This window comes from Carassius carassius, chromosome 27 (assembly GCF_963082965.1).
Source record: "Carassius carassius chromosome 27, fCarCar2.1, whole genome shotgun sequence".
Classification (NCBI taxonomy): domain Eukaryota; kingdom Metazoa; phylum Chordata; class Actinopteri; order Cypriniformes; family Cyprinidae; genus Carassius; species Carassius carassius.
In genome coordinates this window covers 351,963-422,500 of record NC_081781.1, presented here as the reverse complement: position 1 = coordinate 422,500, position 70,538 = coordinate 351,963, and the positions used below count along the sequence as shown (strand labels likewise).

General features: G+C 37.6%; 6 protein-coding genes across 12 annotated transcripts; 3 read left to right on the top strand and 3 right to left on the bottom strand.

Moving 5' to 3' along the window:
- Positions 1-11,209: 11,209 nt before the first annotated feature.
- Positions 11,210-13,826, bottom strand: faua (FAU ubiquitin like and ribosomal protein S30 fusion a). Its single transcript, XM_059513416.1, has 5 exons — positions 13,750-13,826; positions 12,490-12,570; positions 12,273-12,417; positions 11,435-11,490; positions 11,210-11,351 (listed from the first exon to the last, which is right to left on the bottom strand). Exons 2-5 carry the CDS (start codon positions 12,562-12,564, stop codon positions 11,226-11,228), a joined length of 402 nt encoding a protein of 133 aa, XP_059369399.1. The 5' UTR covers positions 12,565-12,570; positions 13,750-13,826; the 3' UTR covers positions 11,210-11,225.
- A 1,894-nt stretch (positions 13,827-15,720) lies between these two features.
- prpf39 (PRP39 pre-mRNA processing factor 39 homolog (yeast)) lies at positions 15,721-25,134 on the bottom strand. 2 transcript variants are annotated; one of them, XM_059511981.1, is made up of 14 exons: positions 24,952-25,134; positions 23,237-23,745; positions 22,896-23,021; positions 22,361-22,479; positions 21,970-22,137; positions 21,727-21,889; positions 21,276-21,383; positions 20,679-20,843; positions 20,156-20,282; positions 18,975-19,243; positions 17,930-18,114; positions 17,691-17,765; positions 16,703-16,820; positions 15,721-16,094 (listed from the first exon to the last, which is right to left on the bottom strand). In XM_059511981.1, the coding sequence occupies exons 1-14, from the start codon at positions 24,962-24,964 to the stop codon at positions 16,011-16,013; spliced, it is 2,229 nt and encodes a 742-aa protein (XP_059367964.1). In that variant the 5' UTR covers positions 24,965-25,134; the 3' UTR covers positions 15,721-16,010. The 2 variants fall into 2 exon arrangements, with proteins under 2 accessions (XP_059367964.1, XP_059367963.1); XM_059511980.1 differs by having other exon boundaries at positions 15,721-16,097; positions 24,952-25,133.
- Positions 25,135-28,198: 3,064 nt separating this feature from the next.
- Positions 28,199-29,955, top strand: LOC132106386 (ADP-ribosylation factor 6-like). Its single transcript, XM_059512015.1, has 2 exons — positions 28,199-28,383; positions 28,510-29,955. Exon 2 carries the CDS (start codon positions 28,800-28,802, stop codon positions 29,325-29,327), a length of 528 nt encoding a protein of 175 aa, XP_059367998.1. The 5' UTR covers positions 28,199-28,383; positions 28,510-28,799; the 3' UTR covers positions 29,328-29,955.
- A 3,374-nt stretch (positions 29,956-33,329) lies between these two features.
- On the top strand, positions 33,330-45,685 carry LOC132106380 (E3 ubiquitin-protein ligase pellino homolog 2). Its single transcript, XM_059512002.1, has 6 exons — positions 33,330-33,632; positions 41,245-41,374; positions 41,456-41,557; positions 43,008-43,205; positions 43,354-43,539; positions 44,882-45,685. The coding sequence occupies exons 1-6, from the start codon at positions 33,559-33,561 to the stop codon at positions 45,467-45,469; spliced, it is 1,278 nt and encodes a 425-aa protein (XP_059367985.1). The 5' UTR covers positions 33,330-33,558; the 3' UTR covers positions 45,470-45,685.
- A 6,329-nt stretch (positions 45,686-52,014) lies between these two features.
- On the bottom strand, positions 52,015-59,377 carry LOC132106382 (armadillo-like helical domain-containing protein 4). 5 transcript variants are annotated; one of them, XM_059512010.1, is made up of 9 exons: positions 59,262-59,377; positions 57,974-58,278; positions 56,396-56,695; positions 56,113-56,130; positions 56,014-56,076; positions 53,555-53,710; positions 53,444-53,475; positions 52,618-52,749; positions 52,015-52,099 (listed from the first exon to the last, which is right to left on the bottom strand). In XM_059512010.1, the coding sequence occupies exons 1-9, from the start codon at positions 59,276-59,278 to the stop codon at positions 52,028-52,030; spliced, it is 1,095 nt and encodes a 364-aa protein (XP_059367993.1). In that variant the 5' UTR covers positions 59,279-59,377; the 3' UTR covers positions 52,015-52,027. The 5 variants fall into 5 exon arrangements, with proteins under 5 accessions (XP_059367993.1, XP_059367994.1, XP_059367991.1 ...); XM_059512011.1 differs by having other exon boundaries at positions 56,113-56,127; XM_059512008.1 differs by having other exon boundaries at positions 56,014-56,130.
- A 6,884-nt stretch (positions 59,378-66,261) lies between these two features.
- On the top strand, positions 66,262-68,220 carry LOC132107173 (zona pellucida sperm-binding protein 4-like). Of its 2 annotated transcripts, XM_059513415.1 has the most exons (9): positions 66,262-66,541; positions 66,581-66,741; positions 66,814-67,001; positions 67,075-67,172; positions 67,244-67,401; positions 67,475-67,667; positions 67,740-67,887; positions 67,967-68,039; positions 68,112-68,220. In XM_059513415.1, the coding sequence occupies exons 1-9, from the start codon at positions 66,285-66,287 to the stop codon at positions 68,186-68,188; spliced, it is 1,353 nt and encodes a 450-aa protein (XP_059369398.1). In that variant the 5' UTR covers positions 66,262-66,284; the 3' UTR covers positions 68,189-68,220. The 2 variants fall into 2 exon arrangements, with proteins under 2 accessions (XP_059369398.1, XP_059369397.1); XM_059513414.1 differs by having other exon boundaries at positions 66,262-66,741.
- The last annotated feature ends 2,318 nt before the right edge of the window (positions 68,221-70,538 follow it).

Genomic DNA, 70,538 nt, shown 5'->3' with positions numbered 1-70,538 from the left:
ATTGTACAGTTCAAGAGTCCATGCTGCACATGCATAAACGCCTTATATCTGCAATGCTATAGTTGGAAAACATACTGTGTGATTAACACACTTATTTGTCCAATATTCACAACAGAGGTGTTTTCAAAGAGGAGAAAACAGTCTCATGTTCTCCTCATTACTAGACTGTCTGATGTAGCTTGCCTGGATAATGACAACATCACATGCTCACAAATCAGCTTGAAAGCGTCAAGCAGGAAAAATATATAATAGAGTAAAATGGTTTGCATTTCTATGCCTTTAATCAAAATTACTGGATGCTCTGCAGTGAATGGGTGCCGTCAGAATGAGAGTCCAAACAGCTGATAAAAACATCACAATAATCCACAGCACTCCAGTCCATCAGTGAACATCTGGAGAAGACAAAAGATGAAACAAATCCAGCATTAAATCCTCAATTTAAAAGGAGAAAATTATTGGTCATCCAATCTTTAAAATTTTTAACACACTCTGTTAGCTTAGATAATTTAGAGGTTTCATCTGGTCTCGTTGAGATATATAGCTGAGTATCATCAGCATAACAGTGAAAGCTAATTCCGTATTTTCTAATAATATTACCAAGGGGCAACATGTATATTGAAAATAGAAGGGGACCTAGGACGTGTGGCACTCCATATTTTACTGATGATAAATTAGATGACTCCCCATTTAAATAAACAAAATGGTAGCGTAAGATCAAGTAAATCTAGCAATGAGATGCAGCCTTGATCTAACGCAAGAAGCAGGTCATTTGTAATTTTAACAAGTGCAGTTTCTGTGCTATGGTGAAATTCTTCATACAGATTATTTTTTAGCAGGAAGGTGCTCAATTGAGCAGACACAACTTTTTCAAAAATTTTAGACATAAATCAAAGATTTGAAATAGGCCTATATTTTGCCAGTTCACTAGGATCTAGTTTTGGTTTCTTAATAAGAGGCTTGATAACCGCCAGCTTGAATGGTTTTGGGACGTGACCTAAAGAAAACGACGACAATTTATAGGTTACTAAAATGTTCTGCTAGCTTTATTTTCACCCAAAATATTTACCTACAACAATTTTCTCTAAACATTATGAGAACATTCATCAAGTACAATCATAAGAAAGTTTTAAAAAATGATATATAAATAAAAATGATAAGAATGTCAAAATAATAATATAATCGGAATTATAACGTCATTTAAAAGTTACAAACATTTCACCCAAAACAAACAAAACAACATTTTATCATTTATTTTGACAATTCTAAGAATGTTAAAATGTCAAGTCGTACCGGAATTAAAACAATAAAGGTTAAACAAATTTTATGACATTTCTACTAATTTTAATTTCACCCAAAATATTGTTATTTGAACATTTATTTTCAATATTCTAAGAACGTTTTCTCTCAACCTTATGAAAACATTGATTGAATATAAATGACAAATAACATTATGAAAATATCGATCTCTGAATATTGTCTCTCAGCGTTTTGAGAATGCATATCAAATATAAGTAATAGGTCAGTTTTTAAGAGCATTTCATTAATATTGTTTAAGAGTGTTTCTTTTGCTAACATTGATATGCTTATAAAAGGTGTTAGTGAAGATTGTGAGAGTGTTCCTGTGAGCTTTATCAGACCTGATGAATGGCGTCGCCATCAGTCGTGACATGTCTCGTTAGTATACCGCGGTAAAGGCGGTTTATGTTCAGGTTCAACGGCTGATGTTGTCTGTCAGTGGTTTGACAGTCAGATTCATGAATCATTTGAGAGACTTATGGATGTTTCCAGCAGGACCGAGAGCAGTGTAAAGCACAGATAAAGACAGAGCTGCGTTTGAAATAAGATGATATTTCAGAACTCTGTCATCTCATGAAGAAACGTGTGTGAAATACAGTGATGCTCAGTCACAGCTAACATATCTTCTGAGAAGGATGCTGGCATCCTCAGTATGTATTGTTAAATGTTATTTCTGGATAACTCAAAATGTCCAGTTATTAAAATGGTTTATACCATTTTTTTCCCTTTTAGAATTAAACAAAAAATTATTAAAAGCAATTTAATTTTATTTAATTTTATTATTTAGTTTTATTTAATTTTATTATTTAATTTTATTATTATGGACTCCTTTTTTAATAGTTGAATTACATTTTAGCAATCAAAAAGCATGTCTGATTAATTGATATCATGAAGCTTATACAATTTAACCACAATTTATAACAAAAAATTTTTAGGGCCCTATGAAATCCATTTTTTCTCCAATTATGTGTTTTTCTTTTTTAATTCCATTTAAATGGTTTAATTAAATTTTAGCTTGTCTAATCAATTAAATTTATAAAAACAAAAACGTTTTTATTGTGATTATGCCTTATTATTAAATTTTTGTTATTCTTAGTATAAGTATTATTATTATCCTGAGACGTACATTCTGTTGTACAATACTAATATATTTCTGTCACAGTTTCTTGAAGTTAAACTGAACTTTTATTTTGACAGGTTGTGGTGAAGATCTGTTAGTTTCTGAAGATGATGGTTTCTTTCACTGCATGTAAAGTAGAAGCTTGTGTTTCAGGTGAGTAGATAAAGACTAACTAGTAGTATCTTGTGTTTGTGAAGGTAAAAGTCTTCTAGAAATACTACTGGAGTGATTCTTAAGTGTAATGAGTGTGTGTTTGACTCTTAAAGAGACACTGCTCTGATTTCTGGGTCTTTTCTAGAGCAGAACGAGCAGAAGTTTTACTTGATCTTAATGCTGCGTTCGACACCATAGATCATGACATACCCATAGATCGATTACAAAACTATACAGGTATTCAAGGACAGGCTCCTACCTGTCCGATCGCTACCATTTTGTTTATTTAAATGGGGAGTCATCTCATTCATCACCAGTAAAATATGGAGTGCCACAAGGATCCGTCCTAGGTCCCCTTCTATTTTCAATATACATGTTGCTCCTTGGTAATATTATTAGAAAATACGGAATTAGCTTCCACTGTTATGCTGATGATACTCAGAGCTCAGAGCTGTTTTCTCACCGTGCTCCAGTTCATTATGAAAAAAAAAAATGAAAAACAAGATACAAGTGCATCACACATGACAGCTTTAGTGTGCAGCAATTAAGTTGAGCTTAACCGATGGATTGATGATAAACAGCAGCTAAAACTAAGTATTTAGACTGTACAATCACACTTCAGAATGTCCTTCACTACATTTCAGGTGTCACTGATGGACATTTTCATGGACTTTAATAATATATAAAGAACATTATACCATTCAAAGAATTGCTGCTAGAAAATTGTGAGAAAACACATATTTATTATGTATATATATATATATATATATATATATATATATATATATATATATATATATATATATATATATATATATATATATATACAATTATTTTATTGTATTTTTTTATTTTAGAATTGTTTTATAAAATAATTGCATTTTTTTTCTTCCCACTCAAAAAATGTAATGTTCTGATTCTTTGCATCATTGCTTAAAACTTTTAAAAATCTTTTTAAAATGAATTTTTTTTAAATATTTATTTTTAAATCGTACAAAGATTTGTGGAAAAACCTTTTTGCTAAAAGATGTTTCAAAATATATTTGTAAATACATTTTCAACCAATAAATGTTTGGCCATTTTTTGTACATTCTTGAAAATATATTTAGAAATATTATTTTCTAAAGAAAATATTTATTATTGTCTATAATGTGTGAACACACACACACACACACACACATATATATATATATATATATATACACCCACATACATGTAGCCATATATATTTCATAAAAAAAGTTATGTTTATATATTAAATATATTTTAATATAATATAAATTATATGTAATATTATGTAAATACATAAATAAATATTAAAAAATATATACTTTATGTGTGTGTATTTATATATACATTATAAATATACACAGTACACACACATATATTGTAAATAAAAAAAATATTTTGTATGCGATTAATCGAGATTAATCGTTTGACAGCACTCATTAAATATTATATATAAACATATTAAAAATAATCTTTGTACAGTTTTGATTTCTACTGTATTTTGTATGTTTGTTGGTTTTGGCCCTCAAATATATTTTAAAATATATTTTGGTATATGAAAGTTAATACTTTATTTGGGGGAACCGACCCTGCTGAATAAGTGAGCGGCTCTGATAAACTCTACTGATTACGACTCTGATTATGATTCTGACAGCCCTGGAAATGTGATAAAGGCCCATATTGATGCATTAAAGCGGCAGTGGATCCTCATTAAGAGTTGAGCTGATGACCCTGAGTGTGATCCGCAGGATAATGATGATCCCGCCGGACTAAAGATCAGCGGAGAGTTCGCTGCGTCAAACTTTCAGAAGAGCCATGAATTAATCACCGAAGAGATGAAGAGTGGTAAGAGTCGCTCCTGAATAAATCATTTCCCATGATGCTCCACTGACCGATGGGTTTCACTGTGAGTCGATGCGAGGACTGACGCTCGTTAACGATGAATGTCAATTAAATACTAAACTCTAACTCTTCTGGGATTCAAATGAACCATCATTTCACCAGCTGCTGTCTTTTATCATGAAAACACGTCACACAGACACTAAATCCTTTATATTGTGAAATTGGGTAGACCTACACAAAATCTCCATGAAACATAAAAAACCTTTCAACAAGACAAAGCTCTGAATTGACTTCAGTCAGTCGTGAACTCACTTTATTTCAGAATAGACTTAGCTTTGTGATATTGTGAAACTCTAATAGAGTACTGTTTCATTTCAGACAGGATTGCATTATCTTTACAATTACTTAGCAATTTTATGTAAGAAAATATATATATTTGAACTAAAAGTTAAGAAATACATGCAATAGATGAAGAGTATCAAGTATTTAAATTAAATAGTCACAATTCTTTACAAATCTGTGATTCTAGAAGTTTCCAGAAGCAACGAGAAATATGGGTTCACTTATTATTTTTCATATATATATATACATATATATGTAAATATGTATTATGTTTAAAATTATATTTAATTGTTTTTTTTTTGTAAACTTTGCATGTTTTCTAATTGTTTTTATTAAAAAAGACTAAGTGTTTATACATTAAATAGTTTTTTTTAACTATGATTCTAAAAGTTTCATAGAAGAAAAATATATAGGTTATGCATATATGTTTCTTGCTGAATTTCATTCAAACATGTTCACACGTGAAATAGACGGCAAATAAATATTTATTTTTTATAGTTATAATAGTTATTTATTTATTTTCAGGCATTTCTATTGTATATTCTATTTCTTTTTTTTAAATCTGTTTTATTCTAAATGTTTTTAGTTAAAAAAAACTGTAAATGTTGATTGTTGATACATTAGAATAATTATTCGAAATTCCTTGTAACCTTGTAACTTTTTTATCTTGATTGATTTTATGTTTTTTTTACTTATTTTAGTTTATATTAGAGATGATTTAGATCTCTAGATGAATACTAACATATTAATTTAGAATTGCTTTAGTCTGTAATCCTTCGTTCTGTAACTTTATTTAATAAAACACTGAGAGAAACTGGAGAGTTTGTGTGAAGAGAAAGGTGAAGTAGATCAGGTGGATTTGGAACGGAGTGTAATCTGCTCTTGAACCCTAAGGTCGGACAGTAATGCATGCCGTGAATACAGAGCAGTCTTATCTACAGCCGTCTGCTGAATAAAACAGACCCACACTTCCTCTGGATCTGATCTGCATAGGGAGCTCCCTTATTAGACAGCACTGCAGTGGATCTGAAACACTGCATGAACACACACTGCTGACTAACAACACAATACTCTTGTCCGGCCATCATCTGTTGGTTTGACCATTTTAAACGTATTTCTCTGCAATCTATAGCTAACGTAATCAGCCAGCTAGAACCACATTATTGTTCGTGTGATATCATTCCAGCTAGATTAATGAAACAAGCATTTGATGTTCTTGTCCCCAGTATTTTATCTATAATAAATAATATCTATAATATATATAATGTGAGTAGTCCCTATTCAGTTTAAACGTGCTGTTATTCAGCCACTTTTGAAAAAACAAAAAAAACATGTTGGTCTGGATTATTCACAACCTGTCACTAATTTAGTGGGGTTCCACAGGGGTCCGTTCTCAGCCCGATTTTGTTTTCTTTGTACAGTCATGGCCAAAAGTTTTGAGAATTACATAAATATTAGTTTTCAAAAAGTTTGCTGCTAAACTGCTTTTAGATCTTTGTTTCAGTTGTTTCTGTGATGTACTGAAATATAATTACAAGCACTTCATACGTTTCAAAGGCTTTTATCGACAATTACATGACATTTATGCAAAGAGTCAGTATTTGCAGTGTTGGCCCTTCTTTTTCAGGACCTCTGCAATTCGACTGGGCATGCTCTCAATCAACTTCTGGGCCAAATCCTGACTGATAGCAACTCATTCTTTCATAATCACTTCTTGGAGTTTGTCAGAATTAGTGGGTTTTTGTTTGTCCACCCGCCTCTTGAGGATTGACCACAAGTTCTCAATGGGATTAAGATCTGGGGAGTTTCCAGGCCATGGACCCAAAATTTCAACAATCTGGTCCCCGAGCCGCTTAGTTATCACTTTTGCCTTATGGCACGGTGCTCCATCGTGCTGGAAAATGCATTGATCTTCACCAAACTGTTGTTGGATTGTTGGAAGAAGTTGCTGTTGGAGGGTGTTTTGGTACCATTCTCTATTCATGGCTGTGTTTTTGGGCAGAATTGTGAGTGAGCCCACTCCCTTGGATGAGAAGCAACCCCACACATGAATGGTGTCAGGATGCTTTACTGTTGGCATGACACAGGACTGATGGTAGCGCTCACCTTTTCTTCTCTGGACAAGCCTTTTTCCAGATGCCCCAAACAATCGGAAAGGGGCTTCATCGGAGAATATGACTTTGCCCCAGTCCTCAGCAGTCCATTCACTATACTTTCTGCAGAAGATCAATCTGTCCCTGATGTTTTTTTTGGAGAGAAGTGGCTTCTTTGCTGCCCTTCTTGACACCAGGCCATCTTCCAGAAGTCTTGTCCTCACTGTGCGTACAGATGCGCTCACACCTGCCTGCTGCCATTCCTGAGCAAGCTCTGCACTGGTGGCACTCCGATCCCGCAGCTCAATCCTCTTTAGGAGACCATCCTGGCGCTTGCTGGACTTTCTTGGATGCCCTGAAGTCTTCTTTACAAGAATTGAACCTCTTTCCTTGAAGTTCTTGATGATCCTATAAATTGTTGATTTAGGTGCAATCTTAGTAGCCACAATATCCTTGCCTGTGAAGCCATTTTTATGCAACGCAATGATGGCTGCACGCGTTTCTTTGCAGGTCACCATGGTTAACAATGGAAGAACAATGATTTCAAGCATCACCCTCCTTTTAACATGTCAAGTCTGCCATTCTAACCCAATCAGCCTGACATAATGATCTCCAGCCTTGTGCTCGTCAACATTCTCACCTGAGTTAACAAGACGATTACTGAAATGATCTCAGCAGGTCTTTAATGACAGCAATGCAATGCAGTGGAAAGGTTTTTTTGGGATAAAGTTAATTTTCATGGCAAAGAAGGACTATGCAATTCATCTGATCACTCTTCATAACATTCTGGAGTATATGCAAATTGCTATTATAAAAACTTAAGCAGCAACTTTTCCAATTTCCAATATTTATGTAATTCTCAAAACTTTTGGCCACGACTGTATATGTTACCCCTTAAATCAATTTTTTGTGAGCATGGAACCTTATTTCACTTTTATGCAGATGATATGCAAGTATATCTTTCTCTGCAAAAAAAAAAAAAAACAGTAAAAAGCAAATAGAGTCTTTGTTGGACTGTTTATACAAAACTGAATTATGGCTGTCCTTACATTTTTTTAAATCTGAATGAAGACAAAACTGAAGTTGTGCGGTTTGGAGCTCCTAATAATTGATCAGATTTGGGAAGTTTAGCCCATTTTTGTAAGTCAGTAGTGGAAGTATTTTTTTATGGTGATATCAAGTTTGAAAAACAGATTTCTTCTTTGGTTTTTCTCCTGTTTTTATCATTTGGGATTAATAGCCAAGGTAAAACCAATTTTTGTCCATGCGTGATTTGGAAAAAGTCATTCATGCCTTTGTATTCACAAGGTTAGATTACTGCAACTCATTATCTCAGATCAGCTCCAACACTAAGTGGCATTGCATTAGCATTTCATTTCTCTGTATAATTAAAATTGTGGAGGTTATTTCACTTGTCATTTTATTTGTGGTGTCAGTGTTGTGTTTAATGTTTGAGATATATATATATTTTACAGCACTTTGGTCAATGGTCGGTTGTGTGAAAGTGCTCAATAAATAAATAAAATAATGTTACAAAATTACGAAATTATGACATTTAAAATGTTACAAAAGACATTTATAATGTTACAAAATTACTCATGTTACTTGTTTGACATGTATAATGTTACAAGAAATTACTATATTTTATAATGTTACCAAAGACATTTGGAATGTTACAAAATCACTTGTTACATTTTTTATGTTTAGAATGTCACGAGAGATTTGTATCTTCACTAGAAATTAACGTTTATAATGTTACAAAAGACATTCAAAATGTTACTACTGTTATTAGCACTAAAATAACTAACAGTAACACTGAAAAAAAGTTAAAAGTTAATGAAATCTTCATTTGTTAATATTAGGCATTTTTTTCAGAGAGGATCATGGGAGATCGACATGCAGACACTTAATGGAATCCGGCTCTCTTCACTTCTCCTCATTTATATCCCGTCTCGTCCCGTGCTCGATGGATCAGGCCATCAGTCAGAGATCATTACCAGCGCCGTCTGACTGAATACAGCGTCAGTGAGGGGTCAGAGGTCAACAGTCGTTCAAGCATAACTGATGGACATTCAGCGTTTACACCTCAGCAGAGACAGTCTGAAGAACGACTGGAATTACTTTATAGAATATAACCCTGATCTCAATTCAACACTTCTGTTTCTTTAAACACGTCATGCTCCTTAAAGGTCAAGAGTAGATTTCTGAAGATCACGTGACACTGAAGACTGGAGGAATGATGCTGAAAATACAGCGGAGCATCACAGAAATAAATTACACTTTAACACAGATTCACACAGAAAACTGCTGTTTTAGATTAGAATAATATTTCATAATTTTTACTGTATTTTTTGATCATGCAGCATCATAAAGCTGGTTTCCTGAAAGACTAACTCTGAGCCGCTCAGCTCTATAATCTCTCCTGACTTTTGAAGTCTGACAATGAAACACAGTTGTGTGATTTCTGATATGAAATATAATTCCTCCCCATCCACAGATTGTTGTTTTATGTTATTCTGACACATGTGTCTCATATCAGAACAGACCGATTCAATTTAGACCGAGCTTGATGGATTCTGGAGATTTGAGGAGATTCTTCTGTCTTTAAATGATGAAGATCATATTGATGAGATCAGAGCTGATGGATGAGCGACAGAGACACCTCACGAGGCACATCATTTATTTTAATATCACTATATGTGCTGCTGATAAATGATATTACAGAATTCATAGCAGATTCTTGTCAGTTTCTGACGGATGTTCGGACAGCAGATGTTGTATGAGTCTGGATGTATTTCCAATAAGCATACAAGACATTTTGTTTTGTTTTTGATCCAAGTTTCATACAATGAATTAAATATCATTTATAAATTAATAAAATACAATTATATGTGGTACTTTTATGTATATTGCATATACTAACATTAAAAAGTTTGGGATCGGTGAGATTTGTAATGCTTTTTAAAGAAGTTTCTTATCATCAAAGCTGTCGCTATTTGATCCAAAACACAAGAAAACAAACAAAAAATATTATAAGTATTTTTAATGTAAATCATCTGTTTTCTGTGTGAATCTGTGTTAAAGTGTAATGTATTTCTGTGATGCTCCGCTGTGTTTTCAGCATCATTCCTCCAGTCTTCAGTGTCACATGATCTTCAGAAATCATGAAAATATGATGATTTACTGCTCAATTGAGTATAAATATCTTTACTGTTGCTTAAATAAACTAATTGCAACATGTGACTCATGCAGTGTATTGTTGTCTATTGCTCCAAATATACATCTGTGACACTATGACTGCTTCTGTGCTGCAGGGACACTGATGTATATATATATATATATATGTGTGTGTGTTAAGTTCTTTTAACTAAGTGCAGGAGCATTTTTTCAGTAATTTCTCGAGTCTCTTTCTCAGATCAGTTCAGAAGCAGTTCCTCGACGCTTGTAAATGCAGAGTTATGACTTTAAACATGAATCCTGATGAGTCTGAGGTTGTAAATGAATGAGTGTGAATCTACTGCCCTCATGTGTCTGTGTGAGGCTGGGAAACACACAGCTTTAGTCATTATTACAAGTTTTAGTCATTTAGTCGTGAGTTTGAGTCATTTTGATTAGTTTTTATCAAATTAAATTAGTATATTTCCCTGTGTTTGCAATAAAAGCAAACCCTGAGCAAGGTCTTGTGCTCCTGAGCTTGCAGCTTTCTCCATCTGTGCTGCATTATACATGGACTTTTAATAACCTTATCATGTATTTTACCAAAAAAAAAATGCATAGCAAAAATATGTTATTCATTTGGAAAAAGCAAATCAAATACAATTTTTTTTAAATGTTACTTACTATAAATATATACAAATATGCATACTTTTCTACATACATTTTACATTATATGTACACAAATATATATTTTTAGAACCAAAAATCATTGTATGTTTCCAAAATGTTAACTTTAAACCGATCAAATTATGAAGCTACTATATATAAGATTAAATATGAATATTAAATGACATGCGTGTGTGTGTGTTATTGTATAGATTAGAACTATTAGATATTAGTTAGAATGATATACTAATAACTAATATACTAAGTCAGAAAGGAATGAGAATATTAACATTAATATTTACACCTATATTTACCAGACTTCAATATGGACCTCGATTCAATTCAGAAGATTTCTGTTATTGACGATTTACATTTTAGTTCTTGTGTCAGTATCTTATTCTTGATTTAAGGCACTTGATTTCTTCTGAAAGTATTACAAAGCACAGGGTGGATTTATGTCATTTTTTATTTCCGTAAACTGAATGAAAGCGCGTGGAGCGCTGTGAAACTCTCTGGTCCTCCGAGGAGCTGCTCGTTAGCGTCAGGGCTCAGGAATTAGCGTTGGGACCCTTCTTCTTCCCGAAGGTGGGGACCACGTTGACGAAGCGGCGGTTGTACTGGATGCGACGCTTGGCCCGGCCCGTCTTCTTCTTCTTCTTCTCCTGTTTGTCCACCTGCAGACGGACAGAAGCGCTTCAGAACACACCACACATGAGATCACGCTTCACTTAACAACAAACAGATATAACGGACTTACTTTGGGAGTCTGTCCTCTTACTTTACCGGCACGAGCCAGAGATCCGTGGACTTTACCTGATCAACACACACACACACACACACACACACACACGAGTCCAGAAACATCAGCAGTCAGGTGAAGAAATACTGATCTGAGTGAGATTTTAATATTTAATATTTGTTTTTAAATGTTACATATATAAAAAAAATATCTATGTACAGAAAGAAATATTAAAATATTAGAAATATATATTTTATAAATAATAAGCTTTTTAAGGGTTAAACAGTATTTTCTTTGATATGAACAAATGATTTCATTTAGAAAACTATAAAAATAAAATACACTTAAATATTAAAACATCAACAATTATTTTGACATACAATATTTGTATTTATATAATAATAATAATATATAAAGTAAATATTAAACATGAAATAGAATTACTAAAATTTGATATAATTTAGTGCTGCAAAAAAACTAATCGTAATTAATTGAATCCAAAATACGTTTTTTTCCATATGTGCGTGTACTTGTATATTATGTTATATATACACACACACTGTATTAATTCAGCACATTCAGTATTCATTTTGAAAATATTTACATTAATATTTTAATATTAATTCAATTTATATGATAAATATTTGTTTTAATATTTTTATGTATGTACACAAATATACACAGCACACATGAACAATTTTATTTTTAGATGCAATTAATCATTTGACAACACTAAATTAAAATTGTTTTACATTTAATTATACATTTATAAAAAAATATACATTTTTATAATGAATCAATTTATTAGTGGTTTTCTGTAGATGAATAAAGCATGAATATGAAGCGAGAGATGTACCTCCCAGGAGTCTGACGGTCAGCTGGAGAGTGCAGAGCTCGGACACACCACAGTCCAGAAGAGACACATCGTCCTCCAGAGGAGCTCCAGCCAGAAGAAGAACCTGCTGGTCCACAGACACCCCCTCCAGAGCCTGGACACGAGCCTGCGCGCACACACACACACATCAGACCTGCTCACGCACCGCCAGAGCGAGATCAAGAGCAGAGCGGCTCACCTTCACGTCACGGACGCTCTCGTCACCGGACACATGGAGCGTGTGCAGAGTCTGAGCGCGCAGGAACAGCTGCATGATGAGCTGCACACACACACACACACACACACACACACACACACACACACACACCAGAATCAGTGCTCTCTCACTAACAACACACACCTCCCTGCAGCTAACACGACCGCTTACTTCTGACAAACTGACATTATTTGTAACCTTTTAAAAGTTATTTGTAACACTTTCAAGTTAAAAGTAACAGTTTTTCAAACGTTAATTTCAAATGTTGAACGGATTTTAAAACTAAAAACAGTATTTTTTAAGTTAAAAGCAACCATTTTAAATGTTAAACAAATGTTTTAAAGTCAGTTTATTTAAAGATTTTTTTAAAAATCTAAATGTTAAAAAAAAAAAAAAAACTTAAAACTAAACCATTTTTAAAGAGCTAAACAACATTTTTTAAGCTAAAAACAATTGTCAAACTTTTTTTGTAAGTTAAAAAAAAAAGTAAAACATTTTAAAGGTAAGAACACTTGAACAATTTTTTAAGTTAATTTCAACTAAGCAACATTTTTTTAAATAATTAAAAAAAAAAAATTTAATTACATCATTTTAAATGTTAAATGCACAAAAAAATCTAACCAAAAATTACAAAAAGTTTAAAGCAACAATTTTAAACGTTAAATCCAACCATTTTAGAACAACCTTAAAAAAGTAAAACCAACATTTTAAATATATTTTTAACAAAGGCAAAAAGTTATGTTTAACACATTTTACACGTTAGATGCACCAATTTACCAAATGTAACGTAATACTTTTAAATATTACATTTTTAAACGTTATTTGTTACCATTTAAAATATTCAATGTAACAATTATGTCAACATGATGAATGCAAACTGTACTGTATTACTGTAATGAGCATCAACACTGACAAAGAACCAAAAAACTAACATGCTGGTTTAAGAAAATAAGATAATGACTATATGATAGTTTATATATGCAGCCTCTCAGAACACAGCACAGGTTTAATAAGAGTAATAAGAGTAAATAAAGAGTAAATGATCTGTGAAGAAACCGCGTGAGCGCGCCTGAGAGAAGCACGCGGAGGAGATAAACGCGCTTTTACGCCTCATTCTTCCGGATTTGTTCTCGAGACGTGACTGTAAAGCACGGGAACACGTATCACAGCCATTAATCCGCCTTTAAAACACATTAAACACCTCTACTGAGAATAATAAGTGATTTGATTAGCAGGCCTTACATTAGATGATGCTAGTCGATCCGCTACTGGACGAGAAAAGGACAGCGCGCATGCGCGGAGCAAAGAACTCTGGGACGCGCTCTGCACACGTGACCGTGACGTTTCCGGTTGGCGAATCCTTAATAAAGTGAATATTATACAGGATTGGTTTAAAATACTATTTTTTTAATGCTCCACTGAAAAACAAATCTCTCATTTGTTTTAGTCCTGCCAGCACTTTTGGAATAATGTAGAGGCTTTCGTTTTATTTAAAAAAAATCCTTAATTTTTTGGCCATTATATTTAAGGATCGCTCTTTAAAAGATTTAGTTTAATTATAAATTGTAAAGGGCAAACCTCTTTTTATAATGCTTGAAAAAGAAATTAAAGATAGCAAAGTCGAAAAATAGTAAAGCGATTAAAATGGTTTATATATTATACTCCTTTAACATTTTCACATTAAAAAATAAATAATGGTGCTTACCTGCAAAGTACATTTTCTGTATTAATATCGCATTATAACATCCTGTGGAAGTGTAAAATATGTGCAATATTTATTTGTCTGTAAACTGATGTGTATTTACTCTCGGTTCCAGTGTTGATGTGTGTGAAATGCTATTTGTTGACAAAGAAATAACTAAACGAAATCTGCAACTGCTGGATCGCACATATTAATCTATTCTATCTACTTCTAGACTGCTTTTGACCTAAATCATAAGAAAATATTTTCACCATAAAGAGTGTTTTGAGAGTGTGTGCGTTTGAGTGCGAGTACGTGTTTGAGAATGTGTGAGAGTGAGTGCGTGGTGAGTGTGAGTTTTTTGAGTGTGTGTGAATGTGTTTGAGAGTGTGTTTCAGTGTGTGTGTGTGTGTGTGTGAGGGTGTGCGTTTGAGTGTGTGTGTGTTTGAGTGTGTGAGAGATTGAGTGCGTGGTGAGTGTGAGTTTTTTGAGTGTGTGTGAATGTGTTTGAGAGTGTGTTTCAGTGTGTGTGTGTGTGTGAGGGTGTGCGTTTGAGTGTGAGTGTGTGCGAGTGCATGTTTGAGAGTGTGCATGCGTGTGTGTGTGTGTTTGTGAGACTGCGTTTGTTTGAATGTGTAAGTTTTGTAATGTTTCTAAAGAATTCTCTTCTGCTCACCGAGGCAGCATTTGTTTGATCCAAAGTACAGCAAAAAGCAGTAATACTGTGAAATATCGTTTTACTATTTAAAACAGATGTTTTATATTTGAACATGCAGCTGTATTTTCAGCATCATTCCTCCAGTCTTCAGTGTCACATGATCTTCAGAAATCAGAATAATATGATGATTTACTGCTCGAGAAACATTTCTGATTATTATCAGTGTTGAACACAGTGAGATTTTTTCAGTTTTCTTTGATGAATAGAAAGATCAAAAGAATAGTATTTATCTGAAATAGTAAACTTTTGTAACATTATAAATGTTTTCACCATCCTCTTTGACTAACTTAAAGCATCCTTGCTAAATGAAAATATTTTCTATAATTTCTTTCCCAAATAGAAGCATATTATTCTGATTTCTGAAGATCATGTGACACTGAAGACTGGAGGAATGATGCTGAAAATACAGCGGAGCATCACAGAAATACATTACACTTTAACACAGATTCACACAGAACACAGATGATTTACATTAGAATAATATTTCAACATTACTGCTTTTGCTGTGTTTTGGATCAACTAAACAGGCTTGGAGAGCAGAGAAGTCATTTATTCCTTTATTTTTCTATGGTTCCATTGATTTTTGCACGTTTGGGCCTCATTACTCAGTTATCAACTCTCAAATTACTTAAAATCTGATTTGTTTTAAAATAGAGGATCTGAAGACCACTATTACAAATCTTCCTGATCAGAACAACCCAGATTCATATTTCAAAACTTGCATTGACTTGTACTATACAGAAAGTATTTATATAACCGTGATTTATTTCACACTGCACACATCAGACAGAAGTAAATCAACCACTCAGACGTGTAGGATCTCAATCTCTTTATTATGAAACCAAGTCAAAATAAAAAACGTCTTAATGTTTAATGTTTCTCTCTGAGGAGCAGAGATGAGGATCAGGTCTTCCAAACGAATGTCAATCTGTCTGCGAACACAACTAAAGCTCCAGAAGCACTAAACCAACTCGGCTCATTAAAAACTCACTTGCACTTAGAAGGAAAAGAGCTGGTGCCAAAAACAGAAAACACAGAGCGTGTGACTGGAGACGGGACGAATGTTGAAGCTGAAGGAGCAGAAGAAACGGCTGGTGCAGTCCGTTATGTTGGAGGTGGTGGGTAGTACTGGTTATACTGACCGTACTGACCATACTGACCCCAGGAGTTCTGACCCCATGAGTTATACTGCTGGAACACACAACACACAGTCACATGAGACACCCTGATCAATGCTATGAAAATTAGATTTGCTGAATAAATCATCTCTCCAGTGATGTGTGGTTTGTTCGGAGGACAATATTTGTCTGAGATACAACTATTAGAAAATCTGGAATCTGAGGGAGCAAACAAATCTAAATATTGAGAAAATCATCTTTAAAGTTGTTCAGATGAAGCTCTTAGCAATGCATATTACTAATCAAACATTAGGTTTTGATATATTTACGGTAGGACTATATGTAAACCTGGTGTGTTTTGACAGTATTGGCACAGAAGTTAACTTGTGGCAATGTTTAATATGGTTTTTAGTGCTCGCTTCAAGTGTATATCAGAACAGCGTGTGAATGGAACATTTAACCTGCAAGGCTTTAAAGCACATGCAAATAATGCACTTTTGTGATTGTGAGTAAGTGCAGTGTCCTGTGAGAGCAACTCTACCAAGGAGTTAACACTGATGTGAATCAAACTGTAACTGACTGAATGTGCGCTGTCGGATATTTCTTCAAAAAGCAGATCGTGGAGTCATATCACAGAGCCCTAGTTTAACTGTCCATGCCGTCGGAGGCAGGACTGACCTGGTACCAGTTGTTGTAGTTGTATCCAGCGTGATTGGCCTGCATGTCCTGCATCATCTGACCCGAGGCTGCTGATTGGTCGTCTGTCCGCTGTCTCTTTGAGTCCGATTCCTCTGAGCTACAGACCAAACATTTCAGATTTAATGATTCGCATCGCTCTAGACGGCATTTTCATTTTAAATAATCTAGCATAAAGGCAACAAATCCAATCATAAACTATATAAACACCTTAAAAATGTTTCGCCACATCACTACGCTGTAAAAGTGATCAATGTTGTACTTTCAAAATGTTTCATTAAAATGCGTTACATGTCATTTCTTTCTAACTGCGAAATATACTAGTTTCTTAATACGTTTTTTTTCTTCAGCCTTTTATAGATTTTAAGTTATTTAACAAAAGATTTACAGTAAACTGGACCGAGATGAAGATGTAGGGAATACATTACTATAAAAACATTTTGAAACTTTAGTACCGGGAGAAATGAGGATCACATTTTGATTTAAAACTGACCCCTAAAAAGTTACAGTAATTATAAGATTATACAAGTATGTTTATTAAGAAAATACAGACTTCTACAGATTTTTTGAAGGTAAACAGACTAAAGAGCCTTAAGAAATAAATGGATGAGAACATTAAGAAATTAAAATTTAGTTCATGATTAAAACAAGAACAAATCTGGCAATGTGGTCAGTAAAATAATCAACTTTTCAAAAGTCTCAACTGGCAGATATTTGTTCTTGTTTTAATTATAAACTCACTTCATTTTGATAAATTTCCCAGAATGCAAGACTTCATATCTTAACTTCGGATCTCCAACAAATGCGTCTTGATTTAAGGATGTTTAGATATTTGTACTGGAACACAAGGCATAAAAACTGAGGAATAACTTCATGCATTTAGGAACTTAAGGCTTTAAGACCTTTGTGTACTAATGAATTAAAGAGTTGAGAGCTGTGTAATAATCTCAGACTGATGAGGGTCACTCACCCGTTCTCTGCTTTCCTCTTCAGTGAATCCTGCTCCGCCTCGAGTCTCTGATGCTGTTCATACGCCGACACCAGCCTGAGAGAACAGGATTTTCAACAGAAATATAATAGAGTTAGACACTTTGACAATATGCCAGAGATAACAGTTGAGAGAAGACTGATCCAACCACATGTTGGGTGCTCGATTTAACGTTACGAGAAGAAAAAAGCGCTGCGTCTCTCAAGAGTTTGGTGACTCACAGGTTGATGTCGCTGCCGAAGTCCTCCAGGAAGTCGAGCTTGCGCTGGGAGAAGATGACGCGCTGCTCCACAGACATGGTGCTGTTCAGCGCTCGGTCGAAGCAGGCGATGACCTCGGCCTCGTTCTGCTGCACATCGCCACTGAACTCCAGCTCCAGCAGGTTCAGGTACAGCTTCGGGTTCGTCTGCAGGCGCAAAAACAGCACTCATAAATAAAACACTAAAAACTGAAGCATGGAATGACACGTGCTAGAGCGCCAACCCGTGTTTCTTAACTAAGAAAATTTAAGTCAGAATAAAAGTCTGAATTGACTTGATATTGAGATATTTTGAATTCGGACTGCATTTAAACCACTAGCTGTCAGCAATTCATTCTGCAGTGGAAAATAAAGCCAAAGCAAAATGATATAAATCAAAACATTAAAGACCTTTTATGTTTGCTAGGAAGACCATCGTTTAATTTCATCATGTGACCACAATATTATAATTACATCCCTACATAAAAATATTTCAAGTTCTCATGTGACATGAAGTTCTGGGCATTTTGACCCAGGGAAAAGTTATATTTCTAGATAATGTTCGGAGGACAATATCTGTCTGAGATACAACTATTAGAAAATCTGGAATCTGAGGGAGCAAAAAAATCTAAATATTGAAAAAATCATCTTTAAAGTTGTTCAAATGAAGTTCTTAGCAATGCATATTACTAATCAAACATTAAGTTTTGATATATTTACAGTAGGAGGTTTACTAAATATCTTCATGGAACATGATCTTTACTTAATATCCTAATGATTTTTGGCATAAAAGAGAAATCAATGTATTGTTGTCTGTTGCTACAACTGTGCTACTGATGATTCTTCTGTGCTGCAGTTACATATATCAAATCTTTTATTTATATATATATATATATATATATATATATATATATATATATAAAATGATACACATAAATAATATATAATTGGATATTTAATTCATTTTTTGATCTGAAATGTTTTTATTGTTGAAAGTAAATGTTGATTTAGTGTAAGTGAATCGGCACCTCATCCTTCTCGACGGCGTCCAGCAGCACTTTCTTGGCCTTCCCGATGCTCTTCTGCACTTTGAGCAGCTGTCGGGCCAGTTTCACAGCGTAGAAGGACGCCTCGCTGCTGTTCTTCCCGTTGGTGATGGCATCCCTCAGCAGGGCTTCTGCTTCCTCCATGTGTCCGTGCCGGTGCTCCAGACTCACCCTCCTCATCCTCACCATGGCCAGGTCAGGAACAGCCTCCTCCATCTCCCTCAGGATCCGCCGCGCCTCCTCCACGCTGCCTGCAGGACCACGCCACAAACACAATTATACACACGCCTCCAAGACAAAAGAGGTTTGAACATAAAAACAGTAAGTGTAATACTGCTTTAAATTGTTGTTTTCACCCCCAAAATAAAAAAAAATTTCAGGAGCAAAAAATAAATAAATTTTCCCCTGATTTAAAGCCAATGTAACAATCTTTCCAGGCATATTTACAACATCGATAAATCTATGGCATATTGAAAGACTAATTACTGTCACCCCAAATACTAATTAAGTTGTAATTGTAAATTTTTTAAATTCAGTAAGAATTGTTTACTCATTTAAAATAATACAATTTACTGTTCAATTTTTCTTTTAAACATTTAAATATGTAGCAGAATTAGCATGTTATATATCGTGTTACACTGAATGACAATGCAACATTTCAACCAAATTTTGTCCTTTTATCCTCCAGTAACGTATTTAAAACCTGAAAATTAGACACTATTTACATTTAATGTAATTTCTAGGAACATAAAATCACTTTTGATGGACACATCGTAATGTCTTTAAGCCACACGCAGTACAGTGACATGAAACGATGTGCTTTACAGTCAATCACAACAGAAATTATATTCTCAACCAGCTCTTTGATTCTTAACACGGTGTTGTCGCCTGAATGATCCTGAACCTGAATGTGTTTGGTGATAGTCATCTCTTGTTTGTCCTAAACAGTTAAACTGTCTGCTGTTCTTCAGAAAAACCCTTCAGCTCCCACAAATTCTTTGGTTTTCTTGCATTTTTGTGTATTTGAACCCTTTCCAGCAATGACGGTTTGGTTTTGAGATGCATCTTTTCACTCTGAGGATAACTGAGGAACAACTATTACAGAAAGTTCAAACCCTCTCTGATGCTCCATTTGGAGAAACCAAGCGCGTCTGATATTTCACCTTGCTGCTCCTCAAACGCGGCCCAGAGCAGGTGCACGGTGGGTTTCTTGGGCAGGTGGATGGTGCAGGCCTTCTTGAAGATGTGTCGGACGCCTTCCACGCTGTAGCTCTCCAGATACTTGGCATACTTCACAAAAAAAGTGAGAGACAGAGAGAGAGAGATAACAGAAGAAGGAGAGGGAAAGGAGCACATAAAAATTGAGCTTTCGTCTCACATCCCCGCAACTGCTGAATTTCCATTGACAAGATCGTTTTGAGAATTTCTGTTTTAAACCCATCAGCACCTTCATGGAACCAATAAGATAAGTTTCTGTAAGGTAGAAGGAGACGGAGAGGTGCAACGTAGTTGGCAAATGCTGCAGTCAAATCTTGTGTGGCAAGCAGGCCATCCCCTAATATAACAGATACAGTCAAATATCAACGTTACACACAAAGAGTGCAGCAAGTGTTACTGTGGAAGTGATGAGGGAGGTCAAAGGTTGGAGAGAGGGAGTGAGCGCGAGCGGCTGCAGCGTGTAACTACCTTGATCCAGAACTCCTCGTAGAGCGCGCAGGCGATCAGACAGCGCTCGAACAGAACCACCACACGCTCCGGCGTCCCGTTCTCCAGCTCGAAGTCCAGGTACTCCCTCCAGTTGTTCAGCTGCGTCTTCTCCAAGGCTTTGACGTGGAAGTACGGACGCTTGATCTGCGGAGCGAGATCGGCGTTCGTTAACTGGACGGCATGAACACAGATAACAGTAGAGCTGGTCTCGCGTGATCTCAATCAGTCAATATAATGGCTTACGTCACATTTACCTCAGAAAGCATATTCGTTGACCATTAACTCATTAGTCAGATAGAACAATAAACTGTTTGCTAAATATATGCACCATATATAGGGTTGGGTATCAAAACTGGGTCCATTTTAGAACTGGTTCCAAATTTCCAAGAACTGAGTATACGCTAAGACGCATGCATTTCAATTCTGCTTACCGATTCACAATGAGAATTAAAGTAATTATAAAGGAGACACATTACACCCCTTGTTACAGTATGTCATACAAGTCTCAGGTGTCCTCAGAAAGTGTCTGAAGTTTCAGCTCAACACACCCCACACAAGTCCTTGAGAAACACTCACCCCTTCCTCGAAGGCCCAGCGCTTGCTGACTTCGTGCTCGTTGTGGTTGAACACTTCCTGGCGGGTCTCGATCACCTTATGCCTCATGTTCTCGATCTCCGTCACTCTCTGGAGAGCAGAACACAGCGTCCTGAGCATCGCATCGAAGGAGCAAACACTTTATCTCGTCTGATGTCCAGCTACGCAAAAGGTCTACGTCACCATGAGTTTGACAGAAACAGTACGGTTTGCACACCCAGTGAATCAGCTCTGGCCGGTGATGGGACGGTGGCATTCCGTCACGAGCCCGTCACACTTTTAGCCCAAGTCCCTGATTGGATGCCAACCTCAGGTTTTCATTGGCTGCTAACGGAAAGACACCTCTTCAAACCTGCACACGTGTCCAGGATCAGACGCCGTACCCTACCTCTGCCATGTTTTGAAGCCCGCGGATGAAAGACGGCGTTCTTACCTTGGCGGGATCCGGCAGGTCCTCTGTTCCCGGAGGAAGCTCTTCTCCCGGAGCGTCGTCTCCGTTGGGCTTGTTAGCGTTAGCCAGCTCCACCCGCAGCTGCACGAACTCCTCCTCAGACAGGAAGTGCTTGGGGTTGTTGCTCTGGACGTGCTCTTTGAACCTGAACAGAGAGAGCGAGGATGTTTAATCAGTGGGAACCCCTGAAGGCGTATCTGAGCAGATATCTGAAGCGACGCTCACTTCTGGAAGTGCTGGGAGTACAGCTGCGTGGGAATACACAGGATGCGGTCGTAGACGGCTGTGACGTTGGCCAGCTTGCCCTGCTCCGTCTCCCAAGCGATGAAAGCCTCCCACAGACGGTCGGAGCGGAAATCAGTGCCACAGGCTAGAACGGCGTGCTCATAGGACCTGAAAGAACACAAGCAAGACTCTTATTTTGAATCATGAGGAAGATTAAATAAGCATCTCACAGATATTTAACAATGTCATAAATCATCAACAGTTGATCATAAGCAACCTTTTGGCATTAATGCACAGTATTCATCAATTGTAACCTGAATCGTGTAGAACTTGTGGCACTCGTAATTAATTTAATCATCGCATTTTTGAGGTTAGTAAAAGCCTCACTCACGCTCTGATGCGATATTCCGCCTCTCCGTCGCTAGTGTCTTGGTTTTCTCGCAGGAAAGTGATATAATGCAGCCACAGGTCCACGCTGAGAGGAATAGCCTGCAGACCTCGACGGTAGACCTGTGAGGAAAACAGATTCACATCCCGGTGATGCTTTAAACAAGACTAAATGGAGAGTAGAAAACTTTAAAGTGTGAACCTCATGAAAACATGTCAGATGTTACTCCAGAAATCACAGAAAAAGCAAGATAAAAATCTATCACTGTCACGAGTGTAGCCTATTTTAATGCATTTCAGTAACTTGTCTCATGAGAAGCTTCCTTTTTGTTTCGCCCGTTTCAATCATTTTCAATTTTAATGTTGCTCTTGTGAGTTTTGTCTGATTACGACAACAAAATCGATTATTTGCATGAGTTCTGCCTATTTTAAGTGGATCTGGTGACCTCACAGAAACTGATCCATTTTAAAAACTGTTGGCACATTTTAATGACCTCACGATAACAAAAACAGATTATTCTCACGACGTTCGTCCTCACCTCATCGGCCATGTGTATGTAGCCGTGTTTCTTCTCAATATCTGCATACTTCTTCCAGTAGCCGTAACAGTAGGGGTAGTGTAGAAAAAAGGCATCAAACGCCTTCCTCGAAGCCTCCAGGTGGTTCTGAAATAAAAGATACGCCCATAAGCCAATAGCTATGATTCCATCCACTTATTTTAATGTGCATGCATCACATAAAAATATATATATATATAAAGAAAACACTGGACTGAAATGCCAAGATGTGCATAAGTTCTATAAATGTGCACAAAAAACACCATTCTACTGTCTAATTGAACGTCTGCACCGTTTGCATTGCTATAGTGTTAAACACTCACCTCCTGCTCAACATACTGCAGAAGGTAGACCCAGCCGTTGAAGTCTTCAGGATTATCCTCTACAACTTTAAAGAGCCGCTCGTAATCTGCAGGAAGCGCAGGTTCTTGTGTGACGGCTGGATCTGCGTCTGTCGCCGGTTCCACCGCTTCTGTGGTTTCTTTGGGAGCGTCTTCCAGCTCCATATTGGAAGGGCTCTCGGAGTCGCCGTCTCCGGCCGGCTTCACCTCGTCCTGCTGTCCGTTTGAGTCCGTCTGCTGCACGAGGCTCTCCGCTCCGGCGTCTGGAGGACTGGCCGTGTGGTTGATGTTCTCCGCTGCAGACTTCAGATGCTCCATGGAGTACAGCTGGTATTGTTCTAAAGCAGACGGCTGCTGGATCGGATACTCGTGGCTTTCCCGATCCTGCGGAGGAGCCGTCCAGCCAGTCGCAGTCGGGTCAGTGCCCTCCATAGCAGGAGCATCCCCGTTATCAGGGGCATTCGTGTCCAACATCCCGGTCATGGGCTCACCTGAAACAAACACAAACGTAAGTCTGAAGATACCCAGACTGCTCTTTTGTAGTTCTACTGGCAATATAAAACCAACCAGGGGCATACACATATTCCAAACTCAAATTCCCAAACCACTTTGTAGATTTTCACACCACATTTAATATTAATGGTTCATGGAGAATTATCTTCAGCATTGTATTTAGTTTATAGTACAGTCATCAAAAAAAATTTAATTGATTTTCTCCAAGTGACATTAACATACAGAGCCTCTTAAAAGCCCCTTTTACATGCACACAAACTTTTTGTTGTTGTTGTTGCATGCTTGCACATTAGTTTATAGTTTAATACAACCTACTTCCTTTGTGCATCACTGCCATCTTAATATGAATAAAACAAAATAACAATCGAATATATTTGGTCAAAATCCCATGTTGTAAAAGATTAAGTGTCTTATAAAGATTAGACCACAACGCTGACCTATAATGCTAAAAGTTTGCCCTTTATCTCTACACTGTTCTCACATCTCAGACATAAAATACATCAAATAAAACCCTTTTAAAATCATCCTGATTTGATAATGTTGAGAATATTTCTAGGCTACTGGAAAACAGAGCAAAACACTGGGGAACACTTACGTTTCTCACATTTAATGCCACGACATTCTGCTCTGATTTAATATCGTAATTTGGCTATTAAACATTAAACAGAAAGCTGTGATATAACAGACTCCACAGAAAACGCCAACTAACTTAGTTCACAATATTACGCCTAATTTGCATATGTTTTTAAGCTTTGCACTGTTGAAGACCGTTTCGGTCAATTCTAGGAAACTCCGTATAAACGACTTAGAAATGCTTTAAAGAAACCCACGGAAAACATTAATGAAGGGAGAACTACCGAAGCACTTATTTACAGTAACAGTGAAATGTTAGTAACGTTATCGCGTTTCCTGGTTAAACGACACACGATGATTCGTCGAAGTTAGTTTACGAACGAACGCGAGTTACAATCAAAACACGCTTTAAAACGCGTTCCGAGACATTTCAAAGGCGAATTAGTTAGAAAACCTGCACAAGGTGTTATTAAACTATGAAAACGCTCTTGTTTGGCCTGTTCACACGCTAGCTAAACGGCTAGCACACCGACGCCGCTCGTTTACCTCAGAGTTTTCTAGAACCTAACGCACAAGAATCGCGGGAAATCTATGGCGGGAAGGATACTTACCAGAGTCTTCCATGAAACTGGGTTTAAACGGCGGATATTTTCACAACTTCTTCGAAGTTTTACTCAATTGATAACATGTGGTCAAACGGCCGCGCTATAACGCATTCAACACCCGTTGCGTCTCGCTACGAGAGAAGGACACGTAGTACGCATGCGCACCGCGCCACGAAACTAACACACTAGTGACGTCACGCCCTGGTTACCGATAGGGGGCGGTACCACTGATCTATAATATAGAAATAGATATAATAGAAATAATATAATATAGATCAGTGGGCGGAACGCGACCCACAAAAATCATAAATGGAATAATTTGATATTTATTAGAAATAAAACTTTACTTGTTGGCGCAGTGGATAAGACACATGCCTTTGGTGTGAGAGAGCCGGGTTCGAATCCACTGTGAGACACCAATGTGTCCCTGAGCAAGACACTTAACCCCTAGTTGCTCCAGAGGCGTGCGACCTCTGACATATATATAGCAATTGTAAGTCGCTTTGGATAATAACGTCAGCTAAATGAATAAATGTAAATAAAAAAAAACCATGCTATAAAAAAATTCAGAATTTAGAGGAATGAAATCTGAATTGTAAAATCAGAACTGTGAGGAAAAAAAGTCAGTTTATAGGCCTATCTTTTTTTTTCTCTCAAAACTGTGATATAACGTATATATATATATATATATATATATATATATATATATATATATATATATATATATATATATATATGTTTAAAGGCTTCCGTAATAATATTCCCATGTAAACTAATTGTTGAATCATTTAAGTTCAAACTGTTAAATAACTAGACCCTAAAACTATCCAAAACCTTTCTGTACTTTATTTAGCTCTTTTCAGTCTATTAAGTTTGTTTGTTATGGTTCTACAGGAGTGTTTGTGTTGGTAACCTAGTTACAGGAAAGCTAAATGAACAAGGGCTTTACTTTTTGTATTACTAATCACACAAGTTTCTTTGCTTAATTATTAAACAAAATATATTAAAAACATGCACATTTGAAACTAATAAAGCTAGGTGAATTTAATAATAAAACCTGATGTTGGTGTATTTTCAAGAGGTTAATTGAAAATGTAGGCCTATTTCGGGTATTTTATTTTATTTCTGGGTTTTATGCAAAATGCCTTTTCGAGTTCAGAGTTCACAAAAGCTAATATAAAGGAACAAATATATCTGCGTTATTATTTATGTGAATTATTTATATTAAAATAAAACAAAGATAACAACTCCAGTTGCAGTTTGAGTTGTTTTTATTACATGTGTAAGTCAGTTATTCTGGGGGGATGCAAATATGCATGTATTTATAGGTCTGTCTGGTGTTTTATTTAACCCTCTGGGCTTCTTCGTAAATGGGTCACACTTAGCTTCCTCCCGCCCGAAAAAGGGCGAAGCCTTAAAATTGTACTTTACTTTTTCCCAGGATAACCAATCAAATATATTTTTGTTCTATAATGTTTTCTGATTATTATTTAGAATTTTTAGATTTTTTTATGATACTTTGCATTAATTATATAATTTTTATGAGCTATTTTTTCCATTAGAATTAATATATCATTTTTTATTTTATATTTATTTTTTTTAAAAAATTCAATAAATGCAGCATTTCACATCAAAATAGAGTGCCAGCCTAAAAAAAAATGTTCCAGGAGAAGAACTTCATCTAGTGGCTTTAAAAAATAGCCACTTTTGTGTAATGTCCTGTACCAGCCTGTAGGCTGTCTATAGCTTCCTATATATCCTATGTAGAAAGGCTATTTGATTCCTTTTGTTGTTTTAGACATGATTTCTCTATCTTATTCGGTTTTTTTATTTAGATATACATTTAGATATTCTAAAAGATGATTACTTTATTTTCTTAACAAAAATGTTTAGATAAGTATCAGGTTTTGCATTATGATTACAATCAAACTATAGCATTTGGTTAGAAAGGGAACACAATGTGTGTGTGTGTGTGTGTGTGTATGTGTGAGTGAATGTGTGTGTGTGTGTGTGTGTGTGTGTGTGTGTGTGTGTGTGTGTTGCATTTGAGCGAGAGTCTCTTTTTGTATTTTTTATTTATTTATTTTTGCATATTCTCAAAATTTGCTGTTGCAGTCTTACCAGTCTCTCTCTTTCTCTCTCTCTCTCTCTCTCTCTCTCTCTCTGTGTGTGTGTGTGTGTGTGTGTGTATTTGAGCAAGTTTGTTTTTTCATTTATTGATTTTATGTGGAATATTCTACAAATTTGCTGTTGCAGTCGCCAGTTTATCTGTGTATGTGTGTGTGTGTTTGTGTGCGTGGGTGTGTGTGTGTGTGGGGGGGGGGGTCTTATTTGCACTCTTGATGTTCTAGAGTGTCACCCCTTCATTGCTGTACACTTTTTTTCAGCACAGTTGCTGATCTGTAGCTTGTACCACCAAAAGTTTCTCTGAGTTTTCCTATTTTTTCGTATTTCCCATTCATTTCCTATGTCGCCCGTTTTCGGGCGGGAGGAAGCTAAGTGTGACTTTTTTTTTACGACCCTTTAACATATCAGAATCATCTCCTTGATTTTTTTGTGTGTTCATATAGGTAATACAACAAAAGTCACCAAGTTTCATACCCATCCGATGAAGCAAAAAAATTAAACATTTCAAAACGTTCAAGTTTTCGCCCGTTTTCGGGCGAAGAAGCCCAGAGGGTTAAAGGAGGCATTTTTTGAACTCGATGTGACGTCATGAGTCCCGCCCCGTTGACGTCACATGATGCCACCGAGACGCAAAAACTCCCTGGACGTGGGCGAACGTTAAAACGCTTCAGAACACCGCAAATTTCATATCTGAACGGTATTTTAAACAAAACGGCCTCTAAAAACTACCACAATTATATTTTTCCGAGTCTCAATGGCGTCCATTTCATTGAGATCAGACTTGACTTCGCCTACTATGGCGAAGGACCATACGCCCATCTTATGAATATTATTGAGCTCATTAATAAAAAGTAAACGTAGATTGAATATAGACTGCTAGTGTTAGAAGGTGAAGTGTAGAAAATAATAAATAAAAATGTTATTATTATTATCAACATCATCATTATTATGTATCTTACTTAAAGCGAATTTTTTTAATACATGAAAATATTAGCGTAGTCATACTCCTAATGAATCAAAAGTTAGGCTGTTGAATGTTAACTACTCTATTGCTGACGCAGCCGCGGTCTGTCCAATGGCAAGCACACGCGTCATGAATATTAATGAGCAGGCCTTCGTCGTAGTAGGACGCGAGCGCTCGAATGCCAAATGGCGCAGTGCGCCTGAGCAAGAAAGAGAGGAAGTGGCGGCTGAAGCAGCTCCGCACCTTTTCCGGTAACAGCGACAGCAGCACGACCGGGATCGAGAGAGCGACTGGAGAGGACCAGAAGGGAGCGAGCCGGAGCGCGCGAGAGGGGGCTGTTACATGAGGTAAACCGTTAGCGCTTGTGCACGCGGACGCGCGCTTAGTCCGACCAGCACGCGAAGCGAAACTACAAGAATAAAGTTGTGTTTGACACCCCTCTCTTTTCTCATCCGCTTTCTCTCGTGTTTCAGGGACGGAAGAGGGGAAACTCAGGATGAATGACTGACGTCTGGAGGGTTTTAGTGACCGAACGAACGATCAGAAGCGCGTCTGAAGGGAATGAGCGCGAAAACAAGACGAGAAGGAAGTCTGAGGAACCCAGTAAGGCCTGTCACGGATCTACACGAGTATCGTATTAGATCGAGTTTACCTGGTTTCTGAGGAAAGAAGGAGGAACGAGTACGCTGTACGAGTGTTGCAAAACCTACCAAAAACTTGCTTTCCTCTTCCCGCAACAAACAATATATGCACCGCAAAGAAGATGGGGAAGATGCTTTCGAAGATCTTTGGCAACAAGGAGATGAGGATATTGATGCTTGGACTTGACGCGGCGGGGAAGACCACGATCCTTTACAAGCTGAAGCTGGGACAGTCGGTCACCACCATCCCGACGGTGGGCTTCAACGTGGAGACCGTCACGTACAAGAACGTCAAGTTCAACGTGTGGGACGTGGGCGGTCAGGATAAGATCCGGCCGCTGTGGCGACACTATTACACCGGCACCCAAGGCTTGATCTTCGTGGTGGACTGTGCGGATCGCGACCGAATCGACGAGGCTCGGCAGGAGCTGCATCGCATCATAAACGACCGTGAGATGCGCGACGCCATCATCTTGATCTTCGCCAACAAGCAAGACCTCCCGGATGCCATGAAGCCGCACGAGATCCAGGAGAAGCTGGGTTTGACTCGGATCAGAGATCGCAACTGGTACGTCCAGCCCTCCTGCGCCTCGACGGGCGACGGACTCTACGAAGGGCTCACGTGGCTCACGTCCAACTACAAATCCTAACGCGCGTGGCGAAGACGCGCCCAACTAGAAGCAATTAACCAATAACTCTGGCTTCTGTCAGTAAACCTCGGTTTCGTTCTCCATCTTTGATTTCGTTGACATGTAACCCGACTTTTCTTTCGTACGCCCATTCTGTAGTCCCCCGTTTGCGTTGTAATGTCCATAAAGTGTTACTTTCAAAAGCCATGGGTTGGTTTTGACAGGAAAAATAAAAAGGGTTTTTGTGTCTGAAGATCTGGTTTGTCTGTCCAAAAATGGCAGCTTGTTTGTTTACCTTCTGTGCCATCATCACGTTTAACGAATGTATCTGGAAATAAACGCAAAAACGTTCCGTGAAGAAACTGTCCCCGAAGGAGCTTTCGATTGAACATCCACACATCGTTCTTGGCCTTTTCTGGAGGTGCTCCACTAAAGACGTTGAGAAGCCAGGAACGAAGAATGAAAACCGCATCATCTTGAGTGTTTCCGATCTAATCCAGCCGTCGGAACCCGGTTCTATCACGGTTCTGACTCTCCTCAAACTGCACAAATCACACCAAGCCTCTTTCTCGCTTACTAAATTAATGCTTTGTTCTATTATTTTGACATTTGTTATGCTGAAGAAATAATAAAATCTATATATATATATATCCAGTACTATGTGAGCGCATCTTCTTGACGTAGAGGAATGTGCTTTCTGCGGGTTTTAAAGTGTGTTCATTTAAAAAATTAAGTCATGAAAGGGTCTTAAAATTGATAAAGGCATGACGTCTTGCATGCAATCCAAAAAACAGTATTTTTGTCTTGTTTTACGGCACACACATCCTTAAATCTGGAGATGCTGAAGATAGTGAGAAACTGAACAAAGTGAAGTGAGTTTATGATTAAAACAAGAACAAATATCAGTCAGTCTGATGAGTTATATCATAAACTCGCTTCACTGTGATACACTTCTCATTAAAAAGTTTAATGCACTCTTAAAAATGTTTAAAGGGTTCCAGAAGGAACCATTCAGTCAAAGAACCATCTCTTTCTTACCTTTTAATAATCTGAAGAACCTTCATAGAAGCTTTCGTGAAGCAGAAATTTATGGAACCATTTAGACAAACAGGTTCTTCTATGACATCGTAAGGCACTTTTATTTTTAAGAGTGTGTGTCTTGATTTATGAATCTTTAGATGTATGCAGCGGAAAGCATGACAAAATATTGGTGAAAGATGTGAATTTTTAATGCATATCTAAAAAAAAATACATTCAGCTCACATTTCACAAAGAAAAACTAAGTATATTTCACTTCATGAAAATCAGCCGATTTGTACTGGACATTGTTTGCATATAGTTAATCACATTTCTCCTACTGTAGTAAAAAATAAATGCAGTGTAACAAATGTTCCCAAGATGTATAAATACTTTTTAATTATTATTAATTGAATTGTATTTATTTATTTGCTTGCACTTTTTGTGTAGAAACAATTTTTGCACAGAAATTGCAGGTAAATTTCACACATAATTAAAAAGAAATTGATAATTTTTTTTTTTAACTGTCCAGTGCATAGCAATGTTTAGAATAGGTTTATTTTCCGTATGCATCACCTCAAATGCAGTGAATCGTGAGCTGGATGTCTGGCAGATTTTGAGGATTTGTCAGGAGATTACAGGCAGACGAAGCATTGATCATGTTGTGATAAATGTGTCTCAACTGGTGTTTAAGACGTCCTCAGAACTGACGTGTGAGACCACAGACTGTTCTGTTTGTTATCTGTTGATCTCGTGTTTGTTCAGTGAGTTTGACCTGCACACACACACACACAGGTTTGCTGATTTTACTCTAAACGTCCAGCCATATCATGCATTTGTAAATAACAATTGGTTTAGAAACATTATGTGTAGAAGAATCAGCAACAGGTAAACTTAGATTTTTATTTTGCATGTGTTGTATATTATGCATGCACTATAACATTTTAGAAAAACACCATAGAGAACACCATAAGGGTTGGTTCTTTCAAGGTGAATGTTTGAGCATCTGCTTGTTTCTGAGAGTCTTCAGACGCTGTGGAATCTGTGGCTGGATGCTGGGCTCTGTTTAATGGTTTTTATGCCACAGTTTTTAATCTGGTTCAGCTGCGTCGTGTAAACACAGAAATCTTGGGTTCAAATCATTGCATCAGTGTCTCATCAATGGATGCTCTGCAGTGAATGGGTGCCGTCAGAATGAGAGTCCAAACAGCTGATAAAAACATCACAATAATCCACATCTACCATTTGTCTATCTATCTAGGGACCCTCAGTAGTGGACGAGCGGGTCGCTCTACAGCACAGGAAGTGTTTCTTCTGTTTCCGCAGCGATGAACTGCTGTTTGTTCTAAAGCAGCAAACAATCAGACAGGAAGTCGTCCTGAGCTGTACTTCCTTCCTGCTGATGGAATGCTGCAAACCTGCTATAGACTTATTATTCTGCACAAACTGAACAGGAATAAGACACTGTTTTGATGACCTTTGCTCCAAATGTTCTCCTGACTCTCCAAATGGAGTCATTTGAGCAAACACTTACCTTCCCATCATGCACTGGGACTTTAAAACACATATGACAAAAAGATGAGCATTGCTTTAATCGCCTGACTTGGTTTCTCTTGCGTCTGTGTCAAACATGTGACTGTTTTCATGTGTTTATGCCTGAAGCCATGAAGAAAGGATGTTCAGTTTCCATAAACATAATGCCTTCACACGCTCATAACCCGTCCGTCACAGCAAACACACTTCAGTACTCTCGTGATGAATATAAACCAGCTCTTCTGTTCGGACACACGTCACCTGTCAGTGTTTATTCACATGCATGAATAATGATTTAGAGGTTTTAAACACTCACAGTCATGATATTATATTTCTATTAGTGACTTTAAACACAGCTACCAGCAAAAACATCAGCAGCCAAAAGAACTCAAACATTTATTAATTCTTAATCTATTTCAGTAAGTTAAGTTCTCATGCTTTGACTAAGCATACAAAATAAAGTGATGTATATGTAATTATAAGCACAAGGTCCTCTGGGTTTTTCCCACAGCCTCAGTTCTGTAACTAATCATATTCATTTATTAATACTTAAAATGTAATTAAAACCACTTGATGTTTTATATTAATGATAAGACTGGATTAAAAGTGTTGTGGTAACTAAAAAAAATAATTCCTTGAAATTAAGTGAACATAAACTGAAAAATAATAATAATAATATATATATATATATATAAACAAAAAAAAATGTACATTCATCAAAATTAAAATATAAAAATAAAAACTGATTTAAAATATTAATAAAAAAATGTAATATACTAAAATAACACTAGTGGTAAATTCATCAAATCTAGGAAAAAACAAGTTAATTTGAGTTTAATTTTGAGATAAAAAGCATATTATTTACAGTAGCATGTGACACTTTATTCTTTACCTATTTAAATGCAATTGAAAATAAAAACCACGCAAAATACTTTTTGTGTGTTTTATACAAAGCACGTGAACCAAGTTTACATGATTAAAACACTAAAATTAAATTTTATTTTATTAAATGAAAAAAAGGTTTTAGAATATTTCTTCTTTAACTTGAATTTATATTACATTAGTAGCCTATTAGTAGCATTTTTTCTTTTTCTGTGATCCCATCCCATATACTCAAATATTTCATTACATCACTTCCATCACTTCTAAAGCTATGTTTAGCGTCTGCTCTATGATCCATATTCAATTATGTTCGACTTCAGCATCAGTTTTACACTATTTTACACTGACGTAATGCTCAAAGGCAATCCGGGACACGTGACTGAGCGCAACGCGAGGGCGGGGGGCGCGGCACACACAGATTCGTGAATAAAAACATTAACTTCACTTTAATCCTTCAAGACTTTCAAATTAAAACGGAAGTCGAAGATATGTCCCAAAATCAATATTCTACAGTCATCTTGGACGCGGAAAGAAAGTCGAATGAAAGCGGTGTTATTGTGCGTGTCCCCCGCCGCACTGATGGTACGGTCCACTCCGCCGCGAGCTCCTCTTTGATCCGCCGCCGCTCGCTCAGTTCTAGAGCAGATGAACGGATTCGGTCCGGATTTTCACGAGTCACGGAAGAGCCATGCGCTCGCGGCACACGCTGTGCGGAGATTGACGCGCCTTTTCCGTCTAAACCAGCGCTCGGTGTGTGTTTGAGAGGCTTGCGCGGATTCCAGGCTCGATCCGCGGACCGGAGTAACGGAGCGCCGATCCCATGTTGCAACCGAACCGACACGACCACGACCGCTCCAAAGATCCAGTGAAATACGGAGAACTGGTGATTCTCGGGTGAGTGGTTCGCGTTTACTACGGATTCACGACCACCGAGTCCTGAATGAACGAATTAATCGGCATCTGATCTGACCTAGAATGCCGATTATCGGCTTAAAGCATATTTTCATCATTAAATACTAGGCTATAAATGATTTGTTTATTGTTATTAACATCACCAGCATCTCCATTAGTCATCGTGGTGGTGGTGGTGGTGGTTAACCAGTGCATTAGTGTCCAGGAAGGAGGCCAGTGGGAGTGAACCAGTCAATAAAGTTATTAACTAGTACAAGTAATCCACCGATATTTCAATTAAAATATAGCTAATGATAGAAAACAAGACGTTTAATGCATTGAATGCTGTTTTTATGCACTATTTATAAAAAATGCACTTAAAAAACATTTAATTAACAATATTAAGCGATAATGAAAACCAAACATAAATTTAAAAATAAAAAGCGCATGCACAGAACATCTAAGCTTTATTATGGCACATTTACATTATTACTATTATAATGTTAAATAAGGTTATTAACTAGCACTTGTAGTCAACCGATATATATAAATGAAAATATATTTAATGATAGAAAACAAGACGTGTAGGATATTGAAAGCTTTTTTATGCTGTATTTATTAAAAAGGCTTAACGATATTTAACGATAATGAATACCAAACATATCCAAAAATTGTAAATGCATAAAATCTTATCTTTAGCATGGCATATTTACATAACATTTACATTATTACTATTATTATGTCAAATATTATGGCCAGTATTTATATTAAAACATTTTAATGATAGAAAATGAGGCTGAACGCTTATTTTACACAATGATTGTTAAATTGCATTTAAATATCCTTACATTGTTGAATTGTTTTATTTTAAAAAAAAAATTATAAAAAAAGAACAAAAATAAACTCGATTCAGTGTATTTATACGTGCAGTTTCTATGTAATTATTTGTTAAATTTACAAGCAATTTCTGATTAAAAATTTCACATTCATTTAATTAAAACAAATACAGTAAAGATGAAGTAGCTTACATTTTACAAGAAAACACCATTTCACGTTTATCTACTTTCGTATTTTATTCAGTGTTGCATGCGGTTTCTTTGTTATTCTTTGTAAAAATTAACCGGCAGTTTCTGATGTTTTTTGGAAAATGTTTAATTAATAAAGTTAATTAAGAAAATATAAAATGAAATCGAATGCATTTGAAAATGCTTGTATCACTGAATGCTTTCAATGAACCTGACAAAAATATAATAACAATAATAATAAAAAGAAAATATAAAATTACACTATATAAAAAAAAAGATTTTTGATGTTGTAAATAAAACAAGTACATTCTACTTTTCTTTCTACTTTTTCTACTTCAATGTGACAAATCATCAAATTTGATAACAATATCATAGCAAACATCATGTCTCTTTCAATGTAGATTCTGGAAGATACGCAGATAAGCTCAGAATGGTTGCACTAATGGATTTAGGAGATGCTTTTATCCGAAGCACAATAGGAATTCATCCAAAATATTCATAGTTCAGTCTCACAAATAAAGGATCTTGATTTATTTGTTGCACGGCTCATTTTGGAACTTTTCACTGAAAGCAGGAACCAAAAATGGCATTGCTGTGAAAATCCCTTTTAAGAGTGAAGAACAATGTCAGCGTTGTTAGAAAGCTGGATCAGGAAATGTTGTATTTGGGTTGATGAATCAGCCAATCAGGCGCCGTTATCGGTTGAGCGATGGCCATATATCCCACATTCACCACTCCTTCTGATATAATGTGAGTGTGTTATTAAGCGGAGCGCAGGAAATGAGAGCGTGAAATGTTTCCACCCACATGTGTCTGTGTCATATCAGGAAGTGCTTCTGCAGCGGCAGGAACTGCACACGCTCAAATCATGTGCCATCAACATGCTACTAAACATGTAATTACAACAAGATCTGCATTCCCCTGCTTTAAAACCAGAGCTGAGCGAGGAACTCTTCATATGGCTGCGTGCATGATGGATTTAGTTGTTCTTATGCTCTGCTTTTCTATTAATATGAATGAATAATGCCACTTGAGAGCAGTTTGAAGTGAAACACAGTCTATAAAATATCATTAGTTGTTTTTGCCACAGCATGCATCTGTATTATTCTTCAAAATAAAGCTTCTTCATTGGCATCGATGGTTCAGTGAAGAACCTTTAGCATCATTATAGTGGAAAAAGATTATTAAAATGTTAAAAAAATGTTGAAAAAAAGTGGTTCTTGCACTCTTTGGTTTCAAAAATAACCTTTAGAGATCGGTTATTAAAAAAAACCCTATATATAAATATTTAAATAATCGAGAACTTTTTTTCTCACTATAAAGGGATTTTGTGGATGTTAAAGGTTCATAATAGAACCATTAATGCCGATAAAGAAGCATTATTAATAAAAGTGTAAGCACTGAAAGGTTCTTTGGTTATTAATTGTAAAAATATTCCCAATTTTTAATGCAGATTTTGTGATATTGCACACTCAGTGCTGGAGTCAAATATTTATTTATTTTTTCAAACCGATTATGAGCTCTAAAGATTTTCAGAATGTTTACAACTGTTTTCTTTAAACCGTCTACAAATGTTAAATCTTTAAATAAAACATGAAGTTCACCACTGCATCCGTCTGAAAAAAAAGTGACCGATTCATAGTCGATTTATAATTATTTTCAAAGCTTTCAATGCACTCTCATGATAAAAGAACGTCATTATAGTTTATTTAATTCTAACAAAATAAGTTCTTGTTAAAAACTAACCCAAATAGAAAAAAATATAGTTTAGGATCACTGCACAGGAGAGACTTGGTGTTGTTTAAAACAAAAGGAAATATATCGGTATCGGCAAAAGTAAGTTGAAAAATATCGGTATATTGGATATCGGCACAATCAAATATCATGCATCCCTTATTTGCATCGTGGCTCAACATGAACACATGCATTGGTGCATCTCAACAGAAACACCCTGTCAGCTCAGAAGGCCACTATATCGAGGAAGAAGAGGTGTTTTAATATTTCATTGTGAGTGTGTGTGTGAGCAGTGCTGAAGTGGCACTCTGACCGCTGTGGATGCAGTCGCTCCTCTGGATGCTCTGGCTGGTTTAACAGCAGAAATGATGTGATATAAAATGCACTAAAGCTCTGGGTTTCTGTAAACAAGCGTCAGTGCAAGCGCAGCTGTGAGCGCTTGTGAACAAAAGCGTCTTTCTCCGGCGCGCCGTCTCCTGGACTTATTATGGACGTCACATGCATGCGATTTCCTCTCGATATCCTCAGATCTCTGGAGTTTCCAGCGCTTCTAGTTTTAATCTGGCACCTCGGCGTCTGAGGGTTCGTTCTGCACTTGTCTCACAATCTGGAGTGAATGTCTGCTGATTTATTATAGAGTGAATCTGTTCATGACGACTCTTTATTCAATCATAATTGAGCAATCTGTCATTCACTTGTCCTCTATAGATCATGAAAAGAGATGCTGCTGTTCTCTGTGCCATCAATGTGGCAAAACAGCAAAAAAAACACCATAAAACATCATAATAGAAGTTTAAATGACTGGGATTTAGTAAAAAACACAAAAGGCAATAATACCCTAAAAATATAAAAAATATAAAATGTAAAATATGCATACAGATATACATAAAATACAGCAATGAATATTGAAAATATAAATGAAAAACTATATATAAATACGTAAAATATAAATTATGCATGCTCATAAAATACAATAAAATATTTTTAGTTTGCACCATGAAGAATGAAAATAAAAATATAAATGAAAAAATATATATAAATACGTAAAATATAAAATATGCATGCTGATGTTGTCACAGTGTCTGGGTTGTGTTCCCTGGGTTTCCACTAGGTGTCCTCCTTTCCCACGGTGTCTTTCTCCTTATGACTTCCTTTTCCCTTATTTGGTCACCTTCCTCCTGTTTAGAAATTGATTGTTCCCCACCTGTCTCCTGTTCCCTCATTATCCTTCTGTGTATTTATACCCGGTCTGTTTGAGTCTGTGTTACGGAGTCCTTGTTTAATGTTTGAAGTTATTCACGTCCGTCGCTTCTCGCCTTGCCTCGCCTTGCCTCGCCTTGCCTCGCCTTGCCTCGCCTTGCCTCGCCTTGCCTCGCCTTGCCTTGCCTTGCCTTGCCTTGCCTTGTATTCGTGTCTTGTTTATGTTCTGTTGGGATATTCTGGTTTTGACCCTGCCTAGACTGTTTACCCCTTTAGATTACCCCTTAAATAAATATCATACCTGCAATTGGTTCTCTCTCACCGAACGTGACAGAAGGACTCCGTCATGCAAGGAACCAGCGGTATGTCTTTTTCCCGCTCCCCAGCCAGGATGGCGGAGCGGAGGGCGAAGTATCTGAAGTTGATCGCCCTCCGCCAAGAGGGCAATGAGGTGGGTGCCCTGGCACAGGTGTTCTGGTCCCTGGCCAAGGGCATGGGATACAATGACGCAGCCCTTAAAGATTATTTTAACAGCGGGCTGGATGATCCAGTTTCTCAGGAGGAGATGGCGCATTTAGAAACTTTGAAGTTCTGGGAATTCGTGCGCTACCTGCAGCATCGGCTTCGGTGGGATGCCCCAGCCACTTCTGTCTCTTCCGGCAGGGTGGTCGTCAGCCCAGCACCACCGCCCAGGATGGCAACCAGCCAAGCGCCACAACTCAAGATGGCCGCCAGTCCAGCACCACTGCCCAAATTGGCTACCAGCCAAGCGCCACAGCCCAAGATGGCCGCCAGCCCAGCGCCAATGCCCAAATTGGCCACCGGTTCAGCGCCACAGCCCAAGATGGCCGTCAGCCTAGCGCCACAGCACAAGATGGCCGTCTGTCCAGCGCCACAGCACAAGATGGCTGTCAGCCTAGCGCCACAGCACAAGATGGCCACTAACCCAGCGCCAATGCCCAAATTGGCCACCGGTCCAGCGCCACAGTACAAGATGGCCGCCAGCCTAGCGCCACAACCCCAGATGGCCGCCAGCCCAGCACCACAGTACAAGATGGCCGCAAGCCCAGCGCCACAACCCCAGATGGCCGCCAGCCCAGCACCACAGTACAAGATGGCCGCCTGTCCAGAGTCATGGCCCAAGATGGCTGCTTGCCCAACGCCGCTGCAAAGGATGAGAGTCTCAGCTGACCCTCCGGAGTCAAGTCAGGTGCCAGTTGACCCTCCAGAGTCGAGTCAGGTGCCAGTTGACCCTCCAGAGTCGAGTCAGGTGCCAGTTGACCCTCCAGAGTCGAGTCAGGTGCCAGTTGACCCTCCAGAGTCACCTCTGATCTTCATGAACAGAGTCAAGTCACCTCTGATCTTCATGAACCAAGGCAAGTCACCTCTGATCTTCAGGAACAAAGGCAAGTCCCCAATGATCTTCATGAGCAGTTTCAGGCCAGCACCAATCTTCTGGAGTCCAGTAAGTACACCAGGGGACTACCTGATTTTCGCCGTCCCGTTGGTCCAGCCGCACGAAGGTCTGCTCCGCCTTGGGGGGCTCTGGTCCTGACCACATGGCTGTGGTGGTCTTCTGCTCCGCCCTGGGGGCCTTCCGCCCTGACCACACGGCTGTGGTGGTCTTCTGCTCTGCCCTGGAGGACTCTGGCTTCGTCCACAAGGACGTGGTGGTCTTCTGCTCCGCCCTGGGGGGCTTCCGTCCTGACCACAGGGTTGTGGTGGTCTTCTGCTCCGCCCTGGGGGGCTTCCGTCCTGACCACACGGTGGTGGTGGTCTTCTGCTCCGCCCTGGGGGGCTTCCACCTTGACCACACGGCTGTGGTGGTCTTCTGCTCCGCCCTGGGGGGTGCCACTTGATGTCCTTATGGATTTCTGTTTTGTGTTTCTTGGTTTCTGTTATGTTTCTGTCTGTTCCCCTCAGTGAGTCTGGCCCTCCGTCCCTCCCCCTGAGCCTCCACCTGTCCGCCTCCCTCCTGGTCTGTGTCGTGTCTTGTCGTGGAGCGTCTGGGAGCCGCTCCGTAGAGGGGGGGGGTCCTGTCACAGTGTCTGGGTTGTGTTCCCTGGGTTTCCACTAGGTGTCCTCCTTTCTCACGGTGTCTTTCTCCTTATCACTTCCTTTTCCCTTATTTGGTCACCTTCCTCCTGTTTAGTAATTGATTGTTCCCCACCTGTCTCCTGTTCCCTCATTATCCTTCTGTGTATTTATACCCGGTCTGTCTGAGTCTGTGTTACGGAGTCCTTGTTTAATGTTTGAAGTTATTCACGTCCGTCGCTTCTCGCCTTGCCTTGCCTTACCTTGTCTTCGTGTCTTGTTTATGTTCTGTTGGGATATTCTGGTTTTGACCCTGCCTGGACTGTTTACCCCTTTGGATTACCCCTTAAATAAATATCATACCTGCAATTGGTTCTCTCTCTCCGTGTTTCCTGTATCACCGAACGTGACAGATGTACATAAAATACAGCAAAATAATTTTTGTTTGGTTGCACCATGAATGGGAAAAATAAAAAAATTAATTGAAAAATATACATAAATACGTAAAATATAAATTATTCTTTCTCATGTACATAAATACAGCAAAATAAGTTTTTGTTTGGTTGCACCATGAATAATGAAAATAAAAATACAAATGGAAAAATATATATGTAAATATGCTAAATATTAAAATATAGCAAAATTATTATTGGTGGCACCATAAAATTATCTTTAAATATAAAGAAAATATGTAAATATATGTAAAATGTAAAATATACATGCACATGTACATAAAATACAGCAAATTCAATCTTGTTTTCTTGCACTTGTTTTCATGAATAACTAAGAAACTAATGAAAACTAAGAGATATTTGATAGACATTTTGTGATATAAAGTTTGGGGACTTACTGCAAATTCACTGTATAAATCTAGAACAGTGCAATTTTAATATGATTTATATACTATTGTAGGTTTTAACTTTGAATTCAATTATTACCTTTACATTTTAATTTAATATTTTTATTAGTGCTGTCAAACGATTAATCGCATCCACAAATAAAAGTTTTTGTTCACATAATATAAATATGTCTATTATGTATCTATAAATAGACACACATGCATGTATATATTTATATTCATATAATAAAAAATGATATCATATAAAAATACATTTTATATATAAATGTAAAAATATTTTTCTTAAATATATACATGCATGTGTTTGTCAAAAAAATAAAATTTTCATAAAAGCGTAGCATTTCAGCTTTATTTCAGGTAACAAATATGTTATTTTTGTAGAATTTTTTAGTTTTTGTTGATAAACTCAAAACTGTGCAAACCATCTCATTCGATCAGAATCAGAATTATTATTATTTTTTAAATAATATTAGTCTATCTTTATTTCAAATGCGAATAACACAGATTCAGATCGATTCATTCATTTGATAAATTAATCAATTGTGTGATATTTTCATTTGTGAAGCAGTTAATTTACTGATCATTAAATTAGGGCTGCACAATTAATCAAATTTCTAATCACAATTACAATAACGGATGTTCTGTTGAACCATTTTTTTAAAGGTATAAAATATCTATATTGTGATATATGTTTACTCATTCTATGCTATAACGCTGTAAAGCATGGTTCTCCAGTGTTTAGCGTCTGTGCTGCTGTTTTCAGGTATAATGGCTCTCTTCCCGGAGGAGACCGCGGTCGCAAGAGGAGCCGCTTCGCTCTTTACAGAAGAGCCAAAGCCAACGGCGTCAAGCCCAGCGCCGTCCACATCCTCAGCAACCCACACGACAGCAAGGTGCATGCTTCCTTCACGCTTTAGTGCATTCCACGCGGTGCATTGTGGGATAGTGACGCTGCGTCTGACCTCTCGTTGCAGGCGGTGAACAGCAGGGGGCAGCACAGCATCTCCTTCACCCTCTCCAGGAACCAGACCGTGGTGGTGGAGTACTGCCATGATAACGACACCGACATGTTCCAGGTCCCATACACCGATCGAATTTCTCAGTTTCAGAATCCAGATAAAAGTTTCATATTAAGTAATCACTTCGGTTGGAGTTCCCCAGGGATGTGTTCTATCGCCCCTATTGTTTATATCATATCCAAATTCTTGTGTGAGTTAACAATCATATTGTAAAGTATGCAGATGATACTGCTTTCGTGAGCCTTGGAGGAAGAACATGGGCCCGGTTTAGATTTATTTTTAAATTGGTTTAAATTCTAATCTTAAATTGACACAATGTGAGTTTGTATTTATTTTTTAACGTGCGAAAATTTCGGACGAAAATTTTGAACCCAGTGTGCAATGACCTTAACAACTCCTACAGATTAAAACATTGTTTTTGAAAAAAAAATTGTTTTAGTAAATGATAATATTTCCCATGAAAATAAAAATGTTGTAAATTAGTTTGAGATTCAGGGCGAGATTTGAGATTGAAAACGTCTTTGTTAATTGAAATAAAGCTGAAATAAAATAAAATACAAAATATTATATGGAAAAAATTAAAAGAATAAAAATAAATTGTTGCCTTTAAGTTTAAGCACTAAAATTACTAGTAAAACTAAAACCAAAATAAAAACAAAGTTAACCATATCTATAACTAATAAAAATGTCAAAAGCACATAAAACAATTAGTAATAAAATCGAAATAACCAAAAATAAATGCTAATTCAGAATATTAACAAAAACTATAAAAGTATATAAATCATATATGTATATAAATAACAATTTATAATAATACAGATAAAATTGCATTTAACAAATATTTTTCTAAACATTTAATTGTGAGTATTTCAAACAGTATTTTAAATATTTGTAAGGTTTATTATTTTATTAAATTTTTTCAATTATTTATTATCATTATTATTAATGTGCATGTCTTTCTAGAAGCTCAAACGGTAGAGCATGCCGCAACATAATGGATTGATTCCCAGGAAAATTCACATTCATGAGTACATTTATTTCAGTCAATGCATTTATGTTTATGTATATGCTTTATTTTGTAACACGAAATGTTTTTTCCAAGACATTGTTAGATGCCAGTGTTTCCTGTCATAAAGATGAAAGACTTGCTTTCAACAACAGTACCATAGCTATTAAACTATTTCTTGTTATGATTAAAGCAGTATTTAACCTCAGAACGATCTCAAAGTAAGAAGAGCTGCTAAAGTCAGATTTTATGATGGCTGTGCTTCAAAATTAAATGATTATAATCTTAATTCAAGTGATGCAGGATTTTGACAGTAATCAGTGTGACTCTGCCTGCTTTACATGTTTAAAAATGATTAATAGTTGAAACCAATTGAAATTTAGAGAAGTAATCAAATGTTTAAATAAAGGGATTGAAACAGTTGCACTACTTGTTTGTTGACTCATGGGTCAAACTGAGCAGTCGCCAGAATAAAGATGAGATGTGACTGATCCTCTGCAGATCGGCCGCTCCACCGAGAGCCCTATAGACTTCGTGGTGACGGACACACCGGGAGCGTCCCAGGAGAGCGAGGACTCGTCCTCGGCGCCCAGCACTATCTCACGCTTCGCCTGCAGGATCGTCTGCGACCGGAAGCCGCCCTACACGGCCCGCATCTACGCCGCCGGCTTCGACTCCTCCAAGAACATCTTCCTCGGGGTCAGCATCACTGCAGTTTAATCTTGCTTTCATTTGTTAAACGTGTTGCATTTTGACACTCAATTCTAAGCAGGCGCAGAGCAGCCTCAACTATTGCATTGGGGAAATCAGTTCATGCACTTTCCTAAACGATGCATCCGTCACGCAGGAGAAAGCAACGAAGTGGAAGAATCCTGACGGTCACATGGACGGACTGACGACTAACGGCGTTCTGGTGATGCATCCTGTGGGTTTCCCAGAAGAGCCCAAGCAGGGTCTGTGGAGAGAGATCTCTGTGTGTGGAGACGTGTACGCTCTCAGAGAGACCCGATCCGGACCCGTCCGCGGCCAGCTGGTAAACACCAGAACTAAACCACAAACACACAGATTCAGGGCTCACACTGCAAACCACTCTCATCTCACTGAGTGCTTCCGTGTGGTTTCCTAGTATAACATTCTAAACATTCAAATCAAGATGCATTAAATGATTTAAGATATTACGTCTTGTTTTCGTGCCCCAGTGGCAGATAAATTATAGTTTTATTAATATTTGTTCTACAGAAACTTTACTTGTGCTCTAAATTGATCTTCATTCAAGAATTGTTTTTTTCTTCACTCTAGAAAACAAGGCAAAGATAAGTAAGAGAATCCATTTTTTGCAGTGCATAACATTTTCATCAACTTACAGGTTATAAAGATCGCTGAAAATTCAGCTTTGCATCACAGAAATAAATTACATTTTAAATTATAGTAAGATAGAAAAGTGTTATTTTAAATTGAAATAATATTTAACAATAATTTTTTCTGTATTTTTGATCAAATGAATGCAGAAGAAACTTCTATAAAAACAATAAAAATCCTGCTCATCCCAAATTCTTGAGAGGCAGTGTATAATGGATACAGGACATTGTCTACAACTATACGGCAAATAATACTCTTCTCCGCTCTACAAACACACAGCAAACATAAGCTTTTACAGACCGAGTGTGTGTTGAGTAAAGAGTGTTTCGAAGCACACGTTATAATGCAGTTAAATGATGTGTTGACCTAATAACTCCACACACACAAACGCTTCCGCTCTCCTAATGTGCAGTGAGAGCTTTCTGAATGATGCCAGATCTGTGAAAGCCTCATTCAGATCTGATTTATTCAGATGATTAGTTCCTGTTTAAACCCAACGTTTGAGCTGAAGATCTGCAGTGAACTGAGGAAGACGCTCTGTTGTCAGACTGCATGATTATTATGGGAGAAAATGTAACTACCATTCTTCTGATAAACATGAATTAATATTATCATTTAAAAGTTTACAGAGTTCATTTAAAAGTTATTTCATTAATAGAACAATAAAAAACTTAAAGCAATATTGATGTAAATAATCAGAACAAATATAATTATATAAAATATGAAAAAAATATATATATATATATATGTATATATTAATTTAGCAATTTAGTTATTATTATTTTATTATTTTATTTAATTATTTTATGTATTATTTTTATTGTATTTTTGTTTTTAATAATGTTCTATTTATTTATTTACTATTGTATTATTATTATTTTTTTTGTATTCGACAATTTACTTATTTAGTTACTTTTATTTTAGTGTTTTGTATGTGATCATTTATTTATTTGTGTGTATAATTTTCACTGTGTAAAAGTGACCAGCAGGTGTGTGCTGATGCTGTGTGTTGGCAGGCTCAGGGTGAGAGCAGTGCTCTTCAGGACGGGTCTCTGGTGGATCTGTGCGGGGCGACGCTGCTCTGGCGGACGGCTGACGGTCTGCTGAAGGCCCCGACCCTGCGGCACCTGGACGCCCTGCGTCTGGAGCTGAACGCGGCGCGGCCGCAGTGTCCCGTGGGTCTGAGCACACTGGCCTTCCCCAGTCTCCCTCGGAGCCACAGTCTGGAGGAGCGCCAGCCCTGGGCATATCTCTCCTGCGGACACGTGCACGGCCGACACGACTGGGGCCAGCGACCCGAGGGCCACCGCGAGCGCAGTGAGGGCCCCGGGGGCCGCCGTGAGTGTCCGCTCTGCCGGAGCCTGGGGCCGTACGTGCCGCTGTGGCTGGGGGCAGAGCCGGGCTTCTACACGGACGCCGGGGCCCCGACTCATGCCTTCGTTCCCTGCGGTCACGTGTGCTCCGAGAACACGGCTCGATACTGGGCCGTCACGCCGCTGCCTCACGGGACACACGCCTTCAGACCCACCTGCCCCTTCTGTTCGGCCCCGCTGGCCGCCGGCCCCGGGGTCACACGCCTCATCTTCCAGGGCCCCATCGATTGATGAGGGGGCCGAACGAGGGCCGAAAGGAGTCTCACGAGGGGCTGTGTTAGAAACATGCTGCTTTCGAGTCAAATCAGTGTTGTTTATATAATGTACTGAATAAATTCCACCATGCGCATCAAAAAAGGTTATAAATAATATGCTCCTTTGAGGTCACATCATTTACCGTATTTTTTGGACTATAAGTCGCACCTAAGTATAAGTCACATTTATTTAGAACCAAGAACCAAGAGAAAACATGAGCGTCTCCAGCCACTAGAGGGCGCTCTGTGTGTTCAGTGTAGACTACAGGAGCAGTGAGCAGCTTAGAGCGCCCTCTAGCGGCTGGAGATGCTCATGTTTTCTCTGGGTTCATGTCAAATTAATTTTGATAAATAAGTCGAAAAAGAGTGAGACTTATAGTCCGGAAAATACGGTATATGTTTAAGTGCCAGCTTAATGACTTAAAGTCATGTCGATGAATAACGAACGTAGCTAATGTGATCGTTTAGCCCGAAATAATCATTCTGTCATCATTTACTCGTGTCACTATTTCAATGTTTGAAACCAAACTGTAATAGTATTATAGTTTTACAGTTAAAATCTCAAATAATTATTTTTAGTATATTCATTTTCTGAAATATTATTTTTTACATTTACAGTGGAATATTATAGGAGTTCTAGTGTATTTTTTAGTTATTTAAAATACACATTTTTTTTATTTTAAAAGTATCATTATTATTATTATTACTTTTATGTGTTGAAGAAATATATGTTTTACACCTTTTTTATTAATTACTGTTGTTTATAGCCTCTTTTTCTTATAATATAAAATAACATCTAGCTTGCATTTTTACTGTTCATTCACACTTTTATTAATCAAGGACGCATTAAATTGCTCAAAAGTGTCACTAAAGACGTTTATAATGTTACAAAAGATTTATATTTTAAATAAATGCTGTTCTTTTGAACTTTCTATTCATCTGTGAATCCTGAAAAATAAAATGTATCACAATTTCCACAAAAATATTAACAGTTTTCAACATTGATAATAATCAGAAATGTTTCTCGAGCAGTAAATCATCATATTATTCTGATTTCTGAAGATCATGTGACACTGAAGACTGGAGGAATGATGCTGAAAATACAGCTGAGCATCACAGAAATACATTACACTTTAACACAGATTCACACAGAAAACAGATGATTTACATTAGAATAATATTTCACTATTTTTACTGTATTTTTGATCAAATAAATGCAGCCCTGGTGAGCAGAAGAGACATAAAATCAAACCGAATCATAAGTGTGCTAAAAAGCGTCCAGTGTTTATCAGGAATGAATGCATTTGGCAAACAAGTATTGCAATTTGCGACAGCATTAGTTTGTAACACAGCCCCGAGCTCGTCTGCTGACGGTCCCTGATCACAATCAGATGCATTAAGAAGCTCTGCAACAAAAACCACCAAAATGGGACCGAAGTGAAGTAGATTGGAGGTTCCTGACTCCTTTGGCTCCTCGGTGGCCTCCAGCGCTCTCTCCGTGCATCACAACCCTTGCGTTCAGCAATAAACTCTGGAGAATGAGGATGAAGCGGTGTGCTCCTCTTCCTTTAGCTCAAACATGGCTCTGTTCCTCTGCTTTGAGACTCTTCTTCTTCTTCTTCTTCTTCTTCTTGTTTTAGCATTAATGACAGTTGTAGCTGCAGTGTATGCCGTAGTCGTTTGAAATGGTCAAGATGTCATATTTTTCTACATGACTGTGTTACTAAACTTTTGACTTGAGGTCAGATTGTTTTATATACAAGTGTTTCACATATAGCAGTATATAGATTATATATAGCTCTATATCTATATATATATATGAATATATATTATTTTCTGTACATGATATGATTTGAGTCCAGGAGAGCTTGACCACAAGCACTGCACAAAATCATTCTCTCACTCTCAAGTTCTTAAATCAAGATGAATTTACCGGACAAGTAAAAATGATTCAAGATAGTCTTATTTCCTGTAAGGAAATACAGAAACAGTGTTCGTTTTTGCTTAAAACAAACCAAATATCAGCAAATTAAGTTTTGAATTAAGATGTTCTTCTTATCCCACTAGCAGATATTATAGTTTGTTTTAAGCAAAAACGAACATAATTTTGATATTCTTTTAGAAAACGAGATTTAATATCTTAAATCATTTTACTTGCATCTTCATTTAAGAATATTTAGATATTTCTACTAGAAAGCAAGGTATAAATATTTAAAATGAGTTTGTGCAGTGAGCGCTCGATCCGTGTGATGAATGTACGGCGCTTCGTTACCGTCTCCGATCTCCCTGGTGCTAACGATGATTTCAAACGCTGATTTTAATTGCGATTGTTTTGCGCTGAACTTCACTGCACTCCTGGAAAACCTTTGATTGTTTTGCTTCTGAAAGGCTGGTAGCGCTTTATGGTGATTTTCATCATGAACCAACACGTCATGATGCGCTTATACGTTCAGAAAATGACTAATGATCTGTTATGCAAATTAGTTCACTGTAGAAACATGTTAATTTAACTTTTAAAGGAATGTTTCACCACAAAATGAAAATGTGTTCCCCATAGACTAGGATGAGTTTTTTTCTTCATCGGAAATGTAGCATTGCATCAGTGTCTCATCAATGGATGCTCTGCAGTGAATGGGTGCCGTCAGAATGAGAGTCTGATAAAAACATCACAATAATCCACAGCACTCCAGTCCATCAGTGAACATCTGGAGAAGAAACAAATACATTTGTAATACACTCTCAATCTGACGGCACCCATTCACTGCAGAGCATCCATTGATGAGACACTGATGCAATGCAAACTCATCCTGATCTCAGATGGTGAATTTTCAGCACATTTTCATTTTTGGGTGAAGTTCCTTTAATTAAAAGTTTGTTTATTGATGAACGTTAGATATAAAGCGTCAGCAGAAAAATGACACGGACAGGAATATGGCTATATTGTTACACGTTTGCCTGCACACCTCGCACTGTGCATCTCTGAGCATTATAAGCTAAGCACTTGACAAAACTTCGTATCGCAGGGTTTAGAGACAGAATAGCTCTACTTTACCTCACAAGCTGTAGAAGAGACCTCAGTTCATGACCGTATATTTTTAACAGGCTGATCAAGCGACTATAAGCCGTCTGGATTACTTTTCGCTCGTTCTAAATCGTCGCATTTCCTTGACATTGCGAGATTGTTGCTAGAAACAGGGCTTCGTTTGCAGTAGCCAGTTTCTTGCATTCTCAAATCTCTGTAACAGATCACCTAAAAATGACCTGGCATTTACTGGGAGAAAATAAAAGGAACATTTGTGATGCAGCTCTTTTACATGCAAAGACACAAATCCATATGCACTCTATTTAAAATGATATAAAGTCACTATGCACTGAATCTCCGGCACAGATCATATTCATATTAAAAATGCTGCATTGGTGCATTGCACCAGGTTTAACGTCATTAACACTAAAATGCCACTGATTTTAATTGTCAGTGCATAGAAAAGAGCTGCGTGCAGGTTGCGTTCATACAATTCATAATAATGAGATTTAAGACAAATTATGAGCAGTTTTTAATCTAGATTAGACTGTATGATTCTGAAATTTGAAGTAAAACCAGAATAGTCTGACCTTGTTGTTGTGAAGCTATGTTATATGACACATCTAAAGGAAACAGAAACAGCAGACGCTCTGGTTTAGAGCACAATTTCACTCTCTGCCAGCAGGTGGCGCTTGCAGAACAGCAGCGAGACAGCGTTTCCTTGATTATCATCGGTTCTGAACACTACAAATACATTATACAGAGGCTAAATGACAAGAAAACACCATCTAAGCTTTTCTAAAGACCTCCTCAGAGATGCATTCATAGAAACTCATTGTATCAAGATTAATTTAACATTTTTGAATCGATGCACGATGCATCGTTACATAACAGTGATGTTTTCATTTTTGGGTGATCTGTTGCTTTCCTCTGGAATCGCGGCTTCCCTCAAACGACAGAGGAAGATCAGAAAAGTTCATCAAAGCTGCCCTAAGACCAGCAACCTTGATGAAAGGTCTCGTTCCTCTTCAAATGTCGACTACTGTAGTTCTCTGAGAAACGGATCCGCGGCGTTCTGTAGCAGAAATTCCCTCTCTGTGTCTCTGCGTCTTCCAAATGAGCTCCAGTGAATGCTGTTCCACTCATTCTCAGCTCAGGTTTACACTAGTCCAAGTTTACACGCGTGGCTAGCAGGGTTAGGATTGTTGTGTTCAGTTGGACGTGGTTGAGTGAAGCACAGACGGGATCGGTCGTGTTCGCTCGGAGGACTTCTGTGTGATGTAGTCCCACACTGGATGGCGTGAAAACCTGTCGGATCGTTGTGGTTTATGTTCCTTTGGAATGAGATGTGAAGATGCTGCACCTTGTGTTTGACCCACTGAATAAAACCTCGATCTCAGACTAGAGTCCTGACCTTTGACCTTTGACCTTACCACTGCCACAATGCACTTAAACCTGTACAAGGCTGCTTTCTCACAGCGGACCGATCCGAACTGATGCTTAAACTCAAGGTGCACTGACGATCACTAATCATGACACGAATAAAAGAGATCTTTGCATACAGACAGACTGTTTCGCTCTCGTTCTTTACAGTTATGTTCAGATATATTTATACTCACAAAATGTTATTGCATTAAATGTTGCATGCACTGCAAAAGAATAAATAAAAAAGAAACATTGTGTGAATGCATTAATCTGTATTTTTGTCTTGTTTTCCAGAAAGAAAAACATTTCTAAACATCCGTCAATCAGGAGGCATTTACTGGAGATGCAGAATGAAGACATTAGGCTTTGTTCACAGAGAAACTGAACAAAATCAAATTAAAACCTGTTTTCGCTTTAAATGAAGTAGATTTTTCTGAGCCTGTTGGCAGATACTTTTTCACGTTTTCATTCTAAACTCACTTCATTTTGATCAGTTTTTCATAAAACGAGACTTCTTCTGTCATTGGGCTTCTCCAGGCAATGCATCTGGATTTGAAGATGTTTAGATATTTTTACTGGAATACAAGACAAAAAATACTGAGAAGAACAGCACTTTTTTTTTTGTATGATCAAGGTACAGTAAATTTAATTTTCATAATATATTCCATGCATTTGTTTTTCCTTTTTTGCTAAATGAAAAAGAAATGGAGATCTATTGGAAGTGGTGTTTTTTTAAGCTTTAAAGCATTGATTATACCTTAAGAGAAACTACTGACATTGTGTTCCATTCAATTTATCTCTTGAAAAGTCTAAGATTGCCCTTCAGGGCCCCTGTGTGTTAGTTGACAGTGAGTGGACTGATAAATGATGCTGTATGTGTGATCTGAAGTAGAAGAGTTCAGCACTAGAGGACGCTGTCGCTTTAATCATCATCACGTGACTCCCTTCAGACGGAGCTCGCGCTGCAGAAGACTAATGCATATTCTGCATATTCATACATATTCGCTCTATGTTCATATTTAAGAACATGTTTCCTGTTTATTCATCAGACTCAGTGCATATGAAACAAACCTGAACCAGCTGAAAGAAAACCATGTAACAGAAAAAGACAGCACTGCAAAAGCACACCAGCAGATATTTGACTGTATTTATTTGAGTGTATTTACAGTAGTGTGTTCCTGTACTCTTACTGTAAAGAGATTCACACCAGAAGAAGCCTGCACTGAAGGAAACACACACGTCACGTGAAACGAGTTCATATACATCAGAGTGTCATTACAACATGAAACAACAACATCAGAACAATCATATTTACAGTCAGACATCCTGTAACCTGTATGTACAACATAACCACATTAGATCAAAGACTTAATGCTGATCATCTTATGTTGCGTCAGTGCTTCCGTTTAGAGGATTCATTTTAATATGTAACAATTTCATATTTTTTAAATGATGATATGCCTGATGATGTTTTGTTTTATAGATATTGTCCTAAAGCAGCAAATCGTGAAGAATTGTGGGTCTTGAGTTCACAGATGAGCTGTGATGAATGAAAGCACTATTATTATATCTGCTGTTATTAATGTTTGATATCAAATGTTTCTGAATCTTACAGCAGATACTTCAGCGGACCACAGTGAAATCAACACATTTGTACGAGTGAAATAATTTTAGAGTTACTGAAAATTAATATTCACACAAGATGCTTTATTGAAGACGGTATTATAGTTAACTAAAAATGTAACTAAAAGTAAAACTATGACAAAACATTAAAAAAAATGTTACTTTTGAAAGATGTTTGCAAAATGTAACATTTTTGGTTTCATTCAAAAAAAAAAAAATTTAGTAACTTGACGTATAAAAATAAAATACAATAAAAAGAACAAAAAAATGATTAACTAAAATGAAAATAAAAATGTATTAAAAATATGAATAAAACTTACAATGGCAACTCAATGCTACTAAAATAACACTGTTAAATGTTCATTTTCTCAGTTAGTCGAAAGCGTGTGGATGCAGGTGAAGACCAGAGCATGAACGGCCTGTGTTTGTGAGAGATCTGACTGATCCACAGATGACTCCAGACCCTCAGAACTCATCTTCTGAACTGTCGGCCAGCAGCATGGTGTTGTCTGGTCCACTGCGCACTTCTCTGGGAGGCTGAACACCATCAACATTCAACAAAAATCACAAGATTATGAGAGAATGCATGAAAGATGAATCTACTGAAGCTTTTAGGAGCTCGTCAGTGTCCTGCAGCACAGAAGCAGTCATCAGTGTCACAGACGTATATTTGTAGAAATAGACAACAATACACTGTATGAGTCACAATTATACATTTCTCTTTTATGACAAAAATCATTAGGATATTAATGTTCCATGAAGATATTTAGTAAGTTTCCTACCGTAAATATATCAAAACTTAATGTTTGATTAGTAATATGCATTGCTAAGAACTTCATCTGAACAACTTTAAAGATGATTTTCTCAATATTTAGATTTTTTTGCTCCCTCAGATTCCAGATTTTCTAATAGTTGTATCTCAGACAGATATTGTCCTCCTCACAAACCACACATCACTGGAGAGATCATTTATTCAGCTTCAGATGATTTATCTCAGTTCATGCACTCATGATGGGTTTGTGGTTGTAGTGTTTGAGGATCATAGTTTGATGTACCTTCCTCCTCTGGTGTTTGAAGCTGTTTCTCCTGCGATGGATCGCTCTGATGCTGTAGAGAGCTCCGACCAGAAGAAGAGCTCCAGCGATCCCAATCCCCACCGGAGCCAACATCCCCGACACATAACCAGCCTACAGAGACCAGCGAGCGCTTTAGGGCTCTCAAAGACTCTCTTCTGATCACATTTATTTCATCAAAAATACAGTACAATTGTGAAATAGTTTTTTAATCTAAAACATCTGTGTTCTGTGTGAATCTGTGTTAAAGTGTAATTTATTTCTGTGATGCTCCGCTGTATTTTCAGCATCATTCCTCCAGTCTTCAGTGTCACGAGATCTTCAGAATAACATATTATAAGGTTTCTTACAACGCATTATGAATTAATTATAATGCCTTAAGAATACACGTATAATGTATTACAAATATAGGCTTCATAGAAAGTGTTACCGAAATCTTTTATAACATTATAAAGATCTTACCTGACAATTTTGAGCAATTTAATGTGTCCTTCATGAATAAAACCATTAATTTATTTTTGAAATCTTACCCAAAATGTTTGAATGGTATAATCAGAAATGTGTCTTGAGCAGTAAATCTGAAGATCTCGTGACACTGAAGACTGGAGGAATGATGCTGAAAATACAGCGGAGCATCACAGAAATACATTACACTTTAACACAGATTCACACAGAAAACAGATGTTTTACACTAGAATAATATTTCACAATTTGTACTGTATTTGTGATGAGCCTTGGAGAGAGCAGAATAGACTTCTCCAGTGTTGTGAACCGAAAGCATTAATAATAAGGAAAGAAGGAGTTGTACCTTCTCTCTGATGAGCTCGACCCAGCTCCGCACTGTAAACAACAGACAGACAACAAGCGGTTAATGAATGCTGAAGACAGCTGAGCTGATGGTGAGCGTTAGATCTCTCACCCAGGCCCTGGTTCTGCTGCACCCAGACGGGAGGAGGAGGGATCAGGCCATACGGAGCACTTCTGTGGGGGGCCACGGTGCTCTCTGTCAGGTCCTCTTCACTCTCCTCCTCCTCAGAGTCCATCTCCTCGTCCTCTTCATCTTCATCAGGCTCCTCTGTAAGACACCACACACTCTTGGAAATAAAGCAGCTTCATGATGCCATAGAAGAAGCTTTTTGTCTTTTCCTGAACCTTTACCATCTGAAGAAGTGTTCTGCTACACAAAAGCTTCACTTCAATCTCGTAATATTTCGATTTCAGTTTCGTAATATTTTGACTTTATTCTCGTAATATTTCGACTTTTTTAAATCTCGTAATATTTAGACTTTTTTAAATCTCGTAATATTTCGACTTTATTCTCGTAATATTTCGACTTTATTCTCGTAATATTTCGATTTTTTAAAATCTCGTAATATTTCTACTTTATTCTCGTAATATTTCAACTTTATTCTCGTAATATTTCGACTTTATTCTGATAATATTTAGACTTTTTAAAATCTCGTAATATTTCTACTTTATTCTCGTAATATTTAGACTTTTTTAAATCTCGTAATATTTCAACTTTAATCTCGTAATATTTCAACTTTATTCTCGTAATATTTCGACTTTATTCTCATAATATTTAGACTTTTTTAAATCTCGTAATATTTCAACTTTATTCTCGTAATATTTAGACTTTTTTAAATCTCGTAATATTTCAACTTTAATCTCGTAATATTTCAACTTTATTCTCGTAATATTTCGAGTTTTTTAAATCTCGTAATATTTCAACTTTAATCTCATAATATTTCGACTTTATTCTCGTAATATTTTGACTTTTTTAAATATTTTAACTTTAATCTCATAATATTTCGACTTTATTCTCGTAATATTTCGACTTTATTCTCGTAATATTTCGACTTTTTTAAATATTTCAACTTTAATCTCATAATATTTCGACTTTATTCTCGTAATATTTCGACTTTTTTAAATCTCGTAATATGTCAACTGTAATCTCATAATATTTCGACTTTATTCTCATATTTTCTCTCTAATCTCGTAATATTTCAACTTTAATCTCGTAATATTCAACTTTAATCTCATAATATTTCGACTTTATTCTCGTAATATTTTCTCTCTAATCTCGTAATTTTTCAACTTTAATCTCGTAATATTTCAACTTCAATCTCATAATATTTCAACTTTAATCTCGTAGTATTTCTCATCTCATAATCTCATAATATTTCGACTTTATTATCGTAATATTTCAACTTTTTATCTCATAATATTTCGACTTTATTCTCATAATATTTCGACTTTATTCTCGTAATATTTCGACTTTATTCTCATAATATTTCGACTTTATTCTCGTAATATTTCGACTTTATTCTCATAATATTTCGACTTTATTCTCGTAATATTTCGACTTTATTCTCATAATATTTCGACTTTATTCTCGTAATATTTCGACTTTATTCTCGTAATATTTCGACTTTTTTAAATATTTCAACTTTAATCTCGTAATATTTCAACTTTAATCTCATAATATTTTGACTTTATTCTCCTAATATTTCGACTTTTTTTAAATCTCGTAATATTTCGACTTTATTCTCGTAATATTTCGACTTTATTCTCGTAATATTTCGACTTTATTCTCATATTTTCTCTCTAATCTCGTAATATTTCAACTTTAATCTCGTAATATTTTCTCTCTAATCTCGTAATATTTCAACTTTAATCTCGTAATATTTCAACTTTAATCTCGTAATATTTCGTTTCAACTTTAATCTCGTAGTATTTCTCATCTCATAATATCTCAACTTTATTATCGTAATATTTCAACTTTAATCTCATAATATTTCGACTTTATTCTCGTAATATTTCTACTTTATTCTTGAAATATTTCCACTTTATTCTCGTAATATTTCGACTTTAATCTCATAATATTTCGACTTTATTCTCATAATATTTCGACTTTATTCTCGTAATATTTCGACTTTATTCTCGTAATATTTCGACTTTATTCTTGAAATATTTACACTTTATTCTCGTAATATTTCGACTTTATTCTTGAAATATTTACACTTTATTCTCGTAATATTTCGACTTTAATCTCATAATCTTCAATTTTTTTCTTTTTCAATGTGGCACTAAAACGCCGTCGTAAAAATGAGATCCCTCTGTAAAAACATTTTACACGAATATGTCAAAAAATAAATAAATAAGAATTAAGTGTTTAGATTTTTGTGCTAGAAATGTATGCAAATTAGTGCATATTTCATTAAATATTGTGTCATTTGCATATTTAAACCAAACATTTTAGAAAACTTGTAATACAAAAAAAATAAATGTTTGCAATTATCAATGTCATCAATCAACTGGTAAGTAAGTTACCTTATTCACATGCAGTATCTCTCCTTAAAAAATGCTCTTACAAACCTTTAATTCTGGGATCTTTTGGGATGTCTGTCTTCAGTTTTGACGCTGGTAAGTGAACGACCTCAGAGTCCAGCAGAGCCTGATGGGTAACGACGCTCTGTGTGATGTCATCACCTGCTGGACCAATCAGAACGCTTGTATAACTGCACAGCTTTTAAAGAAACTGATGCAATGCTATATTTCGCCAAATCTGATGAATAAACAAACTCATCCTGATCTCAGATGAACTGGGAGTGAACACATTTACATTTTTATTGAACTATTCCTATAATTACTGAAGAATCATAAACTTTAGTGTGTCACAGAGCTCCTTTTCTGCAATTAACCAAAACATCAAACTAGTGGAGAGCACCAGAGTGAAGCTGCTGTTATATATTCTCACGTCGTGTTGTCCCATAATCCTCCTCTGCCAGATGGGACTCTGTGATTGGCTCTCTCGCTCCAGACGTCTCCAGCGTTCCTGAGACACGGACATCAGAGGAAGTGCGATCCGTATCCATGGACACCATCCACTCCAGCTCTGCGTCTCCCACGGTTACAGCCGCTGGCGTCATGGCGACAGACAGTTCAGATGATGCTCTGGCCGGCATAACGTCCTCAGACGGCTCAAAGATCAGAGGAAGGTCTTCGGAGGACATGGTGGCCTCGGTGACGACGTCTTGAGACGAGATGCTCACTTCCTCTGGAGAAGGAAGCACAACAGGAAATACACTGATTTACAGGAAATACAGTCAAAATAACAGATTCTCAGAAAACGTCTGCAGTCTAGCTATAGGTATCATTTATATTTTCAATTACATTTTATTTTAATTTTGTTGTTGTTGATTTTATATCATTATTTGTAACATTTTATGATTTTTAATAGCTTTAGTTTAGCTTGAGTTTGAGTTATTTTAGTACATCAAGTTAAATTAAACAAAAATGATTAATATTGCATTTTATAAAATAATCATAAGTGAAAATTTTTTAATTATTTAGTTTTAAATCAAATAATGTTTAAATATTTTATTTCAGTTAAAGTTGACAGTAAAATAATGGAGTTATTTCATGTGTATTTTTAAAAATTTTATTATAGTTTTTAATATGTCTATATAGTTTTATTCATGTTTTATTTATATATGTTATTACATCAAGTTAAACTTAATAAAAAATAATAAATATTGTCTAACTGATATTTTATATATATATATATATATATGCGTGTGTGTGTGTGTGTGTGTAATATTTTATATTTCATGTTTATTTTATTCCCAGTAATAGATTAAGTTTTCAGTAATTTTGATGTGTTTTTTAATTATGTTCTTGGTAATATGTCTGTATTTTTATTATTATTAATGTTTAGTTTTATTTGACAACTAGCTGAAATAAAAGGAAGGAAAATTAAATTTTCTCTGTCATTTCACTGACTACTGATGCATTGATGCTTGATAAACACTGCATCAGTTTCATCAACAGCATGAAACATCGACTGCACTGATATTTGAGCGGCTCAGAGGAAGCAGTGTGGACTTCCTGTTGACTCTGTGAAGAAACAACATCAGCACATGAACAAACTCAGAGGCGTCAGACTGTTGGTGAATAAAGCGCCTCTTTTAGCCGTCAGCTCCACTTTCCTCCAGCAGTCTCAAAATAGAAAGTGATTGTGCTGCTGGCGGCGTCCGCTGGGGCTCGAAGTGGAGCATTCAGTGTGATTTACTCAATCATGACTCTATAGAGCTGCTTTACAGCTGTCTGGATCACGTTTGATACAGTCCTGCAACAGTAACACTGTTATTTTCCTGTTCATTACTGCAAAACACATCCTTCTCAGATTCTTTCAGACCAGATCTCAAACTCAGCTAATTCAGGGTTATTGATATACTCTTATAGATTTTGTTAATGTTTTAAATCAAGGTTATATCGTTCATGTACAACTGAACAGCACAAGTCTATGAAGTCAGAAGATGATTTTAGTGCTCACCTGCCCTCAGACGGTCAGCTTCTGTCCAGGTGTCGGTGGCGTCCAGCAGACTGGAGCTGAAGCTCGGTCCAGATCCAGCAGAAGAAGGAGTCCGTATATCCTCCTCAGAAGAGCTGATCTGAAGCAGATCTCCAGCAGACTCAGTATCTTCTCCATGTCCCAGCTTCTCCGAGGTGCTGACCACACAGATCACCATCAGCAGGAGACTCGGGAAAGCTGCAGCACTGAACATTGTGGATCCGTCACATGAAGTCCAGAAGACTCGAGCTAAACGAGAGCAGACCCCGAACACCAATACACACTTCCTGAAGAAGAGAAAACCCCAGATCAAGATAAACCTCTCTTTTCTTTAACTGATCTAGATGAATCTGGAAACCATCCAAAGCTCTGTTAACCCTAAAGCAGAGAAAATAACAAGCATCATTGCTTTAGGGTTTTGTTTTGTTTGTTTGTTTGTTTGTTTGTTTTGATAACCTGGCACCACATCCCTTGTGAAAATTAACCATGGTTTTACTCAAAAAAGAAAAAAATAAGCTATTTGGACTCTCATTCTGACGGCACCCATTCACTGCAGAGCATGACCCGAATCTGGAGAAGAAACAATCGTCGAGCAAACATTCATTTTGGGGTGAACTGTTTCTTTAAGAGTTGCTCCAGTTGTAGCCTTTTCAGATCATTTCTCAGAATTAAAATATTCTGCCAGGTCTGAAATGCTACTTTTATATAAAGAATAGAATTTACAAAGGAACAGAGATAACATTATCATCAAACACTGCTTCTTTATATTTCATTACACGCTTAAAATGAAAAGTATTGGCTAAAAACAACAACAACAAGATTAATATATCTCTAGAACTGATATCTATATTGATGATGATGATGATGATGATATATGTTGTGTGCTGCTCGTTTCTTCATCCAGTCTGCATCACTCTTTCAGTTCTGCAGCAGTAACTTGACACACACACACACACACACACTGCCAGGGTCTAAAAATAGAACAGAGACAATGCGCCCTGCTTTATCAGGCAGTTATTGATTCATCATTATTGCTCTGTTTGCATGCTATAAAAGAAAAATTACTGCAGGCGTGTTTATAGAGTGCATGCATGTTCTCTGGCAATGCACGCGTGATTTCTGGACTGTCGTCCCTCCGCATCACTGTCTGTCTGTCAGAAAATGCTGCGTAATTGCTGAATGTCCGCGCGCTCTCGACTCACACGCGCTCGTTAATGCATGCAGATGCTCAGCTTGAGTGTGAAGTGATCAAACACGAGCTCGTGCTCACCTGCTGTGTGTGACCATGGAGTCAGCCTCATGTCCAGCTCTACACAGCTCCTGTCCTTCAGAAGCATTAAAGCGCTCGCGCTGATCGAGTCTGCGTCAGACCACTGCCTACACACTATTATAACACACAGCATTACTGTAATTACGATTAGGATTCATAACAATAACGACTATCATTAAAAGTGAGAATAATACTAAAATAATTGTTGTTTTTGTTCTTCTTATAATTATTGTTATTATTCATTATTATTATTATTATTTTATTTTTTTAAACATTCTAAAGTGCTTTTTTAGTAGCAAAACTCAAAACCAGACTTTGATTTCAAATGATTCATTATTAATTATTTTTAATCATATATATATATATATATATATATATATGATTGTTATTATTTTATTATTTTGTAAGTACTTGTTCAATGATAAAACTCTAAAAATAGTTTTGAATAAAAACGAATCTTTGGTTTCATATTATTAATAACTGTTATTATTATTAAGTATGATTATTGTTATTATTATTTTAACATTCTAAATTAATTGTTTCATGACAATACTGTTTTAAAACATATTTTAAGCTCATAACCAAATTTTTTCCTAATTATTATTCATGGTAATTATTATTATTATCCTTATTTTTATTTGTAAAATTTTAGGTGCTTGTTTAATGATAAAACTCTTTAAAAAAATGTAACTAACTAATATATTTAACTAATATTTGGTTTCATATGATTAATAACTGTTGTAATTATTATTATTATTAAGTATGATTATTGTAATTTATTTATTTTTGAACATTCTAAATTACTTGTTTCGTGGCAACACTGTTTAAAAAAATATTTTACGCTTAAATTATTATTATTATTATTATTATTATTATAATTAGAAGTATTTCTGAAGCACCTGAGCTGGTTAATGAAATAAACAAAAAATAAAAATAAAATAAAAAAACAACATGAACATAATAAATAAATAAATAATGATAATTAAATGGAATTAATTAAACGAGGATGTCTAAATACATTTGCTAGAGTTTTAGTGTCATATTAATCAGGCGCCTTTGGCTCCTAAAGAAAAGAACTGACCTCAGATCAGCGGAGTCGCCATTAATCCACAAACATCATTTACACAGACACAAACACAGCAGTATGATTATATCAACGCGTAGAAAATGTTTATTTGTTCGATATGTTGGATTAATTGAATATTATTTACCGTCGCCGGATCGATTGTCAGTCAGGCACACGCGGGAGGCAGCCATTGAAGGACCTCGCCCCTCTCTGTGTTTACACTCTAATAATAATAATTCTGTTTTCTGATTCTTTTATTTCTTTCTATCGATAAAGATGCCCTTGTTCGAAGGCTTGGGCAGCAGAGGAGAGAAAACAGCCGTGGTCATTGATTTAGGAGCTGAAAGAGAAATAAATCGTGATATAAAACATGTTTTAGTCAAATTACAACTTATAAGAGCTGATTTATGCTCATCATTAAATTAATGACACTAAAATACACATATATTTTATTACGTGTGCTTAAGCAGCATGTTGTAATTTGGAAATTTAACTTGCTAATAACACAATTAGAGATTTGTTTATAAATGGCTGAGTCATATTTTACGCTATAAATAAATATACTTTATAAAAATGTGTATGAAAATTGTATGTATACTCACACACACACACACACGTGTATATATATATATAAGAAGGCTTATATTGTCATATTATTAAGTGCTTCAGTATATGACCTGAAATGTAATGCGATGAAAGTAAATTTCTAATAATATTTTTAGTTTTTATCAAATATCCTAATATTAGTATGTGTTTGTGCTCTGGTCTCTTGGGTAGATGTGGTTTTCGAAATCAAACGCTCCGGATCTCCGGAGGTCAGTCTGAGGACTCCTATAGAATTATCTCTGTTTCTAAAACTAATAATGAATTATTAAACTGACATTTACTGCACATTTGTGACCCTGGAGCCAGTCATAAGGGTCAATTTTGTGAAAATGCGAATTTGCGAATCCACAGCCCACCTGCTAAACCCAACTGCACCGCCTGGTTAGGAGGTGAGCAAAGAAAGGCACGGCCGAGGCTTTGAGACTCCTGTCCTCTGCATGGGACAAGAAGAGTTTTATAAAGCAGTTGTGAAAATGAAGATTTGCTGAAAATGTGCTCATCCTCGGCCCATCCAAGATTAGGATGAGTTTGTTTCTTTATCAGGTTTGTAGAAATGTAGCATTGCATCAGTGTCTCAGCAATGGATGCCCTGCGTGAATGGGTGGCGACAGAATGAGAGTCCAAACAGCTGATAAAAACATGACAATAATCCACACCCCTCCAGTCCATCAGTTCACATCTGGAGAAGACAAAAGCTGAAGCATTAAGATGTTTTTAACTTCAAACTATTGCTTCTGGCTAAAACATGAGTTCATAAAAGGTGCCATAGAATGCATTGACACAATATTTTAAATGATATCTACATAAAAGGTATGTGGCTTGGGTAAGGGCAAAAATGATCCAGAAACGGTCTTGCATGTCCATTTACAAACCTAGGATCTGTCCCTAGAATTATTTGGAAGGGTCGTGAATAATAATGTTGAGCTCTGCTCTGATTGGCTGTTTCACAGCGCGGATCTCTTCTGTCCAGCGTGAATGATGGAGAGATTAGGCATTCAACCTGATATGTCTGAGCCTGTATCAGATGAAGGTACAGATTTTGAGAGATTTTGCAAGAATGTTTAGCGTCGGAGTGATAGAGGCTTGAGAGAGTTGAGAGTGAAGATGTGGATGCAGCCTCTGTGTTGCTGTCAGAAGTGTTTTTGGACTTGTCTTTTCCACTTTTTTTGACATTTTAGAAAGTTAATAAAGTAGGATGTTGCATTTTAGGGTCAGCAATATCTTTATCTATCCATCCATCTTCTTATGCTTATCCGGGGCCGGGTCGGGGGGCAGCAGTCTAGCAGTCTAGTGAAAGTAGGAACATAGATCGATCGGTAAATCAAGAGCTTTGCCTTGCAGCTCAGCTCCTTCTTTACCACGACAGACAGGTACATTGAGCACATCAGTGCAGAAGCGGCACCTATCTGCCTGTCAATCTCCCGCTCCATCCTTCCCTCACTTGTGAACAAGACCCCAAGATACTTGAACTCCTCCACTTGAGGCAGGAGCTCTCCACCAACCTGAAGGGGACATGACACCCTTTTCTGGCTGAGATCCATGGCCTCGGACTTGGAGGTGCTGATTCTCATCCCAGCCGCTTCCCACTCGGCTGCAAACCGTCCCAGCACACGCTGAAGGTCCTGGCTCGATGAGGCCAACATGACAACATCATCTGCAAAAGTAGAGACGAAATAATGTGGTCCCCTAACCGGACACCCTCCGGCCCCTGGCTGCGCCTACAAATCCGGTCTATAAAAATAATGAACAGGACCGGTGATAAAGGGCAGCCCTGCCGGAGTCCAATATGTACCAAGAACAAGTCTGACTTACTGTCTGCAATGCGAACCAAATTCCTGCTCCCTTCATACAGGGACCGGACAGCCCTTAACAGAGAGCCGCGGACCCCATACTCCAGGAGCACTCCCCACAGGAGGCTGTGAGGGACACTGTGGGTTTGTTGGGCAAACTCCCATGAAGGCCCGGAAGGACTCCTCCTTCGGCTTGACGGCATCCCTTACTTCTGGTGTCCACCACCGGGTTCGGGGATTGCCACCTCGACAGGCACCAGAGACCTTACAGCCACAGCTCCGAATGGCCGTATTGACAATGGAGGTGGAGAACATGGTCCACTCGGCCTCCATCTGAATCTGGTCAAAGCTCTGTGGGAGGAGGGAGTGGAAAATATTTCTGACATGGGGCTCAGCCAAACGTTCCCAACAGACCCTCACAATACGTTTTGGTCCGCCGAGTCTGTCCAGCTTCCTCCCCTGCCATCCGATCCAACTCACCACCAGGTGGTGATCAGTTGACAGCTCCAACCCTCTCTTTACCTGAGTGTCCAAGACATACAGCCAGAGGTCAGACAAAACGACCACAAAGTTGATAATCGACCTCCGGCCTAAGGTGTCCTGGTGCCACGTGCACTGATAACATATTCATTATGGACAAACTGTGACTTGCACAGAAGTCCAATAAAAGAACACCACTCTGGTTCAGATCAGGGGGGCCATTCTTCCCAATCACGCCCCTCCAGGTGTCACTGTCACTACCCATGTGAGCGTTGAAGTCTCCCAGTAGAACTGGCGGAGTTGCTGGTCGGAGCACTTTCCCAAGAAGGCCGGGTACTCTATAAGTGACGTGACATTCAGCCAAGTACGGTGACCCATACTCAGAATTTGTGCTCTGCATTTAACCCATCCGAAATGCACACACACAGAGCAGTGAACACACACACACACACACACTGTGAGCACACACCCGGAGCAGTGTTCATCATTTATGCTGCGGCGCCCGGGGAGCAGTTGGGGGTTCGATGCCTTGCTCAAGGGCACCTAAGTCGTGGTATTGAGGGTGGAGAGAGAACTGTACATGCACTCCCCCCACCCACAATTCCTGCCGGCCCGGGACTCGAACCCACAACCTTTCGATTGGGAGTCCGACTCTCTGACCATTAGGCCACGACTTCCCCTGCCATTCGGCCCATAAGCACAAATGACAGTGAGAGACCTATCCCTGACCCGAAGGTGCAGGGAAGTGACCCTTTCATTCACCCAGTCCAGCCTCTCTCAAGGGGTGTGGTTTCAGAACCCAAACTGTGCTGTGAGGTTAGCCCGACTATCTCCAGTCGGTTTTTCTCAACCACCCGCACAAGTTCGGGCTCCTTCCCAACCAGCGAGGTGACATTCCACGTCCCTAAGCCCAGTTTCTGTGTCCAGAGATCAGATCGTCGGGGACCCTGGCTTCGACCGCTGCCCGATCAACACTGCACCAGCCCTTTACGATTCCTCCCATGATGTTAATTGCGAAATATTTGAAAACTTTTCGGTTTATTTTTATTTATTTATCGGTTTTAATAGCAATATCTGGCAACATAGCAACATGTGCAGGTCCGGCTGACCTAGAACATAGGCTGGTATACGTTATGCAAATGTTGGAGTGTAAACTTTAATGATCCCTGCTGTAACATCACAGTCGGTGTTATATTTGGATTCACCTCTTTTTCAGTGGACTATTGCAGCACGAGATTTGTGATATTTGGTGTTTGAGGCTCACGATATTTCACAATCATTTGCATGTACATAACTCTTATTCAACTATACCAAGGTAAATACAGTTTTCCATTCTGTGGCAGCTTTAACGGAAATATTTTCTAATATCATTTTGCAAGCTTTTCCATGGAAGTTATGAAAATTTTATTTTCAAAATTAAATAAAACGTCCAGTCCAGTCCAGTTTTTTTTTTTTTAAACCAACATTTGATCATTTTCCACGCATTATGGAAATGGTATTTTTGAATGTTCTATGAACATTGTGAAACAAGTAGTAATCTTTAAAAAGATTCGATGAACAATAATGTTTATGTGCCAACGTTTTGAGAACATTATTAAAGAGCGAATAACTTTGAATGAATATTCTGTTAATGTTACTAAATTGCTCATAACTTTGAGGGAACCTCATCAGAACATTCCCTGTTAGCTGGAAAGCACTTATTCAAATGAAAATCTCATCGGATGTAATTTTACGTTTCTACAATTCTGTTGAAGAAACAAACTCGTCTACATCTTGGATGGCCTGAGAGGGAGCACATTTTCATATTGGGGGGAACTATTCCTTCAACACACCAGGATGTCATAATTTTCTCCAGTGAACTTTTGAACCATTCACTCAAGGTTGTTTTGTTTCTTCTTCCCATGGAGGTGCTATATTTGGAGCATTGCAGGACATTTTAAGCAGTCGTTCAGTGTCCAGAGATTACTACAACCAGACAGGCTGCATCCCAGACTGGTGTTGTCTCGGCCCCCCTCTATCGGATTCAGTCTATGAGGCAGGAAAGACGCCTCCATCTTTTATGAAGAGGGCCTTCTCCACTGAGAAATGAACTGGACACTTCAAATTGGAGAAAATCTTTTTAAATGCACTAAATGGTTATCCAATCTAAACCATGGCAGTACTTGTGTAGTTTAGTTTAAAATTACATAATATTTCATATCTGTGCTGAATATGCTCAAAAGCGTTGTGTATTTATTAGGTTTGTTAAAAAAATAAACTTTCCAAAATTGGTGTTTGCAGCTGGGGTCTTCTATTGTACTAGTCCATTAAGTGTCAACTGATTTAGTCATGTTAACTCAGATTGCTCTTTTCTTTTTATTGCTTTTTTCTTTTTGCAGTCATTTTTTTACTAAAGAAAGTTTGAGATTTGATCGTAAAGAATAAAAGGCTTTCAGGGTTTCTCTTTTACTGTGTATTTTCTAGTGGTTTCAATAAACTTGCCTGACATACTTCTATGGATTCTATGGAATTATTTCCCCCAAGGAATCAAAAAGGTAAATTTGGAGAGAAAAAAAGTCAGCAACGTTGAGATATTAGTGAACTGTGAGATAGATCAGTCGTGACATAAATAGAATAATTATTTTATTTTATTCTGTGGTGGAAATAAGCTTCCAAATACTTAAAATCATTTACTGCTTAAAATAGTATTTTCCTCATATTTGTAAGAGCACACTTGTCTAGTGGTAAGGACAATGGCTCCAAAGAAGAACATCTACTTTGGACTTGAACCATTCTTATTTATTGTCAAAATTACATTGGAATCAAGAAACACCATGTTAACAGAATTTGAGAACCAGTTACAATCAGATTAGTAAGATATTTTGAATTAAGTTTTGTGCATTTATGTTCAAAATGGGAAAAATAAGAATTATATCTTGAGATCCAATGAGAATCACCCAGCTGCATAAGCTCCCATTTCTGCAAGTCATGAGAACCATGAGTGTTAATGAAGAGGGAGGGACTATTGTTAATTAGCTGAAATCTGTAGAATACAAAAAGACCAAAGCACAGTATCTCCACTTTGTGTTTAGCTGTTGAACAATGGCTGGAGGTTGGTGTTTGGTTCAGATTTTGGTGGTTTGTGCTCTCTGTCATGCTGTTCCACAGTGGAGTAAATCGCTTCAGGATGCTAAAGCTCTGATGACCCAGCAAACTGACCAGCAGTTTCAACTTCAGAAGCCAGTTCAACAACCAACTAACCAGTGGCTTCCTCCACAAATTATGCTTCCGAAGCCAGTTCAACAACTGACTAAACCGCAGTATCCGGTTCAGAAGCCAGTTCAGCAACCAGCTAACCAGTGGCTTCCTCAACAGTTTCCAGTTCAGAAGCCAGTTAGACCGCAGCTTCAGAAGCCAGTGGCGCAGGCAGATCCCCTTGATAGATGTGCTGTAGCTGATTCTGAGCAGATCCAATGTGGTCTACCTGGGATCAGTGGTGCTGAGTGTGAGGCTATCAACTGCTGCTTTAACGCACAGCAGTGTTTCTATGGGAGGACGGGTAAGTGTTCTCAATCTTCTGTTCGTGTTAAACTGATTCTCTGCATTAACCTGCTCTTGTATCTTGTTCTAGTAACTGTCCAGTGTATTCGAGATGGCCAGTTTGTGGTAGTGGTGTCTAGAGATGTTACTCTGCCTCGACTGAGTCTGGATTCGGTTCATCTACTGGGTGGAAATGACCCCCCTTGCGCTCCTGTGGGGTCCACACCTTCCTTTGCTATATACCAGTTCCCTGTGACCGCATGTGGCACGAGCGTGATGGTGAGCAGCTGCTACTGGTTTTAGTCTGCATTGCTTATGATGGACTGGATGCTGACACCGTACCTATTCACAGGAGGACGGCGGATATGTGGTGTATGAAAACCGAATGACCTCATCGTATGAAGTGGGGATTGGACCATATGGTTCCATCACAAGGGACAGTCATTTTGAGTAGGTGATCTATGACTTGGTGTGAACATTAATCCTTGATAAATGTTACAAGCTCGCTGTGTGTTGTCCAGGTTTCTCTTCCAGTGTAGATACTCTGACACTTCTGTGGAAGCTCTGGTTGTGGAGGTCAACTCTGTTCCTCCACCTCCACCAGTAGCTGCTCCTGGACCTCTCAGGGTGGAGCTCAGACTGGCCAATGGCCAATGTGTCACCAAAGGCTGTGCTGAAGGTAAGGTCTTGTCCTGTGTCTGTCTAAAGCCTTTCAAACTTGAGTCTGGTTCAACCGCAGTGTTGTTCCTCAGGGGATGAGGCCTACACGTCCTACTACAGTGATGCTGATTATCCCATCACAAAAGTCCTGCGAGAGCCTGTGTATGTTGAGGTGCACATTATGGAGAGGACTGACCCCAACATTGTCCTGATGCTGGGACATTGTTGGACTACTTCAACCCCCAGTCCACTCAGTCTCCCCCAGTGGGACCTTCTGATCGATGGGTGAGCGTACAGCCGATCTTGATCCAGTTCGTCTGCTGTGAGACCCTTTCTAACCTTCTCTTTTGTCTTCAGATGCCCTTACCAGGACGACCGTTATCTGACCACACTGGTTCCAGTGACTGGATCGTCCGGTCTTCAGTTCCCAACCCACTACAAGCGCTTTGTTGTGAAGATGTTCACATTTGTAGATCCAGCCTCACTGGCTGCTCTGCAGGAAACCGTATGCCCCCTGTTACTTGAACACTTGTATATTTACTACTTGTGGATTCTGTGACTTGAGCCTCTTTCTTCCCTGTCAGATCTTCATCCACTGCAGTACAGAGGTGTGCCATCCATCATCTGGCTCTTGTGAGCAAAGCTGCACCAGGAAACGTGAGTTCTTGCTTCCTCTTGACAAGAGGAACTGAGCATTAAGCGCGTTCTCACTTCTAACATCTCTTTCAGGAAGAGATACTCCCATCAAGGCTGTCTCTGGGGAGCAGACTGTGGTTTCTAGTGGAGCAGTTACTCTGGTCATGTAAATCTTGTTTTTAATAAACTTTGCAGAACCCGAGGTATCTTTTGTCTATTGGTATTTTTCTGCAGCATCTGGTATTACATGGCTTTTTTTCTTTTTTTCTCCACTATTAAACCAAGGTTCCACAGCCTTTTTGTAAGGTCATGCATTCGGAGTCCTTTATCCATCCCGTGGTTGTTAACCTGGGGCAGCACAAGGTCCCCCTTTTTTAAGGGTTAATCGTTAACTTTGATTTGGTGAACAGGATGTTTAAGCAATCCAAGTGTGCATACACCTTGTGGGGGAGCAATTGGTGGTTTGGTGTCTTGCTCAAGGGCACATCAGCTGTGGGTATTGAGATGACTACCCCAATTCCTGCTGGTACTAAGACTCTAATCGGTTAGTTTTTTTTTTTTTTTTTTTAACCATTTAGGCTAAGACTCGACCACCACAAGTTGTGGGTCATATTCGGTGCATTTGTCAGTCATGCTAGTACTATCTGCTTAAATGGGGAAAGATTTGGTTGCAAGCTGGGCAGTTGCGGCCTAATGGTTGGACCTGTAACCTCAAGGTTGCAGGTTTAATACTCAAAACCAGTAGGGAATGTAGGTTCGGATTTTATTTATATAGCGCTTTGAACAAAAGATTGTCAAAGCAACTGAACAAGATTAATTAGGAAAACCGCATGTCAATGCAAAGTGACAGTTAAAGACAGTTCATTGAAATCAGTGCTCGCAGTACAGTTTAAATGGTATCTGTGCAATCAATTCAACGATATCGCTGTAAATCAAGTGTCCCCAAGGAAGCAAGCCAGAGGAGACCGCGGCAAGGAACCAAAACCCCATAGGTGACCGACTGGAGGGAAACCAGGCTCCGTCTGGGTGCCAGTTCTCTTCTGACCAAGCGAAACCAGCAGCTCAATTTCAGGCTACAGCAAAGTCAGATTGTGTGCAAGGAATCCTCCGTTTCCTGTGGTCTTGACCCGGTGGTCGTCTGAGATGAGCTCTTTTACAGGGGATCTGTATCTGGGGCTCATCTAATAGTCCTGGTCCCCACTGTCTTTCAGGGCAGTAGAGGTCCTTTCTAGGTGCTGATCCATCATCTGGTCTGGATACGTACTGGATCCGGGTGACTGCAGTGACCCGTCTGATCTGGATACAGACTGGATCTGGTGGCTACGGTGACCTCGGAATAAGAGAGAAACAGACTAATATTAGCATAGATGCCATATCTTCTAATGATTTAGCAAGTACATCAGGTGTTATGGGAAGTGTTCCCGGTTCAGGTTTACCTAATTTAATGCAGCCTAAAAATCCTTTAACTGATTTGGATATTAGAAGCATATTAGTGTGTTGTAAGCCAGGTTAAAGAGATGGGTCTTTAATCTAGATTTAAACTGCAAGAGTGTGTCTGCCTCCCAAACAATGTTGGGTAGGTTATTCCAGAGTTATGCGCTAAATAGGAAAAGGATCTGCCGCCCGCAGTTAATTTTGATATTCTAGGTATTTTTCAAGTGGCCTGAGTTTTGAGAATGCAGCGGACGTGGAGAATTATAATGTAACAAGAGCTCGTTCAAATACTGAGGTGCTAAACCATTCAGGGCTTTAAAAGTAATAAGCAAGATTTTAACCCTTATGCATTGTTGGGTACGTTTTCGTCCACTAGGGGGTAAAGTTGAGTCTTATTTTGGCCACAACTTTCTGTGTTTGAGGTTATGGAATGGTTTTTGGTGACAAATCTTATTTTCACCTATATTTTGAGAAAGTTAAAAAAAAATAAAAAAACTCAATGGTATACTGTTTGCAAATTCACTACCCTTTCGGTATGTTAGTGGATGAAAACATCCACTAAATTAAACTGCTGTAAAAATGTATCAGAAATATTTTTTTCAATTTTTTTGCATAAATCTGTTAATCAAACTCAGTCCTGATCAAAACTACCAAATGTTTAAAAAATTCCAAGATTTTAACTCTTTAATTACCAAGTTCATAAATGATGTCACTGATTTGGGGGAAAAAAATCCCCCATTTGTTTATACAAGCCAGAAACTAAGCCTTTTTTTGCACAGGCCTATCTAAAGGGTTAATGGTCCAACCTAGTGATTAACTGTAAAAATAAATTTTACCTCTTCCCAAAAGGGAAAACCACAAACAATCAAGAATGCATGATTATATGGGGTCATGGCTTTGCAATCAAAAAATGTCGTTATAATGGAAGTCAATGGGGCAAAAACAGCCACCAACAACAAATTAGGGAGAAAAAATTTAAATCTAATGCTGCACAAAAGCTAAAAAATTATCAAAGCCAATGTTGCTACTGATCTTTGACATGCCCAAGACTGTGATAAAAAGTAAAAAAAAAATCCAGCCATAATT

Bases quoted from the DNA above. Each gene is read 5' to 3' on its own strand.
- faua (XM_059513416.1), bottom strand. From the start codon at position 12,564: ATGCAGCTGTTCCTGCGCGCTCAGACTCTGCACACGCTCCATGTGTCC. The intron at 11,491-12,272 runs GTACATCTCTCG...TGTGTTGATCAG, and splicing joins GACCGTCAGACTCCTGGGAG to GTAAAGTCCACGGATCTCTG. The intron at 11,352-11,434 runs GTAAGTCCGTTA...GTCCGTCTGCAG, and splicing joins TAAGAGGACAGACTCCCAAA to GTGGACAAACAGGAGAAGAA.
- prpf39 (XM_059511980.1), bottom strand. The intron at 21,890-21,969 runs GTGAGCGTCGCT...CTCTCTGTTCAG, and splicing joins TACTCCCAGCACTTCCAGAA to GTTCAAAGAGCACGTCCAGA. The intron at 17,766-17,929 runs GTGAGTCACCAA...CTGTTCTCTCAG, and splicing joins TTCGGCAGCGACATCAACCT to GCTGGTGTCGGCGTATGAAC.
- LOC132106386 (XM_059512015.1), top strand. From the start codon at position 28,800: ATGGGGAAGATGCTTTCGAAGATCTTTGGCAACAAGGAGATGAGGATA.
- LOC132106380 (XM_059512002.1), top strand. From the start codon at position 33,559: ATGTTGCAACCGAACCGACACGACCACGACCGCTCCAAAGATCCAGTG. The intron at 41,558-43,007 runs GTCCCATACACC...GATCCTCTGCAG, and splicing joins ACGACACCGACATGTTCCAG to ATCGGCCGCTCCACCGAGAG. The intron at 43,540-44,881 runs GTAAACACCAGA...GTGTGTTGGCAG, and splicing joins GACCCGTCCGCGGCCAGCTG to GCTCAGGGTGAGAGCAGTGC.
- LOC132106382 (XM_059512008.1), bottom strand. The intron at 56,696-57,973 runs GTGAGCACTAAA...TTCCTTCTCCAG, and splicing joins AGCTGACCGTCTGAGGGCAG to AGGAAGTGAGCATCTCGTCT. The intron at 53,711-56,013 runs GTTTGTAAGAGC...GGTGTCTTACAG, and splicing joins AAAAGATCCCAGAATTAAAG to AGGAGCCTGATGAAGATGAA.
- LOC132107173 (XM_059513414.1), top strand. From the start codon at position 66,285: ATGGCTGGAGGTTGGTGTTTGGTTCAGATTTTGGTGGTTTGTGCTCTC. The intron at 67,402-67,474 runs GTAAGGTCTTGT...GTTGTTCCTCAG, and splicing joins CACCAAAGGCTGTGCTGAAG to GGGATGAGGCCTACACGTCC. The intron at 67,668-67,739 runs GTGAGCGTACAG...TTTTGTCTTCAG, and splicing joins TGGGACCTTCTGATCGATGG to ATGCCCTTACCAGGACGACC.